At 38.3% G+C, this 60,948-nt stretch overlaps 9 protein-coding genes, 1 non-coding gene and 1 pseudogene across 10 annotated transcripts; 4 read left to right on the top strand and 7 right to left on the bottom strand.

Moving 5' to 3' along the window:
* Nucleotides 1–12,352: 12,352 nt before the first annotated feature.
* LOC139110860 (5.8S ribosomal RNA) lies at nt 12,353–12,507 on the bottom strand. Its single transcript, XR_011547098.1, has one exon. It is a non-coding gene; the product is annotated as a 5.8S ribosomal RNA (ribosomal RNA).
* A 1,823-nt stretch (nt 12,508–14,330) lies between these two features.
* On the bottom strand, nt 14,331–15,278 carry LOC139110561 (uncharacterized). Its single transcript, XM_070670394.1, has one exon. The coding sequence runs from the start codon at nt 15,276–15,278 to the stop codon at nt 14,331–14,333; it is 948 nt and encodes a 315-aa protein (XP_070526495.1).
* A 3,888-nt stretch (nt 15,279–19,166) lies between these two features.
* On the bottom strand, nt 19,167–20,372 carry LOC139110560 (uncharacterized). Its single transcript, XM_070670393.1, has one exon. It carries the CDS (start codon nt 20,370–20,372, stop codon nt 19,167–19,169), a length of 1,206 nt encoding a protein of 401 aa, XP_070526494.1.
* Nucleotides 20,373–24,385: 4,013 nt separating this feature from the next.
* Nucleotides 24,386–26,172, top strand: LOC139110611 (uncharacterized). The gene has a single exon (XM_070670466.1). It carries the CDS (start codon nt 24,562–24,564, stop codon nt 25,780–25,782), a length of 1,221 nt encoding a protein of 406 aa, XP_070526567.1. The 5' UTR covers nt 24,386–24,561; the 3' UTR covers nt 25,783–26,172.
* Nucleotides 26,173–27,167: 995 nt separating this feature from the next.
* LOC139110717 (uncharacterized) lies at nt 27,168–27,936 on the bottom strand. Its single transcript, XM_070670679.1, has one exon. The coding sequence runs from the start codon at nt 27,864–27,866 to the stop codon at nt 27,306–27,308; it is 561 nt and encodes a 186-aa protein (XP_070526780.1). The 5' UTR covers nt 27,867–27,936; the 3' UTR covers nt 27,168–27,305.
* Nucleotides 27,937–28,027: 91 nt separating this feature from the next.
* Nucleotides 28,028–29,735, bottom strand: LOC139110558 (uncharacterized). The gene is made up of 2 exons (XM_070670392.1): nt 28,250–29,735; nt 28,028–28,071 (listed from the first exon to the last, which is right to left on the bottom strand). The coding sequence occupies exons 1-2, from the start codon at nt 29,733–29,735 to the stop codon at nt 28,028–28,030; spliced, it is 1,530 nt and encodes a 509-aa protein (XP_070526493.1).
* On the bottom strand, nt 29,286–30,986 carry LOC139110604 (uncharacterized). Its single transcript, XM_070670463.1, has one exon. It carries the CDS (start codon nt 30,569–30,571, stop codon nt 29,879–29,881), a length of 693 nt encoding a protein of 230 aa, XP_070526564.1. The 5' UTR covers nt 30,572–30,986; the 3' UTR covers nt 29,286–29,878.
* Nucleotides 30,987–37,363: 6,377 nt separating this feature from the next.
* LOC139110557 (uncharacterized) lies at nt 37,364–38,900 on the bottom strand. The gene is made up of 2 exons (XM_070670391.1): nt 38,219–38,900; nt 37,364–38,139 (listed from the first exon to the last, which is right to left on the bottom strand). Exons 1-2 carry the CDS (start codon nt 38,898–38,900, stop codon nt 37,364–37,366), a joined length of 1,458 nt encoding a protein of 485 aa, XP_070526492.1.
* Nucleotides 38,901–49,944: 11,044 nt separating this feature from the next.
* Nucleotides 49,945–51,117, top strand: LOC139110556 (uncharacterized). Its single transcript, XM_070670390.1, has one exon. It carries the CDS (start codon nt 49,945–49,947, stop codon nt 51,115–51,117), a length of 1,173 nt encoding a protein of 390 aa, XP_070526491.1.
* A 1,834-nt stretch (nt 51,118–52,951) lies between these two features.
* LOC139110555 (uncharacterized) lies at nt 52,952–54,429 on the top strand. Its single transcript, XM_070670389.1, has 4 exons — nt 52,952–53,758; nt 53,902–53,968; nt 54,033–54,201; nt 54,291–54,429. The coding sequence occupies exons 1-4, from the start codon at nt 52,952–52,954 to the stop codon at nt 54,427–54,429; spliced, it is 1,182 nt and encodes a 393-aa protein (XP_070526490.1).
* A 5,082-nt stretch (nt 54,430–59,511) lies between these two features.
* LOC139110554 (ankyrin repeat and KH domain-containing protein mask-like) lies at nt 59,512–60,127 on the top strand (annotated as a pseudogene).
* Nucleotides 60,128–60,948: the final 821 nt, after the last annotated feature.

Here is a 60,948-nt window from a genome sequence, read left to right as displayed (position 1 = left end):
AAATAACATAAAAGAATATAGAACGGTATTTAAGGAGGTTTCAATATGTGACACGTCTGTACCCGACGACGACTCTATTTTAAGTGAAGTAGTCCCGATATTAGTTTTTATCTTCGGTCCAGAAAGGGGCTTCCCGGACCTTTGTCTTAAGAGGTTTATTCTCTTTCTTATCTAATTGACACAAAGTCACGTAGCGTATTTGGTCTACTAAGAATTATTTATTTGTAAATTGATTCGTTCTTATTTAAAGTTAAATTTATAATTATTGTTTAAAGCGCATATATTTTAACAATATATTATTATTTTTTGGTCTTGTCAGCGAAATAGCAGAAGGAAGTGGCCGCGTGCCCTACTGCCTTCTGCTGATAGCGCGCGATGTCGAAAGGCTGACAAGACGGATTCTTGAGCTCAACAGATTCCAACAGTTCGGCAATCTGCTGAGTTGTGTATAAAAATGTGTCGCGCGTGGTGGTCAATGACCAGCGTGCGCTGTCGGGTTACAACACGTCCTCCAAATAAGATACTTGATAATCTCTCGCGAGTCGGGTTTCCTGTTGACGCATCGGATTATTACTTCTCGTGCCACTTCCTTCCGTATTCTCGTTCTGCGCTCGCTCTATCCTGTCATAATACGCGGTGTTTACCGCGGAGGCCCTTTTTGGCGAAGAATTCGGCCGGGATTCGCGCCTTGTACTTTCGCGAGATCCCGTGTCACGTTTCAAGTGTCGGCATTTTTTACGCGTATGTCCCGGTATGTTGCAATACGAGCAGTGCTTCGTTGTAGTATGCACGCGGGAAGGATGATCGGCTCCCAGCAAATTGAAACGTTGCGCAAACCGGCTCGTGCGGTACACGAATCCAGCGTGCCCTTGCTTCCCGCACTTTTGACGCGTCGGAGGGGTACGTCGCGGCGGAGGATCGCGGTTCAGAAATGATCGCGCCGAAATGCCGCGTTGCCTCTCTTCGGTGGTAGCCCCTGCGATAGCCTGTTGTAACGTTGTGTAATTTCGTGACCTCACAATCGTTTGCGTGTACGGTAAAAGCCCGGCTTGGTAATTTTGTAGTACTTGCTCCTGTATAGAGTTTCAAATTCCGCGCTTCTCGTCGGCTGAATATTTCGGGTTTTCGCTTAACGCGTCATATAATTCAGTTGTAAGGGTATCGGCTCGGAATCCAAAAGTTTGCGCGCTTTCGCCAGGTCGTTGCCGTAGATTATTGAAATCGAACTGTAGGTGCGAGGTGCCCCGCCGTTGCACATATGCTTCTTCAATTTCCTTTAAAAATGGTGTAAATCCTACAACCTTTCTTATTTCGAAGCGGGACAGCGCGCGTCCCGTTAATTTCGTGTAGAGTATTGCGGCTAGTAGCTCGTTTTCGTCTGCTGGGTCTATTTTTCGCGCGGCGTATTTGCAGGCTTTAATAAATGTCTTTGTGTGCGCGTTGTTCCCATCGAAGGAGAGAATTAGTTCGAACGCATGTTTCATTAACAAGTATTGCCGCGGGTTGTCCAGCGAAAAACGTACGTCATCGCGATCGTGAATGAGAGGTTCCCGCAGTAATACCATCGGTTCAGATGTCCGCGTGGAATGGAAATGATCTCGCGACGTGTTTCGGTCGCCTTCGACCCGGTCTAGGCGCCTATTAATTTCTTGGATTGCGTCTAAAATAGTGCCTAGAGTATCGCCTCGGGGTGTTGGCAAACGCCTTCGCATAATCGGTGAGGGATGGTTAAGTCTAGGCCGCTCTATCACGGTGTCGGACGCTGTTATGGGGGTACCGTCGGCGGCTTCCCCCCGAGGATACGTCGTTTCGTGGTGGTCTTCGTTATCCGTGAGCATGAAAATTTTTTCGTCGGTGTTAGCATTAAAAAGATGATTTTCGTAAAGCCTTGAAGAGGCTCCCTGATTATCTCGAGTAGAGTTTCGGTTGCTTCGGCGCATATTTAGTTCGTCTAATATTTCCGCGGGATTGAATATACTGCTAGCGTATGAGGTAATAGAGAATTCTCCGCGTTGCGAGACGTCGCTTATATTGCTACCTATTTCCTCTAATAATCTCTTTCGTTCGCTTACTTGAGTTTCGTCGGTATTACGTTCTAAAATTAAATCGGTTTTGTCGCACGGTTCGGTTTTTTCGCGCGGATTGAAATCTGCTGAGCTGTCACTGTCGCTCTCTGTGCTTAATACGCGGTGTACGTTATCGCGGATTTCGCGTAATGCGGCGGCTGCAATACCCAGGGGTTTTGCAGGGGGTGGTCGTGATGCCCTTTTGCCCGATACGCTGTGTAGCCAAGAATCGTTAGCTACTTGAGATCGTAGATCAGTTTCCTCGTCTGACATCGACTAGTCGGGTCAAGGATTACAAAAATTTATTTCGGACTTACATTAACGCAATGTACTGCATATCGCTGACTCTGCTTCCGGGTTGCTGGCTGTGTCGTACCCTTTGGCTTTTGGCTCTCGTCCTCGGCTGCCTGTTGCGTTGAGCGTCTGCGGCCGGGCGGTTGTTGCCTTGGCTTGTTGTCCAGCTAAGCTGCTTCTCCGATGTCGAGTGCGTGCGGTGTCGGATGATTCGCTGCTTGCGTTGTCGTCGTCCTTCGTTGTGTATTAGTGATTTGACTGCTCACTTTTTTATTTTTTTTTTCTGTTTCAGAGACCTCGTACAGGGAACGCCGGGAGTGTCAATAATCGCCGGAGCGGGTGTCTCGCCGGGGAGCGGATCCCACCGTTGCCACCAAAATGTTGCACTTGTAACGGTGCAGGGGTCCATTTTTTCGGAACAACCAGAGGCTCCCGAAAGTAGTTGTACGAGATCGGAATAATAAATATATCTTGAGTTCTATTTTAACACTTTTTTTATTCTTTCTTATTTGTACAGGTTCGGGCAGCGTAACCGCGTTCATAGTTCGTTCACAATTAACCCTTGGATATTCGGCGGCCGCGGGTTTTATACGCGACTGTTGCTAAGACGGAAAAGCAACAGTCAGCGGGTTTTGGTCACGTAGGTAAATGACCGGTTTTGGTCATTGTCTACGTGAAAACTGCAAGACGTCAATCGATCAGCGGATTTCGACGATCGGAAGATCCAATCGAAGCTGGTTGTTAACCCGATCTGCGCCTTTGCGGGCGCGGCCCTCTCGTTGTCAGGGTTGGGTTACAACACTAGCATTGTGCGTTTTGTGGCAGTGTTGGAGGACGTAGTTCAATGTTTCCTGCGCTTGGCATCCACCTCGGCATTTTCCATCTTGATGTCTTCTTCTCGTTGTCCAAGATTTTGTAAGAGAGCTCCTATTTTTATTCGACCACATTGTATGTAGTCTTTTCCTGATAGAAGTCTCGTGCCGTTGGCTACCCATTGATGTTGGTGGGGCGTCTTTGTTGATTCTGTAGGCACTTCTGGCCTATTTCCCCTGACTCGCCGCCATGTTTAACCACCGAGTGGGGACAGTGTAACAAGTTTTCCTCGTGCGCCTGAGTTACTAGATGCGACTCTCAACCTCTTACTCTTTGTTCGATACTTGAAGAAGTCGGTCGTACGGCGAGACGGCTAAGTGATACTGTTGTATCTTTATATTAAATATATATTTCATTGTAATCACAGACAGTGTGACTTAATAATAATTCTGGTAAGGTAGAGTACCCATCTACCTACAATTCTTTTATGGCAGCGCCATCTATTGAGTTATATAAACACGTGGCCCATTTCGTCTTAAGCATTTCCGGAGTGTTGTATCCTACTTCGTGATTCTTAAGTCGCCTTTCGCATACTCTTAGTTCTTCTTCTATGTATTGTGTGAGCTCTTGATGATTGTTGTTTCGTAGCACTGCCAATAGTCGTCCTTGCCTTGAGAGTAGTGCTGTCCATCTTACCGTCGGGACACCCAATTCTTTTTCTTTCACACTTGTGTGAAAGTATGCTGTTGGCATATCGTGTGGTAGTACCAACCACCTGCGTATTGTCGCTCTCACTAACTTATCAATCTTGTTTAGTTCTCCAAGTTTAACTGTTCCCAGTGCTAGTTGGTAGTATAGCTTGGGAACCACTACAGTACGCAAAGCGTACATCCTATGCTGTGGTTTTAGAGGGGCTGTTGTGAGAGCATCCAGGTAGGGCATTATTAGTCGAGTTTGTCGACACTGTGATCTTTCTTCTGCGGAGAAAGTGATCCCTAAAATTTTCATTTGTCTGTTCTTGCTAATGCTTGTAGTTGTCTTTTATTGCATGTGAATGCAGTTGTTGTGTCGACAGCTGTTTTTTTCGTATGAGGTATTGCCTTAATTGCTATTGTCATACTTTTCAATATGTTCACTTTCATTCCGCATTTTTCTAGATACGTTGTTGTAGTATCTATCAGTTCTTGCAGGCCCGCTGGCGTGCTTGCAAACAGTAGCAGGTCATCTGCACAGGCGGCTGCATTGATCCTTGCATCGCCCAAGTTCGATCCTATCTCCTCTAGTTGTATTTGTAGCAGCTTATGTGTCACGGCGTTGAATATTATAGGGGACAATGGGTGTCCTTGCCGTAGTCCCCTTGTTGGGTATATCGGTTTTGATGTCCATTCTTTTCCTTCCAGCTGCGTCTTTGAGTCTGCATATGTTGTTGCCAGATAACGCAGCATTGAAGGTGGAATACTCATGTTTGCCAGTGTATTCTCAATCGCCAGGTGTGTGATTGAGTCAAATGCCTTGCTAACATCTATCGATGCCACATATATCGATTTGTATTCCTTGCGATGATATTGGAGAAATGTGTCCAGTAGGAATGTATTATCTGCACAGCCATCTGTGGGTCTGAACGCTCGTTGTCTAAGGTCCAATGTCCAATTCTTTTTCCATCCTCTTAGCTAGCACCTTGTGAAGTCCTTTGAGTATTATTGGCGGTATTGTTATGTGTCTGAAGTTCTCTGGTTCTCTTGCATCCTGTTTCTTTGGTAGAAATACAGTCCGCAAGAGCAGCATGTCCGCCGGTAGTGCTTCGCACCACATTATTAAGTTGTATAATCTCAGAACTACATCTGTTGTGTTGCACAGCAGCTGGTGCACGGGGTCCGTTCTTCGGGATCCGTGGGAAAGGATGATTAAATATTTTGTTTAAATATATAATAATTTAATTGTATTGGTTTTACACTTTTTTTTGGTTCTCCTTTCTTCCTTTTTGCTACCTTCGGTGCGCGTTCTGGCGTTATCACGTAACCTCGGCTCCGCAAGGTCTCTTGTTCACGTTTGCACGGTGAGGTTGTAAATAATAATTTCAGCAAATTATTAATAGTAGTGAACTGTATTTTTAATATGTGATGTACAGCCTGAATAAACCACGGCGAGCTTATTCTTTGCAAGCAACAGTTAAATCTCTGCGGAGAAAAACTGGTAAAACTAAATACGCGATGCTGCGATGCGTTTGCGATGAGTTCTAGCCGAAGACTAACTTTCCCGATCGCGCGATCGTTTTGTAACGAACGTACCTTTGTCATTAGACAAAGGAAAATCTCCGAGAAGTCGGTTCTTTCCGAAGGGATATTCCCGTTGCCAACCGCGATTGGGCACGTACGGGTTATCATATGTGTTACATATGCGCTGCAACAAACGCATGATGACAATAGATCCGTGCTGGTCAATGCTAAGGTTTTAGAAAATAAAGGCTTTTTACAAAGATCAAAAATACAGCTTCAATCTTAAACATCTCTCCTTTCACGGCACGTGACCAAACTCCAATTACGCGGTATCACTTTACTTCCGACACGGACTCTTCTTCATTTGGCTCAGACGTGACTGTCCGCCCGTGATGGTCCGCGGTTATTTAATAGTGACGCTGCGCCTTGGCGTCATCAGGTTGCAATGCCGAACTTCGATTGTTCGGCGAATGCAACCTTAGCAATTTCGGCAATAAGTTCTCGCAATTGTTTTTTTCTTTTATTTATTATTATTTAATTGCTCAAGGCGGCTTGCTAATACAGCATTCTCCGGTGTTATTTTATTACAAGATCTTATGCCGAAATGTTTTACGTCATCCTACGTGTTGTAATAGGGTTCGGGTTACAACAGTTGGCATGAATTTTTACTATCGTGCTGTTATTCCGTCTGGACCTGGAGCCGTTGTAAGTGAAATTGTTGCTATTCTCAGGTTCTTTCTTTCTATCGGCACCCATATGATGGTCCTCAGCGGCGCTTTTATCTTTCGTGGTGCTTTTCTTTCATCCGTGGTCATTATGTTTCTTCAGAATGGTTCCATCACTTTCCTGTCTGGCTGATTTGCTTTATAGGTTTATCTAGGATGTTTGTTATGCAGCGTTTTTTGTCTTTTCTCCACGTTGTCTGCGCCCACCCATACTCTCTTCGTCTAGCCATTCGCCGGGCTTTCACAGCTGGAGATTGCTGCTCGGTTTTTCTTGCTTTGCGTCGTGGTGGTGGCAGAAAGACTTTTCTAAAATAGAGTGTGACTTCGTGTTTTGTTGGCCTCTCTTCCATTAGCTCGGGCTTGCATTGAGATTCTGTGCAACCTTTTCCCCTGGAAGCAATTTGTTTTTGGCTCTCTCAGGGATTAAAAGTAACTCAGAAATTTCTGTCCGTCGTCTTCTTTTGTTTTTCCATCGTGTTCTTCTTCCTCATCTTCGGAGATTAATCTTTAGATTTTTAGTTGATAAATGAATTCTTGGACCATGTTTTTATATTCTTGTTGTCGCCTTTTGTCCTTGATTGCTTCCACTGATCTCTGTGGAAATCTCAGTTGTAATTCTTGGTTTAGGAATCTCGCCCGGTTTTCAATTGTAAGCTGGGCTTCTCTTCTTGTCATGATGGTCATTTCATCTCTTGACCACTTTGCTTTTTGTGCGGCTGGTAGTGCTTGTCGATCATACCAGTCTTTGTAGGTACGTTGCTCACGTACCCCTCTGGCTAATTGAAAGCGTCTTTTGCATCTTGGGAATTCGCATTTGTAGTCGGCGTCGGTCTCTTGGTCCTGAGTCGTTGGTGTTAAAAAGCCAGAGGGCCCCCCACTTTCATCCGAGGCTTGGTTTCTTGTGTGTACAAGGCCAACTAATATGAGCGGAGGGGCTGGCAACCTTTAGGCTCAGTAGCGCCGAGATCTCCCTCTTACCCGACTTTTTCTACCAAAGTGGGACAGCCAGGTGGTGAGCCCCTAATTTTCTCATTAGGGGGGAGTTCGACTTGATGGTCCCCTCCGAAAATTTTGAAGAAGAGCGCATCCTGCAGCCGTGACGTCCCTTCACCCGAATCCGCATCCAGATCCCCGACAAAAACGCCTCGGGTACACTGCTATCCTGGCGGGACTCGAACTCGGGTCTTTAGATTACAAATCCAGGGTCTAGTAACCACGACCACTGACTTTTTTTTTCTAATCATGAATATTTTAATAATATTGCATGACATTATGTTCTTTGAGAACAATTATACGTCACAGGACAACCCTGTCCATCCGTCCTTTGAGTTTACTTCGGCTTACGACATTTTCCTTGCTGTCGTTGTCATCATGTTAAACTGGTGGAATGCGGCTAGTCCTCCTATCGTTATTCTTGATGCTAGTACCTTCAGATGTTGTTTCTTCAAAACTTCCATTGTTACCAGATTTTCTGCCGATTCTTCTTGTTCCAAACTCCTCGTTAGTTGAGTGTCGCTGTTGTAAATTTGACGTCTTTTACATTCCATGTTTTTTTGATGTTTGTTATATTTTTATATAAGTCCGTTTTTTGTTTATGTGCGTTACTTAGATCAATTTGATAATTCACAATCTGTGCGTTCATTACGATAGCTGTTTGTCCCATTTTAGCAATAGAATCCGTCTTTCTCAACCCTGCGTTTGTTCGTATCTTTGGCTCGTTGGTCACTTCGTACTCTTGTTTAACTAAATTTCGTTCGATGAATGTTATTAATTCGTGAACCGTGAGTCTTATGACATTGTTGTAGCACATAAATAAGCGTTTCCGATCTGTTGCATTCTGCTTTACACAGCCGCTCTTTGGGTCTTTCTTTTGAAGTTCTGCTCTTAGTAGGAAGCGAGTTTATTCGTAGTTTACATGTTTGTAGATAATCCTTTTCAGTGAGAAATCGTGTTCCTTCACGGATCTATATATGCTGCTGTGGAACTTGAGATTGTTTTAAAGCTGGTAGTATTCTACCCTGGCACTAGAAAAGTATGTCTTTGTGTATTATTATTTTCTTTTTATGCGGGACGTTTCTTAATGCGATTGTGAAACATTTCGAGGCGTTTATTCAAAGTCCACAGCTTTACAGTATTTTCACCAACGTGTTAAAAAGTTTTTGTAAGTCCAATGGTGTTGTTGCGAACAGTAACATATCATCGGCGAATGCCGCAGCATTTACCGTTACTCCATCTATTCGCGCACCTACATCTTTTGGCAACTTGATCAAAAGGCGTTCAATGATCATATTGAAGATCACAGGAGATATTGGGTCTCCTTGTTTTACCCAACACATGGGTTTAATGCTCTCTGATGTCCATGAGTTGCATGCCAATTTAGTTGTACTTTTTGCATATACATCCGTAATGTAGGATACCATCGGTCCAGGCAGCCCCATTATTTTTAGCGTGTCTATAATGGCTCTATGCGTAATTGAGTCGAATGCCTTCGCAATATCAATTGACGCTATAAACAGAGGTTTATGACGTTTTGCGTGGTATCTTAGAAACAAATCTAACAGAAACGTTTTATCCGAACAGCCATCTGTGGGCCTAAATGCCCTTTGTCTTTAATCAAATTCTAGCAGCTTAAACATTCGTTTTGCCAGTAGGTCCGAGGGGAAGATCCGAACACCGCCGCAACTGCGGTGCTCTTCGCGTTCCAAACCCTATCTCCCTGCTAAAGGTTTCCAGGGAACTCGAACGCTTATACAGAAAAGAAAACTTTTCCCGGATCTCCTGACGGCGTCTCCAGGTCATTTTGGGTTACCCCGACGAACACTCTTACGAGGGCCCAAATTGTATGCGGCTCCGCTGCCGGGTTCCGGAATAGGAACCGGATTCCCTTTCGCCCGACGGGCGTGTGTCAAAAGTTCACTTACCGCGCGCGACGGCACACTCACGTACAAGTGCGTGTGCGCGCGCGCTTTTTTGTGCGCGAGACTTTTCTGCGACAACGAGAGTATCGTACGCCGTCATTGACATAGGATTTCTCCTAGGGCTTAGGATCGACTGACTCATGTGCAACGGCTGTTCACACGAAACCCTTCTCCACGTCAATCCTCCAGGGCCTCGCTGGAATATTTGCTACTACCACCAAGATCTGTACCGACGGCGGCTCCAAGCAGGCTCGCGCCCAGACCCTTCTGCGCACACCGTCGCGACCCTCCTACTCGTCAGGGCTTCGTGGCGGCATGTACGCTCCGGGCGAAGAATTACCCACGGCCGTCTCACTGCTGACGGCAGAGTATAAGCTCGACACTTCAGCGCCATCCATTTTCAGGGCTAGTTGCTTCGGCAAATGAGTTGTTACACATTTCTTAGCGGATTCCGACTTCCATGGCAACCGTCCTGCTGTCTTAAGCAACCAACGACTTTCATGGTGTCCCATGAGCGTCGAGTTGGGCACCTTAACTCTGCGTTTGGTTCATCCCACAGCGCCAGTTCTGCTTACCAAAAATGGCCCACTTGGCACTCTGATCCAAGATGCTCGTGGCTTCATAGTTCAAGAAAGCCAGAGATCTAACCCATTTAAAGTTTGAGAATAGGTTGACTTCGTTTCGGCCCCAAGGCCTCTAGTCATTTGCTTTACCAGATGAGACTCGCGCGTCTTCCGTGCGGAACGGCCGAGTGCCAGCTATCTTGAAAGAAACTTCGGAGGGAACCAGCTACTAGATAGTTCGATTAGTCTTTCGCTCCTATACCCAGTTACGACGATCGATTTGCACGTTAGAATCGCTAAGGACCTCCATAAAAGTTTCCCCTAACTTCGTCCTAACCAGACATAATTCACCATCTTTCGGGTTCCAAAGTGTACGCTCTGGGTGCGCCTCTTCTCGCAATGAGAACGAGACGCCCCGGGAGTGCAGAGCCGCATCGCGACGCGGCCCATCCTCCCTCGGTCGACAACCAGGGCCGACCTTCACTTTTATTACGTTTTTAAGTATCGCTGATCTCAATTACTCGCGTACATGTTAGACTCCTTGGTTCGTGTTTCAAGACGGGTCTTAAAAGTACCCAAAGCAGTAGCGTCGCTGACCGGTATCGGTCCCCCAAGTTGCCCCGGGGAACGTTTGCAGGCTTGTCGAAAGTTAACCGTATTAGGACCAATGACGGCGTTAGGTTTTTAGATTTTTTGTACAGTGGCGCGCGCTTGCAATGGCCGCGACGCACTCTTGCGTGGGTGAGAGCTGCGGCCTGATACCTTGCGTGTACCGCCGGACAGCCGGCCGGGCGACCGACGGTTTGACGTCGTGCCGTGTTACCGGCGACGCGTCAGACACCGCACCCGGGCAGTAGACCGATTCCCAGCGGGTCGCGATATTCTACTAGGGGAGAAGTGCACGACGACGAAAACGCCGGACATCGGCGCGCGGCAGCGTGCCCGCGCGCGAGACGTAAGGCCCTGCGAGGCATCGCTCACCAACGCGAAGTTAGCTTCGCTGACGATAAATTTCCCCGTTCGATCTTTTGTGTTTCTTACGTTTACTCCTGAACGGTTTAACGTACTCTTGAACTCTCTCTTCAAAGTTCTTTTCAACTTTCTTTCGCGGTACTTGTTCGCTATCGGTTTCGTGGTCGTATTTAACCCTAAATAGACCAACCACTTAGAGCTGCACTCTTAAGCAACTCAACTCTAAGGAGAGTTCTTCCGAGACGCGCACCGATCGCTGGGCCTGGCACCTTCTGCGAGTAAGTGGCTTTATCCAAGATGAATTTGGACGCGACGCGGCATCTCGGAATAAGCGGACCCTCCCAAACACCACATTTCCCTGCGGCGGAACCGCGGGATTCGGTGCTGGGCTCTTTCCTGTTCGCTCGCCGTTACTAAGGAAATCCCGGTTAGATTTTTTTCTTCCTTTTAATAATATGCTTAAATTCAGCGAGTGATTTCGCCTGCTCTGAGATCGTCAAAAGAAATTGTCGTGAGGCTGTACTACGTAGAAAGCGAGACGACGACGACTACGCGATACCGGGAGACAAAAAGAGACGCAACGCGGCAAAACGTTGCACGCGAGTGCTTGGTTAGACTACATTGCGTGCCCCAATCAAGAGCTGCTATTTTTTGTAACATAGCGATTTCGTAAACTTGCACGCGATTTCTTTCCTCGTCTCACATACACTTGGAGGGGGGGGTGATCGGTGTACGCAAAATATTAGAAAGAAGAAAAAAATTAAATGAGAAAACAATCGAGAGAAAAAAAACTACCGCACGTGTAGTGTTCTTCGATTTCGTCAACTGTGCCGCAATTTGTGCGCGCGCGCGCACGCCAACCAACCAACTACGACAAAAACAGGCAAGCATGATGCGAAGGTCATGGGCCGATTTGTGTTTCGTGGTGGCGTCGACAACTATTTTAAGCGGTGGGGTTTATTCATCTTTGTTTCATCGTTTATATCTCTATCCTCTCTAGTTTTCTTTGCGTGGGCAGTGGTAAAGCGTCAACTTGGACTCTGTACAGAACAAAAACAAAAAAACGCAATCGCGGGCGTCAGCCAGCAATCGGCCTTTATTTTTTTTTTCGATCATCATTGGAACATGGAAAGAAAAACTAAATTTGGTTTTCCGCTCTCCGTATAAAGTACTTCTCTGTATCAGCCTCAAATCCCGCGCACGCCGCAAGCGACCAATGACATATGCCACCTTCCGGAAGTTCAAGCGCGATCGCGTTATCGGCTTGTTTCACTCTGGGCGGCGGCGCGTGAGAGACAGAACTCTTATTTGTTCGGCGCGTATACGTATAACGTATAAACTCTTTGTACAAACTCGTCACATTTATCATCACCGCATGTTCTTCCTCCCGTGCGTGAGTGCGTGTCTTTCTGCAAATCTTGATCGCATTTTTCGGTCGGTCGTCATTCATTCGTTTGACCCTCAAACGTCGTTATTTTGGACGACGCCCAACGGGGGCACGAGAGTACACCGCCGTTTCGCGAGTATAGATACCACAGAGAGCGCAAGAGCCTTTGTGAAATTGTGGTATCTAGCAACTCGCCGCATGGATAACGTGCGTAGTATGCCTAAGACCGGGGAAGGCGTCATTGACGACTCACGGTCGAGTCTTCTTTTTACTTCTCTCTTCTCTCGCAGATGCGGGTATAACTCTCTCGCCGACTGCCGCGATCGAATGAACGTCGAACAAATCGCTTGTACGCGGCCGTCGAAACGGCGCGCGCAAGCAGTTTGTCTTCGATAAAACGACTCTCAGCTAGGCGTGGTCCGGAAATTGTATCCGTGAACCGCAATCTGCGTTTAAAATGTCGATGTTCATGTGTCCTGCAGTTTACAAGTTGACGCGCAATTAGCTGCGTTCTTCATCGACCCACGAGCCAAGTGATCCACCGTTTAGGGTGATCGTTCTTTTGCGCACAAAATACGCTCTATCAAGGAATAGACAACAATGTGCGTCTGTAACTTCGTTTTGGCCCTTTGATCAGCCTAGTCGCGCGTCCAAGCACGCGCGGACCGCTGCCCCTGTTACGGAGGCTACGGCACAATGGTGGAGAGAAAGGGAAACGTCGGTTGTTAGTGCGGTGCAAAAACCGGGAGGTTGCGTCTCTCGCGAAGCGAGAGCCAGAGCGGAACTCTTTAAAAAACCGTCGGGGTCAAAAGTAACAAGAATATTCGACGAATCCTTCAGGACGCGCAATTGCGCGCGCTCGCACGGGACCGGAGGAATAGCAGCAGCAAGACTCGCTGCACTTTCTACTCTTCGCCCGGTGCGCACGACAACGCGGCAGCACAGATTACCACCGGTAAATGACGCATACGCGCTCACTGCAACGCATTCGAATCGCGGGGATGGAGGCAGCGCGAGGGCGCACCTGCATTGAAAGGAAATGTTGGATAGGTCCATGTAGGACATGACTTAATCTATTGGAGCCATTGGATCTTAGACGGAAGACTCCTTCTCTGCTTAGCAACACCGCGCCCACCAACCGCGGCTCGCCGCCTCTCGATTTAAGCCGCCGAGGTCAGGAGGTTTACCCGAGAAGGTTACGAGTTTCTCCCGTTTATATCGACAGCTTCCGACAGACCGCCGGCTGGCGGCCCTCGAATCTGACTAATATGGAGTGTCCTATGCTTGAGAAGGGCAAATTACAAAAGGCAGGGACGCTGCCGGGCAGAATGTCGACTCAACCAACCTTTTTAGAGCACTGAGGCAGCACTTTTGCATTAGCCGCAGTATAATCATCATTGCTTCATATAAGGGCAATTGCTCACATAAGGCTTATCCACCAAGCGCACTTAGGCGTCGCACTGAGCAACATACCCCGAAAGACGCAGTGCCATGGCACTCAGAGCCGTAGGAGGGGAATCAGTTTCCTCGGCTCTAACTTTACGGCATAATCCTCGATGATTGCAACCACAAGGGTCGACAATTGCAATCATTACCGTTTCAGACAATTCTTCACCGGAGACTCGTGTACCCTCGGCCCAAATGGGCTCAGAGTACGGTACGCTTTTAGTCGGTCACACAGACCTAAGCCCCCTCACCACTACAAAGTAGCGTACCACAAGGGGAAGTAGATAGGGACAGTGGAAATCTTGTTAATCCATTTATGCTATTTTTTTTTTATCACGCAAACAATGTTTAACGCGACATTATGTTTTTCAACAGTAGACATTCGCGGGTCAGCCCTACTTATTCGCCTTTCCACAGCCGCTCCGTGTTTCCTACGTTGCTCGTCCTTGTACCTTGGTTGTCTTGTTGAACTGGTGAAATGATGCTAGGTCTCCGATTATCGGTTGACAGTTATCTGGTTGACATTATTTTTAGTGCTTTTTTTTTATTATTCCCATGCTTACTAGTTCATCCGCTGACTGTTTACTCCAAATTCCTCGCCAGGATCTAATTGCTGATGTATTTCGTACTTCTTTGACCTGCCATTTTTCTTTCACTAGATCTGCCAAGTCCGCATATACAGGGTGTCCGAAATATTATTAGCAATACTAAAACTGTGGGTAGGGATTCAGATTTGGAGACAAAAAGTCTTGTACGAATTTGTAAAATTCGTAACCATTATTAAAAAAAAAAATTAATTTGTATAGCGCATGAGCGATAAGGAAGATGCGAGTGAGTGAACGCGACAGGCGAATAGCTAAAAATGGCACCGTCTTACTTCCGCCCGCCTCGTCAATCATGCTTGACGATAATATTTACTTGTTTTTAACTTTATTCGCTAAGTAACGGAACTATCTTAACTACAGGACGATCAAACGTTGAGGTTGCGGTTTTTAATGTTACTACTCGTACTTGATTATTTTTACCAGGGTAGACTGCTATTATTCTAGCTAGAGGCCATTTCCCAGGGGAAGTGGTCTCCCCCTTTATTAAACAAAGCATTCCAATTTTTAAATTTTTACCTTTATTTGGCCATTTCTGACGAATATTTAAAGAGGGTAAGTATTCCTTTGACCATCTTTCCCAGAAATGGTCTTTAATTTTTTGAATTAATTGCCATCGAGACAAACGATTATCAGGTAACTTTGCTAAAGAGGTTTCAGGGATTGAATTCAATGCTTCGCCTATCAAAAAATGTCCAGGTGTTAAAGCTTCAAAGTCTTTGAAATCATCGGAGAGGGCTGTTAATGGTCTTGAATTTAGACAGGATTCAACCTGAGTTAAAAATGTGGTTAGTTCTTTAAAAGTTAGTGTAGCCTCGCCGATGACCCGATGTACATGGTACTTAGTAGCCTTAACGGCGGCCTTCCATATATCTCCAAAATGAGGCGCGGAGGGAGAATTAAAACGCCAACGTATTTCATGGTTTGAAATATATTTTTGAAATAGTTCATTCTGAATCGCATCATGATAGAATTTTCTTAATTCTGTATTGGCTCCAACGAAATTGATTCCACGATCGCTAGTTATTGTGGCGCATATTCCACGACGGGAGATAAAACGACGGAACGCTGCGATAAACGCTTCAATGGTGTAATCCAAAACCAATTCTAAGTGAATAGCACGAGTGGCTAAGCAAACAAAGATTGCAAGGAATGCTTTATGACTCTTTTGTCCACGGCCCTTACTGGCTCGAACTAGCACTGGGCCGGCATAGTCTATACCTGTATTTAAAAATGGTCTGCTTCTACATATTCTTAACTTAGGTAGATTTCCCATTTAAGGTTGTGGAGTAGCACCTCTCCATCTTATACATGGAACGCAATGTCGAATATAATTTTTTGTTGTTGCTCTTCCCCCTATTATCCAATATTGTTGTCTAATAGTTGTTAATGTAAGTTGTACTCCCCCATGCAATGTTTTCTTATGACAAGCATTAATAATAAGTTTTGAAAAATGTGAGTACTTAGGTAAAATAATGGGGTGCTTCTGATCTCCGTAAAGATTTGAATTTTGCAACCGTTCTCCGACTCTTATTTTTCCATTTTCATTAAGTATTGGAGTGAGTGATAACAATTGACTGTGTTTAGGGAGGGGTTGACTATTTTTTATTAGATTAATTTCTTCCAAAAACCAGCATTCTTGTGTAATACAAATCAATTTTAATTTTGCTTGTTTTATTTTATCTGAGGTTATTGAACCGTGATTATGAATTTTTAAAGTTGTTTGCCAGCGTAGGCACCAAATTGTAACTCTTAGCAAACGTTGTAATGATGAAAATTTTGTTTAAATTTTGTTTTCTTCTGGGAAAATGAAAGTAGTTAATGTTTGAGCTCGCTGTTTTTGCCTTACAAGATCCTGTTCTATTTGACCAGTATTATTTTCTTTATTGATAATCGGTGAGGGTCGTATGTTTGAATTAAGCCAAGAAGGACCGTGCCACCACAAGAAATGTCTCAAGATTTCTTTAGGATAAATGCCGCGAGACGCGCAATCCGCTGAGTTATCTGTTCCGCGTACATGATTCCAAACTGCCAACGGTAATGATTGTTGTATCTCTGAGACTCTATTAGCTACGAAAGTGGTCCACTTAGAAGGATGACCTTCTAACCAATCAAGAACGACGGTAAAATCTGTCCAAAGAAATATATCATAGGGCGCGATTTTCAATGTAGCTTGAATATGTAATATTAATTTTGCTAATAATGTTGCAGCACATAGTTCTAATCTAGGAAGAGAAATTGTTTTTAGAGGCGCTACTCTTGTTTTAGCCTGTAACAGAGATGTTACCGTTCGATCCCTTGTAATGGTTTTGAGATAAACGACGGCCGCGTATGCATGCTTAGAGGCGTCGGCAAATCCATGTAATTCGAGTTTTATATTGGATTCGATTGTATTTAATCAACGAGGAATTTTAATCTCTTTCAATTTCTTAAGTTGTGAGCGAAACTGTTCCTAACATAAGGCATCATTTTTTGAGAGGGGTTGATCCCACTCTATTCTTTTAAGCCACAAGTTTTGTATAAATATTTTAACCTTTATTATGACCGGAGCTAACCATCCTAAAGGGTCAAAAAGTTGTGAAAATTCAGATAAAACTTGTTTTTTTGTAAAGATAGTATTAGATAGTTTTGAAACATGAAAATAAAAAGAGTCATGAAGAGGGTCCCAACAAAGTCCCAGAATGGCATGCTCATTTTCGAGTTGCCATTCCACAGCATTCTGTGCTTGCTTAGCTATAGGTAAGGATAGCGCTAATTTTTTATTATTTACTGCCAGTAGGGAATAAACACAGGTTCTAATCCATGGGGCAATGAACGGGGCGCGGGGACGGGTGAAGAATCTATGACGAGAGGAGCGTAGGGAGGGGGAATTTCAATAGCGTAGAGACGAGGGATTGTGAATATGAGTAATTCACCCTTCTCCATTTTTTCTCTCGTATATCACCACGCCAATGAGTTCCCTCTCCATACAGTTCCCTCACCGTAGATCCTTCCCCCGTCTCCACACCTCACCCATTGCACCCATGGATTAGAATTCACATGTCAGCAAAATTTCTCATACCAACCATCTTTACGCATCGTATGCATCAACCATTTTTACGCATTATATACATATACCAGCTATTGCTCGCTGGTGTGCAAAATATAGTTTTTATTGATGGTATCGATACCATCGTCACTAATTTTATAATGCAAGGAGCGTGAGAAAGGGAATTTTTTTTCCAAGGTAATGATGGAAAGAAAAAATAAAAATTTTATTTAATAAAATTTTTAATATAGAAAAAATTATGCATACATAACTTAAAATAAAAAAGAACATACATTATTGAAAAATAAAAAAACATACATAATATAGTTTTATAGTATACACCGCATCATCCTCTTCATGTATATTAGCAATTTCAGCGGCTGCTGTGACAATTAAAGTATCTAAGTCACTTTCCGGTTGCTACACGTATGCAGTTTTTTGTCATGAGATACTTTATTATAAAATTAAAGATGCAAACTTGTAATATGGTCATCTCGTCATATGTTTTTTAAACATATATCATATAACCATATAAAATTTTAAAAAGATGCGAAATTTTTTTTGCAATATGATCACCAGTTACACGTTGTAATGTATACATATTACGAAAGTTGGAGATATTAATAACAAGATTATTGCATCATTTATAAAAGAACTCAAGTGTGTGGCTAACACGTGCCAAAAAACGCAAATTGTACAAAAATCACCAGCTATGAGTTTAAATGTATATATCACAAGGTTAGAGATATCATTAACAAGATTGTCTTATAAAAGAATACAAGTGTTTGGTTGACACATGTTAAAGAACGCAAATTATGCAAAAGATGTGAGTATAAAAGCAGCGAGGCTGTAAGGATACATAATATATAAAATTGTGGAACGTTCGTGCCAACATGTCAGAACAAAATTTATACGAGGATCGTGTTGAAAATTATATTAGCGTGACATACCCAGCTATTGGGGTAAGTGCAATTATAAAAAATATATTAAAGTAAACTAATTTTTTAATGGAAAATGTGGAAATTAAAAAATGTTTTTTACAGCGCATATTTGTTGATGGGGAGCCCACATATGAGGTGGAAATTAAAAACATGTTGAGGTTCCAGATACCTCACACACAGCCTGTAAGTTACTAATATAAAAATAATAATTTTTATTGAATAAAATAAAAATATAACACATTATTTTTTTCAGAGTTTGATAGACCCTGAAGAAATAAAAATCAAAGGGTTTATAAACATTGAAAAGCGACTGACAATACGGCGAGAGCGCCAAAAAGATCAGGCGTATAATAAATATATGTGGATGAGCCCACCCAACGATGGCAACGACTTCGGGCTGAGGGAACTATTTGGTCTGGAGTACGACGCAGCATTTGCGCCCGAAAGCTGGGATTGAATTATTAAGAAAAAATATATTTATACATTTTTTATATATAATTATATACATATATTTTTATAATTACATATATATATTTTTTATAATAAAACTTGTTTTAATAAAGATTTTTAGTTTTTTATTTAAAAAATCTTAATAATAATTTTTTTTTGATGCGACATCCACCAATTATATATTTTTAAAACATTTTGTAACGCGCAATGTTTATCATGATTGTCACATCGCATAGTGTTAATAGAATCTAAAACATTTAAAGACTGTACATTTTCATAATCGACGTCTAAGGTTTCAATGATGTGGTCTTCTCCAACATCATCGTTGAGCATATCAGCCAACCAAGCACGTTTTTCATATCCTTTGACATATATAAGACGTGACACTTCGTCACCGTTAGCACCTGCTACAGCCGTTGTAATTAAATGTTTTGCCATGTTGTATGGCACGGTTCCATCTTCCCAAGCCAGCGCATGGTGATATTTTATTAGTCAAGAAATGCATGATTTTTCAGATCGTGTTAAAAATTTTCATGGCATGGGACTCTTAAAAATGTAATGAGTCAGAACAACACCTTTTCTTAGCACAGCAACTTCTTTTACAACAAATCGTCGCCCAATATTAAAACCTTGAAGATCGACAAACGTTGGTGTAATCATGATGAACGTGTGTCCAAAACAATAATGATTCGTGTCAATAAAAATTGTTTCTCTATATATGATAAAAACTGTTGACACAACAATTTTATAAAACCTTGCGCACAACGTTGGATAATGGGCTGTATTCAACTACACGATCATGTAAAATGAGACAATATGCGGTTGTATTTGCGGGAACATTTTCTTTACAATCAAATTCTAATCGCACGTCCACAGTGGCGCTTTTGATTGATTCGTTCTGTCGAGAGCAATCGATAACAACAAATGGCCCATATGATAGAAATGCCGCTACATTACAAAAAGCTTCATAAGAATTGTTGCCATAATAAGCTTTACGAAAACGTATATACATATTATAAAGAATTGCATATTTGTTTTTATCGAAATCTAAGTTCAGATCATCATATGGATAATATTCAGAGTTGAGATAAAGTTTCACATTCATTAATTTACAATCATCAAAAACGTTTGATTTTTTAGACATAACGTTTTTGCGATTGGTTTGCAGAGCAAAGATAACATATCGAGGCTTTTCAAGCTGCGTTGCAGTTTTGACGGCCCAAGAATGTTTTGTCGTACTCTGCAAAAGAGGATATTCATTCAAATCCCATGAGCGAAAAGTCATGCTTAAATATCGCCCGCTATTCAAAGTTCGCAGCATGGTTAATTTATTAACCTCATTTAACATAACATGAGGCATTCGCCATTGTACTTTATACAATTCAATTTTAGGTTCTAATTCCGAATGTCCAATAATGGAATTATTATCATTGCGAGCGCGTATTAGAATTAATTCATGGCGAGCGTTGACAATCACACGTTTGTAATTTTCGCAGAAACCTAACAATATACTTAATGGTACGCAAAAATTAAAGAATCCTTTTGGCATAGTCGATGTTTCAGCCCATTCCGCATTTTGCAGCATCGCAGCATTATCAGACGTTAGTGATATATAATTTTTGAGAGTGGTAGTTATTCCAACGTTTCTGCTGCGATCAATTTCCACACCATTGAGTTCATAACGGATTTCATCGAACATAAACGCTATGCAATTAATTCCAAGCGCAGCTGCCAACTTATCATCAGGGTTGTTTTTTTTCGTCAGTTTTCTTTCAATATAGAGAAAGCTGTCACATAGCAATGTATACAAATCCTGTTGTTGTATTGGTATCCGTATTTCATCACTGTATCCAAATGTTGTGTTAGCATATGGGTTGTATTTATGAGTTTCAATTTTGACAATACTATTGTCAAAGATCGGTTTATCATCAATAATCAATATATCACACATTTTTAGATGTTACACATGTAGAATTAAAATTATAAAAGTCCGGTAAAATTTTTGTAAAAGACGCACCGCATTATGTATTAGCCGATAATAAAAACAACGCGAGAAAATAGGCACCGTCGAAACAAATATGACTCGGCTCCTACAGTAAATAAAGCGAAGGGTCATGGAACTCTAGAAAGCGCCGAATTATTCTAAAAACCGCGAAATGTATAAATAGACGGTGCGGACAAAAAAGAGTCAGTTATTCTCTTCGATACGAAATAAAGACAGTGTCGCCTGACACAATATATATATATATATATCGAACTTTGAATTTTAATTACTACTCACCTACCAAAAAATCACTACACACACAATGAAACCCAACGATTTTAAAAATTTCACGTTTGATGTGGACGTTGACGGTGTCCAGCCGGCGCTACAAGTCGCGCAGAATAAGGGGGGTCACAGTTTAAGACATAAAGACAGACACTTGACAAGTTTACAAAATAAAATCAGATATATTTAATAAACAAGTAAAGAAAATAACAAGCAATGACAAAAACGATAAAAAGTAAAGCGCAAATTATAAAGAGAAGCAGTCCTCTCATTGAGGAAACAAAAGCGGATCAGTATAGACCGCGTCTGACTTATCTGTATTCCGCAACGGCGGAAGAATGTTGTCGGCAGCAAGCGCAAGGAACTCGCAGTTCACAGCTTGCGGTTCGCAATTCGTGTTTCGCTGCTCGTAATTTGTGTACGCAATAGAGCCTGGCCAGGCTTGAGAACGCAGAGTGATTAGCACACATGCACTTGATGCACAAACTGGAGCGCGGTGATACGAATGAATTATACAATGTAAAGTGTCGTAGAAGACGACAACTGAGCGATGTGCTCGCTATGAGATTCGGAGGGACTCTGAGGGCTCGGCTGATGCAACGAGCCTTCAGAGCTATTGTGTCTGAAAAGTAAATCGGGATAGTCCCGGAAGTTCGTTGAGGAAAGTCCCGAGACAAAGTCCATTTCAAAGTCCGATCACGGAGTAAATAATTATTAAAAGAAGGGTCGCGGTATTAGAGTTTGCTTCCTCCTTCGCACAGTCGGTAACGTGTGAGGTGGCGTCATCCGACGTGTAGCGTCGGAGGGATCCGCCACATACTCACCTACCAAAAAATCACTACACACACAATGAAACCCAACGATTTTAAAAATTTCACGTTTGATGTAGTAAGTTTTTTCTTCAATAATTGAGCCCCTTTGGTGGAAACTGTGTATTTAGTTTGTCTCACGTTCGACGTTTTATTCAAAACGAGCATCTCACACTAAAGTCGTCTCCGCACATGCAGTCTCACGGTAATTTCTTCGCCGCGAAAATCAAGCAATCGTCCGTTCTGATCTACAATGCGAATCGTCAAATCAGTAACGCTTCGTACGACAACTGGGAGGTAAATGATCTGTGTTGGAGTTTCAGATATCTTATATCCAGGCGGAACCTTAGGTGAAAATTCATGTATTGTATGTACGCGTTTTCCATTACTGTATGCATCCCCCGTTACACTACATTCAATGCGAATAACATTTACATTGATAATTTGTATCGATGCATCCGATTCATGCCAACGTAATGGCTCGAGTATGCGATCTGGTGAAAATCCTAACAACGTTCCAATGTTGCATGGTTTGGTGAAATTTATTTGATAAATACACTTAATCTCGCTTTTCATCGTATTGTTATTAGCTCTAATCGTTAAAGGATAATCTTTTTCATCATCGCCATATGAAATCATGTTCTTTGTAACATTATTGACATGAAGCTCGTCGAGCGCACGTTTTAGATATTCGGCAATATCGCACAGTTCATACGAGCCGTCGGGAATGGTAATACTTTCTCCATCATCATTATCATCAGCATTATCGAAATAGAATGTATTATTTGATGAGTTTACATTAGGAATTGTAAAAAATGTTTCAAAATCAGCCAGCCCGAGTTCATATTCTCCATCGCTTAAATCTATAGCGGGGAAGTAGCTCACCGCGAGGATACTACTTTTACCCGATAACGTGAGCGTCAGCGACATGTTTGATACTGAGTTTACAACGCATTATGTTTGTTCTTAAATTGTGTATCGATTGTCTGCAGAAACTGTAGACACAATTGCCCACAGTTGTTTTGATTATATCGTTGATATGGTAAGCGATTATATTCAATTCGTGTTGCATCATTCCCTAGATATCGAGCAAGTTCTTGTGGTGCTCGAAGATTGCCGAAACTATTAAAATATATAGCGCAATTTCCTCTTTTCGCATATGCCACCCAGTGGGTACCTAATCCTTCAACTTTATCTAAATTCACAATACCGCTCTCGTTTTGATGTATTCCCCCAATCGGTAAAATATTACGCATAAAAACGCCTCTAAAATATGAGATGCGCATGTGTTTCGCTAATTGTCGCAATTGTATATCGGTAGTAGCACCTTTGGGAAGTTTTAACGTCTCATCGGCGTTTTTTTTTTTCCTTTCTTATTTCTATTATTTTTTTGAACTCCACCACCACGTTTGTATGGAGCGAGATAAACACCGCGACCTTCCATGGCGTAATTGTGACGTTTCATTTCTTCAAGTTGGCGTTGTGAGGCTTTTTTATTATTTACAGCTTTTGCGATTCCTGCGGCTCCACCAGCGAGCGAATCGATAACACCCAGTAAGGGTAGAAGCGGTATAACGCCACCACGTTTCGCTATCGGAAGTGTTCGTTTCTTCACCGTTTTCTTCTTCAGCGTATTCTTCCTCGCTGCACATAAGCCCATACCAAGTTTCGTTTTTGCTTTCATAGCTGCCCATACGTTTGTAGCTGCAGCTTTTTCACCAAAACTTGAATCTTCTGCGTTAATACGTTGCAGCGCTTTATTGGCGAGAATATTGTCAGCCACGTGGCGCTCTGCGAGATTGTTGCTACGTAAGTAGGCTATATCGTGATCGCGACAAGCCGCATCCAGCGGATTAATTCCACTATCTCCTCTGGCAAATCGTTCGTTTAATCGAGTTCCTGGGCCACAAAACTGGTACCCTGGTATGTGCAATTCAAACGGAAGTGCGTTAATCGCTCTGTTTAACAAGCCTCGCCCATTTTTCTCAGACATTCAATACAGTTTTTTATTAATGGCGCAGGACCGTCAACATGCGTTTCATAACTCAATAAATTATAATGTTTTAAACATCGACGGTATTGTTGAACATCTAAATCAGCCTTTAAGTGTTCAGGAAGCTTATTCCACAAATAGTCAATATGTTGCGAAAATCGTTGTAATAAGAATATTTTTGGAATATGTTGTAGTTGTTCAGCGGTTAAATCACAAATATTACAATCGTCCGACAGCAACAAAAACATAGTGAATACTGAGCGTTTAATTTTTATGCACACAACTATAAATATATCAGCATGGATGATATTGATCTCATTTAGAAGGTAGAATGCGGTTCATACAGCAAGCGCCACCAATCAAGGTGGTGAATTTCGATGACAAGTTATTATCCGAGTGTGTGTTACATAGACATGGAAACATGTTACCGAGTTCTATTCGCGCTATCATTTGTGGTCCATCAAACTGTGGCAAAACTAATGTATTAATAAGTCTATTGGAAAGCCCGCATGGTATACGATTTGAAAACGTTTATGTATACTCGAAATCGTTGCAACAACCAAAATATCAGTATTTGAAAAAGATATTGGCACCAATAGAAGAAATTAATTATTTTACATTTTCAAATAATATTGATGTTGTTCCACCGAGCGAAGCACTTCCAAATTCTATATTTATTTTTGATGATATAGCATGTGATAAGCAGGATGCGGTAAGAGAATACTTTGCAATGGGGCGACACGCGAAAGTTGACAGTTTTTATCTTTGTCAAACGTATGCGAAAATACCGAAGCATCTTATACGTGACAATACGAATTTTTTAATTCTATTTAAACAGGATGTTACAAATATGAAACATATATATAATGATCATGTTAACACTGATATGTCATTTGAAGATTTTGATAAATTGTGTCGAATATGTTGGCAACAAAAGTATGGATTTGTGGTGATTGATAAGGACAGTGCTATTTCAAACGGTCGCTATAGAAAGGGATTTAACGACTTTGTGGTATCATAATGTGATCAGTCGTTGTCGATACACCGATTGATAACTGTCAAGCTCAATATGAATAACAACAGTGAACTTAAAAATCGAGAGATAATTGCGAAGAAAATTGCTCAAACGAGCGATTCGATTCGCAAAAAGTATCATGTTATGAAGACGGGAAAAATGAAAGAAGATATCGCGTTGGAGCGACATTTTAAACCCATCGTTGAGCCTCTTAAACAGATTGTAGAAAACACCGTTGGAAACAACGAAGTTGAATCAGCCATATCAAAGAACGAATCGTATTTTCAAGAAAAAAAAGATGTGTTAACGCCGAAACAAAAACGATTAATTACAGCATCTCCAATATCATTACCTGAAGAAAAAGAAGAAAGTAGATCGACACCAAAACGGAATCGATTAATAAATACATCGCTGATATCTTTATTGGGAGAAAAAGATGAACGTAGATTGACACCAAAACGAAAACGATCAAATGCAACGTCACCGATAACAGCATCGACTCCAATTAAATCAGCGTTAAAACGATCACACACCATACCGTCCACATTAAACGAGACGCCTAAGTTCGCGCAACAACGAAATTTTTCATCAAGGGAACGTTCACACTCACATTCCATTGAAGACGTTTTCGATGCCGCAGACGAACCGTTGGTAACATCTATTCGACAAAAGTTGCAAACATCAGAAGGTTGGAAGACTCTTCAAACTCATTATGGACCGTTGGGGCAAAAGTATCTAGGCGCTGTTTTGAGTGGAAAAAAATCTATTAACATCGATAGCGTTTACGGAGTTTATTTCAACGACAATGGAACGATGATTGGCAACAAGCGTGTTGATTTAGATAAAAATGATAATATATTGATAGATGGTAAAAAGTATCCTGGAACAGTGGGACTTTACGAATTGATTTTTATGAGATTTCCCGATGAGAGCAGTTATACTGATACCGATAAAGAAAATTATAAAAGTATACTCATGGCAACGAATGCACATAAACGTGACTACAATTCTCAAAATCAAGTAAAGAGTAACAAGGGTCACAAATATAAGAATATAATCGCTCCTGTGCTGAGTAAAAAAATTGGACAAGGTATACCATACGCTGTAACATTAAACAATAATAAAATCGATTATGTTCATTGGGATGATCCAAACGAGCTCGTAGATCGTCTTCGATTGCTCGAAGCCTCACGCTATGCAGGTCATAACGCTCACGACAATGAGATTTTATCAATTATTGAGAAACTTCGCGAAGTGGGGCTTATTATAAATTGAAGTATGCATACACAATTTAATCATTTGATATCGAAATGCCGATTAACAAGTTTGGAACATTGCTTAAAGATGGTGGAGGAAGTAATACTAATCAACATTATCGATATAATGCGTTAGTTAGAAATTACGTGCGCGATAACGCTCTTTGTGTAACATCCACCGATTACGACGCGCGATCACACAAAATTAAGCATGTAGCTGAACCTTTGGACGATGATGATGCTGTCAACAAACAATATGTTCAACAAAATTTACAGATTTTAAAGAATGAAATTGTGGAACTTAATAATAATGTTCAACAGAATGTGCAGAATTTAAAAGATCAACTAAATGAACTGAATAAGAAAATAGAAATACTACAGAGTAGTCTACAGGTTGTGGTAAACACGCTTCGCAAGAAATTTATTCGCGGTGAACAGAATTAAACAGCTGCCGTTGCCGTTTGCTGTTCCCGTTGCCGTTGCCATTAAAAAAAATGTCAAAGAAAATAAGCTCAGAAAAATTACAATTGGTAAACGAATTGCATACACCGGCGAGAAGAAATTTTTCTCGAAGGCGTGTTATAGTGCGCGGGTATGATGACTTGTGGCAAGCTGATGTAGTCGAGATGCGCCCATACACACGTGTCAACCAAGGTTACCACTACATATTCACCGTTATCGATGTGCTGAGCAAGCATGCATGGGCTGTACCATTAAAGACGAAAAGCGGTATCGAAGTTGCAACAGCGATTGCAAAGATCTTTCGCGACGATAAAAGATGTCCGAATAATCTTCAAACTGATAAAGGAAAAGAATTTTATAACACAAATGTGCAAAAACTTTTGAAAAAACATAATATTAACCATTATTCCACATACTCCGTAATGAAAGCGTCAGTTGTCGAACGGTTCAACCGAACGCTTAAAAACGCTATGTGGAAAATGTTTACGCTCAATGGAAATTATAAATGGATTGATTTGTTACAGCAGCTTGTTTCGGATTATAACGCGCGAAAACATCGAACTATTGGCATGCGACCTATTGATGTTACCCGCGCAAACGCGAGTAAGCTCTTGGCTACGGTCTACAACCACATCAAGATCGCTGCTCCAGCACGATTTAAAGCTGGTAATTCAGTACGTGTGAGCAAGTTTAAAACATTATTTGAAAAAGGTTATACGCCAAATTGGACCACTGAAGTGTTTAAAATCGTCAAAGTGTTGAAAACTAGTCCCGTAACATACTTGCTTGAGGATTCATGTGGAAAACCCATCGCTGGGGGATTCTATGAACAGGAATTACTTCATGTAAATAATCCTGATGTATACCTCGTTGAAAAAGTGTTAAAAAAACATGGAAATAATGTTTTATAAAAAATTTTAATACATAAATAAACAAAACATTTTTTATATTATATTATATTACATAAATAAAAAAATTTTTATATTATAATACATATGAGTATGGAATAAAAACTTTTATTTATAGTGGTATTTTATAATGCCCCCATGGTAAAGTTACAGTAGAACCGGGTATAATGTATCACTTATCGTCATATGGACTCAGAGCAGTTTTCTCCTCATGTATAGTATACACCTTATGCAACTTGGATCTTATACATGTTTGCTGATGAGTCATTTCTATTTCCTCATTCAAGCATCGCGTGTAATCATCAAACGTTATCTTTTTAGCAACGACATTACTTTTAACACCTTTAATTTTTTTGGTATCTTTTTTACCCTCGACTCGCAAAGCATACATTTTTGCTCTAAGTCCAACGAATTCAGTCATAATTGCTCCATTGTTTTCATCCTTCATTAAACCCGGTACTTTTTTATTAACGCGTGGGAGACCATATGCATTATCAATCGCATAATCGCTCGTATCGAATTTGTTAATGTTATGTTTCATAATTTCGTAAACGTCATCACATTCAATATGATATATGAGACTATCCGTATCGGTATACATAATTTTACATTTATTATGATATAGAGGTTGCATATGCTCATGGTAAAATTCATACAAACATGTCTTAGATATGTCTAGAATACACATACCAACATAAATTGGTTTGTTAAATTTTACCGCAAGTTTATGCATTTCAATAGCCACAAGATTTTCGGCAAAGATACTACGACTATGAAAATTTGGTTTCGCAATCAACGCCTCAGCGCCAAATCTTCCTTTCCCATGTGTTACAAGTCTCATATCGACGTGATTACGCACATTCTCCATAGTTTTGCCAAATACAGCATTGTTCATCAATTTATATAAATTTTTTTCAAAATCATTTTTAACAAGCGTTCTAAATTTTGTATTAAGTTCTATATAAACGCGAAACCATGGAGATTGCTTGAATTGTAATACGCGATGTATTTTTGTTACGTGGAGACCATGACGAATACATTGTTGCAAATTGCGATAATGAATGATGTAGCGTTTCTTATCGCATAAAGTTACAAGCAGTTTGTCCTGCCGCTTACCTGGCGGTTTATCACGTGTAGGACAGAACGGCAGGTCAACATGCTCGTCATGTAATTTTTGCGGATACTCCAAATCAATCTCAAGAATGTAACCATCGGGTGAATCTAGTGGTACATTTATCACATCAAAATTAGAAGCATCGTCAACCCATTGAAAATCCGCGTATGGCAGCGGTTGACACATCGCCCATCCATATAAATTATTCACATCAAAATACATCAAATATGTTGATGGTTTCAATGAATCGTATGACTGCATGTACTTATTGTTGGCATGAGCATATCTACCAGAGCATTGGCTTAATCCCCCTCTTATTCCACGTTCAATAAACATAACCATGTCGATGTCGGTAAGAAGTTCAAATTTAATATTCGTATGTTTTAACATCGCGTCCCATGTAAAACCAGGTAAAGTGTAATAATACGCTGGATCAAGTTTGTAACTCGTTATACAGCTGTCTCTAAAATTTTCAAATATGTCAGCCAACAACAAGACATCGGTTTTTAAATATAAATTGCTGTACTCCCCAAGCGTTCGAATTGAAAATTGTTGCCAGATATCTACAGCGTGTGCATAATCACTCTCGGATACTATGTCATCTGTCAATGAACTGTAAAACGATTCGCGTGGTGGTAAACATGTATCTTCTAACTTTTCAATAGAATCGATATATTCATATGGAAAGACACCTTTACGCGTTAATAAATCAAAATTTTTATTACTTAAATTAGAAAATTCATATCGTAACACTCGCAGTTTATCCTTATTTAAAAAAAATGCTAATTTCTCAAGACTAGTATTTAAAAATTTAAATGACTCAATAAATCGTAATTTTATACAGTCATTTCTATCATCAGTAGTACTTTTCACATTTTTTGTAAACGATATATACTTTTCTTTTGTAATGGGAAGCAGCTCTACTGATCCATCATAGGCAGTAGATATTTCTTTGATGATAAAATGTGCATTATAACCAGATAAATTGTGAAAAACTATGGGAATACAATTTGAATCCATATAATTTATATTACAGTTTGAATGTGCGGGTCCTCTGTATCGTCCAGTTAAATGACAATGATCACGCATTCGCGTATCATCAGCTGCAAACGGTTTTTCGCACACATGACAATGCGTAGCTCTTTTGAATTCTTCCCAATCATTTTGCGTAAAATCTACCATGGGTACATTGCTAGATAAAATTGTCTTTACGCTGTGGGCTAAATTTTTAAGTTCTTCGATAAACCATGAAACACAATTATTATCGCGACGAAATCGATACATTGATAACGTGTCATCATATGAGCAACACACATAGTACCCTATGCTGAATACCCTGTGATGCTGCTGTGCAGATGTAGATGTTGCAAGATCAGCATTCACCTTTTCCAAAGTGCATTCGAGGTCAGCATATACAACAAATGGCATTCGTTCCTTCCTGTTATAATTATTAAAACTTAACCATTTGTCATCTTTACTCGGTAGCATAATTGCACATTTATTGATTTTTCCACAATCTACGCTGTGTGTTTTCAATCTTTCGTTGGAGCCAAAATAGTGTAGACATCTAAAAAAATATAATATTAATACATTATTTATAATGTATGTTATAACATAAAAAATTATGATATTTACCGATCGCAAAAGTATTTTCTGTTCTTCGTCTTGCTTAACTGTGAGCTCATGAGGCGTGATAAATTTTTTATTAGTGAAAAATGTCCAACATCTTCATCTTCTTGCGTGTACAGTAAATGTATATGTACGTCTCTTTTTTTTTCTGTGAGTTGTATTGGTAAAATTTGCTTTTCAACAGCATATACATTTATTGAAATATTGTTAAGATTTTCAAATTTTTTAATTTGTTTCAAGGTTACTGGAAATTCAATACCTTGAAGATTTAATACTGTTGTGTAATGTGGATATGATGTTAATCGCTCAGTATGCGTTTTAGTTGGATATAACGCTGCTACAACCGACCATGCGAAACATGCATTATCTGTAGATTGCACACTGATCACGGCTCTTTTCATTTTAATTTCACATGGCAATTTAATGTAACACCCTGCATGCAATGGATTGTATTTATTAACATTTACAGTTAGATTTTGTATGCGAGACAATGCCCAGCTGCTATCACGTTCTTGAAACTCATCTAAAGATGAGAGAATAGGCTCGATGACTTGCGACTCATACCATTCCAATAGATCACATGTGTGAAGGAGTTCACTATTTTTCGTACACACACTTTTATTCGCAGTTTTATCACCCGCCACAAATTCACCGTTAAACACAGTATTTATTTTTACATTATGATGTTCATGCATAACATTTCTAACACATTTAAGCACAATGTCTCGCGCATCTTCAAGAAATTGTCGAGGTTCAATATATTTTGAATTGATTATGGCACCGGTTAATATGCGATTTTTGAAAGATGTATCTATTTTCAACCATCAAAGTCCTGACTCGCATGTATTATATCCCGCACCAGCGTGAACGAAACGTTGTCGCGTTGAATCTCGTAAACTCTCGATACGTGCAATACTGACAACATATGATTGCTTTACACCAACGGATAATCTTGGATGTTTATTTCGACCATGTTCTTTAATAGATTCAATGTACTCATCACAATGTTGCTCCCATATATTCAATTCTTCACGTGAATTCAATCGAGCCGCTTGTGACACTAGTTCTTGCTCTCGCTGATCCATTACTGCTCTCGAGATTTCTACACGATTAATGATGTATATTATTCACGCTGAGCGGTTTTTATGCGCATTATTTTTATTGCGTCATATGTATCAAATATATTAAGGATGATTTTTTTCATGATATTAGTCATATGTTGTTGTAAGCATTTTTTAATTGTAAAATATTATCTCAACAATATGCGCAATCGGTATTTAAAAAAATACACGTGTCTTGATTATCTCAAATGCATTGGTCTTCACATTTCTCGACAAAAACTGCTGATGCCTCACTTTGACACGTGCCTATCGATCTTATAGTAGTGTCGAGAAGTTTTGCATCTTTTTAATATAATCTTCGCTAACTTATGATTTTTTCGTCATAACATTCGGTGACTTCGCCCGTCAAAGTGTAGTTTTTTTATGTGAACTGCTAAAGATGGCTAATTTGAATGATATAAATGGTGACAATGTACCGATGGATTTTGAGTTATCAGATGAAGACGATGAAGACGATGTCACATTGTCCAGTGATAGCGATTACAGGAGTGATCAGAGTGAAGACCTCGAAGATCGTGTGCGCATAACATTAGACTCATCGCAAATTCGTGCACTTAATGGGCATTGTATGATGTCTATATATTATTCCACGCTTAATGGTGATATTGCAATATGTGCATCATGCATGATTAATTTGAATGATACAGGTGTATCAATGCATCTCGTACGCAAACATGAAATCAATGTTCATGATGCGCTATGTGATAGATCTTGTACTAATTGTAGACTTTCACTATTTATGATAATTCCATGTCAGATATGTCCTATATGTGTCGCATAAAAAAATCGCTACAGTTTGCAATGAAGATTCAATTCAGCTGACTGGCACATTTTATTAATAATGGTGGTGGTAATAGCTATGGTGGGGTTTTGTGTATAAAAATATATAGAACAAATGTAATGTTACATCAGTTGCAAAACGTTCATCAAACGACGCGCTGTTACCGCTCTCGACAATTTCTTTAAAAACTTTATTACGTTGAAAGAAACTATCCAGATGGATTTCTACGTCCCAACTACTACTACTGCTAAAACATCAAATGTGAATAATGCGTAAGTATTGATTAAAAAAATTTTGTGGAAAAACTTTTTTAAAATAAAAAACTTCTTTTATATAGCATCTCAACCAAACATCGTGTCATACGCTTGCTGGGTAGACGGTATGCGCTTACAACTACGGGATACAAGTATTTGGAGATCGGTGTTAACGTTGGCCCACCGAGTTTTGTTGAGATCGCCATTGGTGATAACCGGGGGCATGAAATGCTGCTATCTCTCGAATCATGGAAATCACTTTGTGAATATCGAGAAAACATCCTGAGTCTTTTCCACAATAAATTTGGAAACCCTCAAGATTTTGTATACCTTGGTTTGGTGACAGCTCGAGTATACAACATGAATGGTTTAAATATCCTGTGTCTCGAATCGGGCAATATACAGATGATGATGACTGAGTCAACATATCTTAAGATGATTGATCTCGATGATTGTATCACCATATCATTTGATAGGATGACAGCTGTTCTCGGACAAATCGATATAAAGTATACACAATTCTCCAACATCGCATGTGCTGCAAAGAATCGTGTTGAGGCAACAAGTGCAATACGTATTAGCAGTTATTTTGATAAGAATCAATTCATCGATTGCGAACTGTTAGTTCTTATTTTCAATGTATAATATTATTCTTTTTATAATAAATTTCAAAAAATTTATAATTATTATCACAGTATAACTCTGAGTTGAAAGTTTATTATCCTACGTATCATATTTTTTCCTGTTCACACCGGTATATCATTTCACCGTGGTATATACATTACATCTTAATGTTAGCTCCAACTGATAATCAAATATAATTTTTAATAAAAAAATATTTTTTACTTTATGTTATAGCTTTTTATTTTATTACATTGTTTATATTTTTATCCTTAACTTGCAAACATTTTTTTCCAAAAATTAGTATTAATAATGTTGAAATGATGTTAACGTTAATAATGATTTATACAATATAAAAAAAATTTTTTTTATCTATCAAAAAAAATTCATGTTCTACATTATGTCTTTATAATGAGCTAAGAGATTTTTTTATCACGTATATTGTTTCACCATCACATGGGAGAATATATGCTACCTCGTCGCATAGGCATACGCTGCATTTTTTACACCGTTGGTCCAGCTGATAAAAAAAAAAGTTAGCTGTCACCAACGTTGTTAAATGCAGCTCAGCTCACTTTGCAACAGTGACTTGGAAGAGCATCATTCCAAAAGTGACATAAAGAACATTCTTCTAAAAAAATGGATACAGTGGTGGTGCATATTATTTATCCGATAAGAATCGTAAGTATTTATACCGTCACTTATACTATCATTTATTATTATTATTTTAATTATTTTTATTTTTTTCCAGCGTATTTTAACTAACCACGGCACATATGAGATGAATACATCTCATCAGGTGCGGGTTAGAATTCCACGGCATGGAATTAAAGTATGTATTTTTTTATTTTTAATATTTATATAAGAAAATTTTTTTTATAATAATAATACCATTTTTTTCTTTTTTTAGAGCGCGGTTGTATTTGTCATCCCACACGATGGTCGGGCCGCATATGTGCGGCAACCAGAAAGTAGTCTGGATACGCTGATTGCCGCAGCAGCCGCACATATTGCGGCTATACTTGAGGAGGACGATGGAAGTGTGTAATTTTAGTGGTGTGCACGCGTGTGTGTATGTGTGGCTAAAAATTTTTATATGTGTGTATGTATGTGTTACGTCTCCGACTCCGCGTCTCTTTTTTTCGACGTATATTAAAATTTTAATTAAGGGGAAGGTAGACCGTAGTCCATTGTAACATAAAAAAAAGAAACTTCAGAGCCTTTCAGAAGATAATTCAACAGACGTCAACATATTCCGGGACAATTTGTTGCGTGAAAGCATAAAAAACATGCAACAAATTGCAAACGGGCGCCAACGAAAGTCAGACAAAGAATTTGTCTAGACATAACACAAAAAAATCAAAAACTTAAGGGCTCATAAATATTTCAACTTTGATAACCTGTCTGTCACAGGAAAAGAAAAAATAACTTTTTTCTTAAAATTGTAATTGCGTACAGATCCTGAGCTTTAGAAAAACCAAGGGCGCGAGAGGCCCGAAATTACCGGAGTATGTGGCGCAGGCAAAGGCAATAAAGCCAGGTAACCATATGTCGTATGGAAAGTAAAAGTTACCCTACCATCTCTCGATGGAAATGATAGAAAAATTCTGGAAGGCTCGGAAGGGGTAACTCGTTGAAGCGAGGGTGCTTCGTAGGCATATTACTTCCTTAAAACCAATGGATTTCGGGAACAACTCACCAAAATTTAGAAACTAAGAGCGAAAACTTAGAAGCTTAAGAAATAGAGAAGGGATGAGGTGCGAATGCCCAATAATTCTGAGATAGGAAAAGTGGAGGATTAAGCTCTGCAAATGAGAGATTAGAATTTCAGAAAAATGAAAATTCGGGAAGAGTCCTCCCCTTTTCCGAGCTTATAAAATCTTGTGCTCAGGCTGAGCACACTCTCTTGCATCTCAGCTACAAACCAACTCAGTTTCCTTAAAATTAACGTGAGTGTTTTGAGTGTGCAAGTCGATCCACAAGCTATCGAAAAAGCCGTTTGAAGATCTCCTACAAAGTAAGTTCCAACGTTTCAACATGTATCCCTGCGAAAACACGATTCCACTAAATATATTTCTCAATTAATTGTTTCCAAAGTGTTATCTAAGAGAGAAAGAAATGTCCGAGTCGAGGTTCCGCGGTTTTGATTCTGTTCTGATTGTTCCCGTGATCCGTTAAATGTGCGAGAATACCTGCTTCCGAACACCGGTCGGGACATGCTGTCGAATAACTAGCGATTTTCTGTGGTTAACGCCGCGAAATATTGCTGGAACTTTGGCGACTGTCCACGGCTAAAGAATCGGCAAGCGATTCTCGCCAAAGATAGATTACGTGGAATCTCTCATGGGCGGGTCGAGGCCTTCGGAATTCGTCGGTGACGAATCTCCTTCACTCCATTGTTATTAAACTCTCCAAAATTTTGTTCAAATTAAATTAAAATCAATTAATAATTTTAATGGAATCTCTAAATAAGAAAACCCAGAAGAAAAGTCGGGCGCGACGGAACAAACAAATTAAAAACTTGAGGGAGCTGGTCCGCCGCTTCTTCATTCAATATCTGCTCGCGGCGGCACCAAGCGAAGAGGTTATCGTTTCTCCCGCGCGCCACGAAGAGAGACCTTGGTCTCCTCGTCCGGGCCCTCCGCCACCGTCACCTATCCACGGCGATCCGGAGCCGTTACACGGATATTTCCCGGAAGAAGAGGAGAGCCTGAACCATCCAACTGAAAATCCTACCATCGAGATCAATTTTTCGAGTCAGTCCACGGAGTCGGGATCGGAACAATTCCGCCCCACGACTCCTTCGTATACCCCGAATTCTTCCCTCATCTCCGAGCCACGGTTTCCCGGAGGTGAGCCAAGAGCCTGCTCCTCTCCTCTCTCACCACCTCCTTTTCCTTTCAAACTTGAGGAAGCCGACTCTCTGGGCGAAGATGAATCTATCTCTCTCCCAGGAGTAGACTTCCCCGATCAACCTCCATCTCCGGTCCCGAGTATAGAGATCCTCGAGGAGCGTCCAGAACCAAGAGAGGTTATAGATCCTTTCCTGGAGCTCCTCCGCAGGGCCTGTACTCCGTGGACAGATCCTGTCCCGGAAAGGGCCTTCTCCATCGGCCCTGACCACTTTGAACCAGAGGAGATCAGGAGTCAGGCAGCTCGGTCTGATCCTGATTCTCACTTCTTCATTTATTATCCTGGGGTGGAATTTCCTTTCCTGGCCTCAATCCGACTAATAGATCTGGTCTTCCCGAGATCCACAGCGAGGGTGGTGGAGATCGAGGAAGTCACATTAGATTAGTCATACACACATACACACACACTCATGTATATAATGTAAATACTCAACCTCCGTTATGTTTAATTTATATTTGTTTATTCGCCTTCAACCTTTTTCGTATTATTTAATTTTTTCCGTAAAAACTTTCATATTATTTTTATATCTTAAACAAACCGATTGAATTTTTCTAAATTGTTTTACTGTCATTGTATGGATCATTTTTATTTGTAATTAGAGTCATTTATTTAGAATTAAATTGTTAATTTTGCGTTATTCAAATCATGACTTAATTATTTTATTATCATCCTAAACTATCCTGTCTAAGCGAACAATTACGCCTGGTTCTATCCCAGAGAATAAGGATTCATTTCCTTTCTCTAAAAAGAACCACTTACGCGCTCAATTGAAATCCGAAAATAATCTGCGCGTAAAATTGTATAGATTCAAATTTCGAATCACACATAAATTCGGTGGTACGTCACTTTCCTACCCTACCGGCAAAGTCCATTCCAAGGAATTCCTTCCAACTAATTAATTAAACAAAATTAACCTTCCTGAGGTAACATATGTATGATTTTTATTTTAGATTAAAAACATGTTTTTTTTGTTTTTTAATTTTTGTGTTTTATAAAAACTATTTTTTTTATTTTATTTTAAAGTTTAGGTTTTTAGATTCAAAAATGTTTTATTTTAATTTTTATATATATATGTGTGTATGCATAACTTTTATATATATGTGTGTATGTATGCATAACTTTTATTTTAAGTTTTTAGATTAAAAAATGTTTTGTTTTTTAATTTTTATGTTTATAAAAAAAACTGTATTTTTTTAATTTTATTTTAAGTTTAAGTTTTTAGATTAAAAAAAATACTTTATCTTAATTTTTCAAAAAATTTTTATGTGTATGTATGTATGCATGACTTTTATTTTAAGTTTTATATCTTAAAACCTGTATCTTTTATTTTAAGTTTTTTTTTTAATGTTTTTTCAATATTATATGTGTAGTTTTTCCATATTAAAAAATTTTTATTAAATAATTTTTATTTTTTTCTATCTCTACCTCAGAAAAAAATTCCCTCTCTCACACTTCTCTCATTATAAGTTAGTAACGACGGTATATATGTATATATGCGTAAAATGGCTGATACATACGATGTGTAAAGATGGTAGGTATGAGAAATTTTGCTGACATGTGAATTCTAATCTATGGGTGCAATGGGTGAGGTGTGGAGACGGGGGAAGGATCTACGGTGAGGGAACTGTATGGAGAGGGAACTCATTGGCGTGGTGACATACGAGAGAAAAAATGGAGAAGGGTGAATTACTCATATTCACAATCCCTCGTCTCTACGCTATTGAAATTCCCCCTCCCTACGCTCCTCTCGTCATAGATTCTTCATCCGTCCCCGCGCCCCGCTCATTGCCCCATGGATTAGAACCCGTGTTTATTCCCTACTACTGCCCATTTAGCTAACATAAATCCGCCCGCCTTGGCGATATTAATTACTTGAGTAATCAATTCCCTTGCCTTTATTACTGTATCAGCCCCAGTTAGTATATCGTCCATATACATTTTTTGTCGAAGAACTGAGGCCCCTTTAGGATAATTTTCTTCTTCATCAAGCGCCAATTGCCGAAGAACGCGAATAGCAAAGAAAGGAGCTGAGGTTAATCCGTAGGTTACAGTATTTAAGGTGTAATCTAATATTTTGTCATTAGGATTTTCTCTCCAAAGTATACGCTGGTACTGTCTATTCTCGCTATGTATATTTATTTGCCTATACATTGTTTTAATATTAGCTGTCACCGCAATTCGATATTTTTGCCAATTTGAGATTATATCCGCTAATGACGGAAGCAAGTTAGGGCCTGATAATAGTGAGTCATTTAAAGATCCTGAATTTCCAAAACAAGCGGAACCGTTAAATACAACTAGCAGTTTTTGCGGTGTTGCATCATTTTTTGCCAATTTTACTACTGCATGATGAGGTAAATAGCAATGGTTATTATTTATTGGAGCAGTAGTTGCCGACATATGACCAAGATTCTGGTATTCTTGCATAAATGTAATATATGCAAGACGTATTTTTGGTTGGTGACTAAGTCGTTTTTCTAGATTTAAAAAGTTACTTAAAGCTATAGTTTGCGAGTTCGGAAATTCAGGTTTAGCTTTAATGAAAGGTAATCGCACCGAATAACGCCCTGAATCTAAACGTTGATATGTTTTCTTGAAATAATTCTCACACGTTTAATCGTCTTTCGTAAGGTTGTCAGTAACTTTAGGAACCTTCTCTTGTTTGTTGCCAGAATTTTACAACGGCGGCTTCAAGTTCATTATTAATTGTGCAATGACGTATATTGACGACAGCCAAAGGTATTCCTCCGCCCGCCGTTCCCGATAATATCCACCCAAGAGCAGTTCGGCATGCAACTTGCATATCACCGGTACCCTTACGAACGCCGCTTTGGATTATGATGGCATATACATCGGCTCCAAGTATCAATTCTATTGGATCATTGTCAGAGAATTTAGGGTCAGCTAACGAAATGCCCTGAAGATGAGTCCAAGCTTCATTTTTCTTTGGAGTTTTATTATTATTTATTGTAACTCGAGGTAAAATTAGAGCAGAGATTTTTAAATTGAACTCTTGGTTTATACGGGAAGTAATTTTTAGAGAAACTCGTCCTCGCGCGTAACCGGTTTTGCTTCCACCCACGCTGAATATCGTAGTAGAATCTGATTGCCGAGCAAGCTTTAATCTGTGGACCAATGATTCAGATGCAATTGATACTTTGGAACCTGAATCTATTAAAGCACGAACTATTTTCTGGTTTCTATACTTATCTTCTACGTTAATTCTAGCTGTGGCTAACATAACAGTAGCGCGTTCAGTTAAATGATGCTGCAAGTAGAGAGACATGACGCCGGTTGGCCATCTGGTTGTCGATTCCGTCGAGTGGGGTTCCATTTTCTTGTTGCTTGTTGATCAAGACCCCGCTTTGGTAGTTTCTGCTGTTGATTCTCCGATTAGTTTGGAATTATTTCCCGTAGTATTTCCCGATAAGGTGTCGTGGATGGTACTATGATGACGTTGGTTGCATACTGAACAGTTTTTCTTGGAGGAGCACAGGTTGATGTAGTGTTTGTCGAAGCAGTTAAAGCATAATCTTCGGAAGACTGCATACTCTTTTCTGGTTGTCGGATCCTTTCGCCGAAATTCACTGCAGCCCAGTATATAATGAGCTCCTTGACAAAACGAGCAACTTGGAGGCTTACCTCCTGTAGATGGATTGAATTTCCTGGTCAAATGTGATCGAGGTGATTTAGACTGGGTGTTGTATTTACTTGGTGTACCACCAGCTTCTGACGCGGTTGGGCGAAAAGCTTCTAGTGTTTGAATTTTCGTTTCTAAGAAGATTTTTATTTTTTCGTAAGTCGGTACCTCCGTTGTTCCTGAGATGTCATTTTCCCATTTACTTCTAGTTTTTGAATCCATCATTTCCGCAATCTGATAGATAAACAGGACGTTGTCTGTTAAAGGATAACCAATTGCTTCCATGGATCCAACTGTATTTATCATTCCATGGTATAATCGCTGTATTTCTTAAGCAGAATCAGATTTTGCCCTTGGAAGAAAAAAAAAGGAAAAAAGATACGATCTTACTAACAATTGTTTGTTAGAGTAGTGAGTATTCAATATGTTCCAAACTCTCTCATAATTTTCAAAGGTAATGGACAGGTTTTTAACCAATCTCTCGGCTTCTCCCTTTAGGCAGGTTCGAAGATAATGTAGCTTTTCTACATCTGCTAACTCAGGATCATGATCAATCATAGACTTAAACAAGTCATTAAAGGCTGGCCAATCCTCGAATTTTCCCGAAAAGGAAGGCAGATTAATTCGAGGCAATTGGCGATGGGAATTTCCGTCAAAGTCGCGCGCGGACCTTTCTAATTTCACATCTTCCTTTCGTTAAAGCTCCAAAAATTTCATCAAGGCTGCTTGTTGGGCAACATAAGTGTCCTCCACTCCGGAGTATACATCAGTAGTAATATACTCTTGATCCTTAATTTCATTCCAATGATCAGCCTTAAGCTGGTCATGACTGATCTCGAATTTATTCCAGTAGCTATATAACAGCTTAAGTCGGGTTTCAATAGAGCCAGCGTTGATCTTGGCTGCTCCTATTTTCTTTAAGTTCTCTACAGACCGAGAGATGCGACCATATAGTTCTTGCTGGTCGCGGATAACAGCTTCATAACCCTTACTCATGATTATCGTTTACAAGTGCACATACAATTATTCACTGTAACTTTGATGGTTCAAATCTCATCCGGCTCGAAGGACCAAAATGTTTGTGTTGTGGATGAGAATGATTGATGTCAGTTAAAATTAACACTTAATTTTATTTGAACGATTACTTAAGATTTTACAATCACTTAATAACACTTAGGATAGCAGTTAATCGTTATTGTAAAGCGCGAGAGAACTTTACTTTTATATGGATAGTCGCGGCACGCGACGCTGAGATGTTACTCTCGTGGAGGTAGAAATCTAACTAACGCTTGGACTTATTAGAGCGTATAGGCTCCTTAGTCCCTTTCTTTGATAAGAAAAACGGGGGATCTCAGCCGGAAGAAATTCTCAGAAATATTTGTTGCAGATTACTATGGGGACTACTCATCTCGACTTCAGATAAGTCACGTGCAGATCGAATTAATTGTCACAGTAGACATCCGGTTAATTTTATTTAATATTTATAACTAACGCTGGTTTTTTCTTATACATAATTCTTCATCAATTTGTTGAACTAATTGTTTTGCATTTTTAAATGCTTTTGCAACTCTTGTATTTTTTTGTGATATTGCAATGTTTCCGTAAGATGTAACTTTGCTTTTTTAAATGCTTCCGCCCAGGTATTACAACTATCTTTAAGATTGTCTAAATTTCGCCATGATTTAAACATTAGCAATGAAGAAAAAAAATCTTCAAGTTGTGTTTCAACATTATATTTATAGTGATTAATAAGACATGCGCATCGTCGCCGTTTAAAAAAATGACTGCTATCTGTTTTATAATATTCAATTATATTAGTTATAAATCGTAAACCATAATTCCATAGAACACTGGCTAATGATTTATTTTTATTATTTTTAAAATTCTCAAGATCGAAATTTGACAACTCACTTTTACCCGCTTTATTTACATATTTAGTAACATACCATGTAAGCAAGGTCGACTTTTCACCAATAAATTGTATATCCATATTTCCTTCCCATGCAGTAAGAAGCACGGAATTATAATTATTAATATCAACTTCATCGTCCGTTCGAGGAAGATCATAAAATCTACTTTTATGTTTTAAATGTTTTCTACCTGCTATTGCAGTTGTTACATCTCTCATATGCAACGTTTCAGTAACAGGACGTGGGAATCCAAAACGACACCTACGAACAACTTTTCGTCCTACTTTCTTTAATCGTAGACAATAATCATTATGTCTGTGTTGTTGATGCGTCTCAACATTTTTGTACATTAATGGCGAAATATTTTTGTCTGGCTTCTTACAGCTTATGTGTTGCGAAATAAATTTTAAAACTTCTTCTATCAAAGATTCACCAAAAATCGGTGCATTTTTAATTCAAATTAATAAGTGAAAATGTTGTATGCCTCTACTCTGATATTTTCGACACCAAAAATAGTGTGTTACTTCTCCGATCGGAAAATCTTTAGAACATATAAAATCTATCATCGCTCGAAATTTATTATCAAGTAATCTCGACGTTGATACTGGATCTTTAGCAACAAGTACACTAATGCTCAACGTAGAGTCTTGCCATTTATTAACTTCACGAATGTATTCTCCTAAATCTTCCTATAACTATTCGCTCGAACTTAACGTTAAAAACCATGTTGCAGGTCCGTAATGTCGTGTCATACAATTTAAATCGATTTTCGGTCGACGCTAATACTGCTTCGTATTTCGCAGTGCAGAGAATATAGTATTTAGGTTGAACTTCAACAAGTTTTTTTGACATCGCTTTTAAATACTCCGCAGCCGTATACCGGCTTCATGGATCAACTATATTCATTTTATGATAAATTCCACGACGTAATTGACGAATATTTGCTTCATTTAACAAATAAAATAAGTATTGTTGATTTAATCAAAACGTGGATGCTTAGACGTCAAACGATATTTAATAAATTCATGCTCTTGAAGTTTGATCGGTCTTTTTTCGTCATATTCTCCATTCGAACCAAACGGATATAAATCTGGAAAACACATCGGTCCACATTCTGAGCTCACTTTTAGAGGCACTTTTATAAAGGCGCTTCTAAATGTGTGATCAACTTTAAAGGCGCGCTGTTAAAGTCGCTCGTATTCTACGCACACATTTAGAGGCGCCTTTAAGATAGAGGTATATTTATGTGTACCAGTTAATTAATTTTTCTTTAACGCGATCAAAAAACGCACATATTCTTTAATTAACTAATATTTCTGTCAAACTTTTCGTTTATTACAAAGTGTGACGGCAAAAATTTTTGTTTTGTTTTATTTTTTAAATGATGGGTCCATATTAATCCCTATAAAAATGTGAAAAGTGATGAATTATGAGAAAATATCACTTTCACTTCTTTAAAACTTTGGAACCATGCATATGCTCGGCTTAAAATTTTACTGGGATTAATATCTCATTATAGGTTACAATTTATAGTTACTTCTTATTTCAAAATTATTTTAAACAATGTCTTAAAACGATGATACGATTCTGTAATTGGTTTAAAACCAAATAAAACTGTACTTAAAACAATCTTTAAAATAAGGGCGGACTATGAATACCGGCCATATAATATTATTCGCATGAAAAAAAGTTTTAAATGTTAAGTTTAAAAAAATAAGTCACGTTTGCCGTCACTCTTTCGAACGAGTTTATTTTATTTCGAAAATCTCGCGGATCACGATCACGAACTACATTTACTTCCCGAACTTTGATCGCATAATTAATTTCGTGAATAATATCCACGGTTAACATGTTTAAGGTAATTAAGAAATTTATTTTTAGTCGCTACACGCTGTAACTGGTGCAGTAAGTGAGAATAAAACAAATTATATTTGATTTACTCCAACTTATTGCACTAGTGTGCATCAGTTCAGCAGTGCAGCGACTGAGAACAAACTTAAGATAATTGAAATTAATCTTACGACACTTACGATAGGTTGAAGGCACCTTTTATATATACGCGCATTTTTAAAATTGAATTTTTTTTAAATCGTTCCAATACGATTAATTTTACTACATGGAGTTTCGTTTACGCCTAAAAACTTCGCGTATATATATAGTTTTTTCGTATATATAGTTTTTTTAAACAAATTTAATTAATTAACGTTGCCACTAACTAGTTAGGTCGCGATACGGGTCCATCTGTCAAATCGCACGGGTGCCGCCATATTGGATTTTTGCTAAATGTGTCGATAAATGTGCTACAGACCACATTTAGCGGCACATTTAGCGAAAGCCTATAAAAGTGCTATAAAAGTGGGTTCAGAATAGCTTTTTCGAGATAAAAGCGCACATTTAAACTAAAAGTGACTGTCACTTTTAAAGGTGCCTCTAAATGTGAGCTCAGAATATGATGTTGCACCGGGGCCGGTGCACGGGGTCCGTCCTTCGGGATCCGTAAGGGAGAGCGATAGATAAGATAGATTTCAATAAATACTTAGAACTTTATTTGATTGCGTTGTTACACTCCTTTCGATTCTCCTGCGTTTTCCTTTGGTCGGTTCGGCGCACGTCCCCGCGTTATCACGCGTCCTCGGCTCCGCGAGGTCTCCTCTTACACGGCACGCGACCGAACTTTAATTACCTCACGCTCTCGGTTTACAACACGGACTCTGATGCGACTCCTCGTCCGTGACGGTCCGCGGTTATTTAATAGTGACGCAGGGCCTTGGCGTCATCGGGATGCAATGCCGAACTTCGGTTGTTCGGCGAATGCAACCTTAGCGATTTCGGCAATAAGTTCTCGCACGTGTTTCTCTTTTTGTTTCTTATTATTTAATTTCTTAAGGAGGTTTGCTGATGTTGCATCCTCCGAGGTTATTTAATTACGAGATACTTATGCCGAAATGCCCTGCGTCATGTTTCGTGTTGTAACGGGGTTTGGGTTACAACATCCCTCTCCCCTAGGGGGAAGAAAAGGTTGAGTGTGTTTATACACCTCAATCTTTTCTTCCTTACAATATGTTTTCTTATTCTACTTACAATTGTATCACCGTCGGTCGTGGTGTTTTTACGCTCGGCATTTCTTTCTTTTTTCTTCTTTTTATTTTGCTGGGTAGGATTATTTGTTCGGTTACTTTATTCTTTTTCTTTTTGTACAGTTTTACTATTACTATTGCTAGTACTATAGTCGCTATTATTGCTATTATTGTGGCGCTTGTGCCCGTTGTATACATGATTATTTTATTTGTTAATATTACAATTCCGTCTAATTGTTTGTCCATTTTATTTAATTCTATCCCTAATTTATTTAATTCAATCGGGTTTTTTATTACCTTGTCGCGGCTTATTTCTTCTATTTTCTTTATTATTGGGTCGGTTTTTTCGTCCTGTTCTGTTTCTATGTTTGTTAGATTATATGCCGGTACGTGTCGTTCTATTTTGCTTTCTCCTATCGTGTTTCTTGTTTTTATTGTCATTTCTGTCGTTGTTAGTTTACAGGCTGTTCTTAATTTTACTATTCCTGTTCTATTTATTTCTAATTTTTTACTCGGTCTATGTTTACATTGAATTTCTATCGTTTGCTCTTTCGTTGTGGAGTATATCCACTCTTGTGGTTCGCTTACTGCTATCCAGAATGTTGCCCGTGATGCAACTTCTCGCGTTACGCACGTGTCCGGCTTTTTTGCTGGATCGGTAATCGCTCTTACCTCGCACGGCGCGCTCGCCCTGGTATGGTATACCGGGAAACTTTGTTCGCATATATATATAAACCCAAATAGCACAAAAATATACATTGCATGTACTATATATATATGTTCATGGATATTCGATGTCCATAGGATATCCACATGTACTTAAATTAACATTCATAGTACATCCATTGTAACAGCAAATGGATTCCATATAAGATCCATTGTTTATTCATAGAATATACACCTGCACGTTCCATGTATATCACATGTATATTTCGTTATATATTTGAATATGGCGAAAGAAATACTTATTAACTGTAAAGAAATATTTAGTTCTGGTGAATAAAATATAGTTATAGTTAAAAATACATATTAACCTAAACTAAATATTTCTTTACATTTAACAAATATTTTTTTGCCATATCCAAATATGCGTTTATTAACATAAACAATTTTCTTTTTCAGTCTATTATATATTATAATTACCTTCCATATTTATTTCGGTTGGGTATGTATTAATATCTGATTCAACGCTAATTGAAGTTATGTCGCTGCTACTGCTGCTACTTTTTGGTACACTCGCTTTCTTCAAAATCTTTTTTCGAGAACGATTTTTCTTTTTTTTAAAAGTTTCGTCATTGGAAGTTAATCGATCACTAATTTTGGTTTTTTCAATTTTACGTTGAGCACCTTCTAAATTATCTAAATTTGTAAATAAAACAATATAATAAATAAATGTACGATAATAGTTTATTCAATAACTACATATATTTAAGAAAAAAATATATACCAAAGGAACCTAATATCGTAGCGTCGTATGTTTTCCACGATTCGTCTGGTTCCTGTTAAACTTTTACATACTCGCTCGTTTTGTGGCTAATTTTTTTTGGAGGCCAGTAACATTTTTTTATATCATGGATGTACCATTTTGCAGGTACAACGTCCACCTTATTTTCTTTGTTAAATTTGACAATAAGCCACTTGGTTTCCTTATCCATTTCCTTATTTTAAATTAAAATACACTAAAATATGCAATATAATACAATAAAATACACCAAAAATTAATTATGTAGAAGTGGAAATGAAATATATTGATTTTCGAATGGTAGCACAACTAGTTTTGTGGCAATCATATTTATATTCCACATTTGTAATTCGTTATCTTGTTTAACTATTATATTTATATCAACACGAGTTGATAGACAAGTTTTTTATAAAATTCCCCTACTTTTTTAAATACGAAATCTAATATTACTGGTGCATTCTTGTAAAAAGATATATTTTTTACTTCTGTGATTGTACCGTCTTTTAATGCTACAAATCTATCTGCTTTTCTTGTTATATTAATACAGTAACTTGCGGTTTTTAATTTTTTATATTGGGATTTGCATCCATCAATTAACGAACCTTTATAATGTTTCATTAAGAACTCGAAAGAATCATTTTTAATTGTACAATTACTTGGATCAAATGTATTTTGTTCTTCGTAAATGCGACGAACCACCTGCTGTAAGGGTTGGTTGTGTTTGCGAATTAGACGTTTTAATATTTGAAGGAAATTTTCAAATTCGAATGCACTTGTGTTATCTAAGGGGCCGAACAATCTCACGCAATCACACAAATGCAAAAGACAATGGGTGCTGTGTGAAATAAAATCTGGCCCGTATAAATTAATCGAGTTTTTAATAAAACATTTTATAAGATCTTCAGCATAAGAAACATTCGTTTTAGATATAGCATACCGCGGACTAATAAGAATCGTACTTGCTACACTTAGTGTTAAGAAATTATTATACATTGCCTTTGGTAATACCTTCTTTAAGACTACTGGACCAGTGTAGAGCAAAAATAATCGAAATTCTGTTGCTTTGTATCTTTTACATTCCACAATAGAACGAGTTTTCCGAGAAAATTCACACGGAATATATTTCCGTAACTCCAATAATTGTTTCGATAAACTGTGAACATGTTGAGCACGTAATTTATACGGAGGTTTTCCAAAAATCCATCCATATCGTTTATGGCATAAGAATCTTTTACATGCACCTAGTAACAATGCATGCATGTAGTCAATGGGAACATTATTAATCATATCAAAATTCGGTATTTTTAATAAACTACTTGTACCAATATGGTGTTCAGGCTGTTCTTTATTTCTGAATGAAACGTCAGTCCTTTTAATAAATTCGGTTTCAACGAAACACAGAACATTTTTGTACAAATCTCCTGCTAATGTACACTTTGGACAAGAATAATATCCGGAATGCCCCTTAGTGGCTAAAACAAGCGATTTCGCAGGCGTATCGCAAATTAACATGGAAACTTTAAATTTACAATGTATAGAATTAATTATAATTCCATTGTTTGATAAATGTGTACATTCGTTCACGAAATCAGATAAAAATTCATCTGGATTTGGTTTATGGTCACCATGAAACAGTGCCACTAGAAAAACTTTTGCTTTTAGATCTGGCAAAAATTTTAATGAACATAAAATTGGCCAAAAAGTACTACTTGTACTTTTGGATATTGGAAGTCCATCGATATTTACACTTAAATACAAAGTTTGACCAGTTTGAATTTTTATTCCATGTTTCGCTACAAGGAGATTTAGTGAATTAGCAATTCCTAAATAATAGAACAAGCCTGAACTCATCGGTTGAACAGATAATAAACGAGGTGTTTTTAAAAAAGTTCTAGGATCCTTCGGCAAAAAGCCTTTTAATGCAGGATGTGTACGCAAAACGACTAATAATTTTCCCAAAGAAGATAATGCAATACGTTCACCGATTGCCCACTGAGTTAAGCGAGTTACAAAAGTATTTTCAACATTCATTTCTTGATCACTAAATAAAATATTAGATATGCCTTGATTATGTAAATAAATACTTGTATCTTTCGTAAGTATTGCAGGTAATGTTACTAGTTCACACTGTTAAAAAAATCATGAAATTTCATGAAAATTTAATATACAATGGTATATTAAAATTAAAACATGTGTAACTGAAATACCATTTAATGAACATATTAATGAAATAGAAGTTAAGTTACGTAAAATATATAATTATATTGACATTTAATATACTTTTAATACACGAACCATGAAAAAAGTTTCAATACAGTGTACATTAAAGATATTTTTATATACATGTTAATGAAATTTTAGTTCCTTCCGTTACGTATCGTGGCGCGAGTGGCGCGACTCGCACGACAAAACCATTAGTTGTTGCTAAGTGTTTGGACACGTCGCGTCAGCACGCCCGTCGTAATATGCGATACATGATACATCGCAGTTTCGCAGTTCAAAACAGTGATCACGGTAATAATCGATTAGTACTGATTTTTCTGCTCATAAATCTGTGAGTTCTGTGACATCAAAGACTGCAGGGACATGTGCGAGACGGCAGCATGCATTCGCTTCTTGGTTAGAGTACGCGTACACGTGCAGGCATTATTCTGTATGACCGTTCTGCGCATGCCGAACGGTCTACACGGATAAGGCGTACACATGTGTGCGTACTCGAACCAAGAAGCAAATGGCTGTTGACGACATGCTACGTGCAACGCGTATCTGTGCTCTCTATCAGTGAAGGAATATCATAGAAACGTTCTCCTCTTCATTCAGGTATTCAGGATCGACGAGACGAGCAGCGACGTGCGTGTGTAATTAGATGTTAAAAGTCAGTCTGGATAACCTGATATAGTAAAAGTGCGAAGTGATATACATATGTGATATACGTCTGATGTGAGTGACTGGCCGATCGTCCAAGGGGTAAGTTAATAATTAAAATCTTAATATTGTCGATTATTATTCGTCAGTGGCTATTTGATTCTTGGCGAGAGTACGCAAACACGTGCAGGCATTATTCTGTATGACCGTTCTGCGCATGCCGAACGGTCTACACGGATAAGGCGTACACATGTGTGCGTACTCGAATCAAGAAGCAAATGGCTGCTTACGACGTGCTTCGTGCAACGCGTATCTGTGCTCTCTATCAGTGTAGGAATATTATAGAAACGTTCTCTTCATTCAGGTATTCAGGATCGACGAAACAAGCCTGGACGCGCGTGTGTAATTAGATGTTAAAAATTAAAGTCTGGATAACCTGATATAGTAAAAGTGCGAAGTGATATACGTATATGATATTCGACTGATGTGAGTGACTGGCTGATCGTCTGAGGTGTAAGTTAATAATTAAATTCTTAATATTGTCGATCATTATTCGTCAGCGGCAATTTGATTCTTGGCGAGAGTACGCAAACACGTGCAGGCATTATTCTGTATGATCGTTCTGCGCATGCCGATCGGTCTACACGGATAAGGCGTACACATGTGTGCGTACTCGAATCAAGAAGCAAATGGCTGCTGACGACGTGCTACGTGCAACGCGTATCTGTGCTCTCTATTAGTGTAGGAATAATATAGGAACGTTCTCTTCATTCAGGTATTCAGGATCGACGAAACGAGCCTTGACGTACGTGTGTAATTATACGCAAAGAAAGTCAAAAGTCTAGAGAATCAGATAGTAAAAGTGCTAAGTGATATACGTCTGATTGACTGGCTGATTGTCCGAGGTGTAAGTTAAATGAATTCTGAATTTTGTCAATCATTAGTCGTCAGCGGCTATTTGCTTATTGTTACAATGTTTTATTGCCAATTTTGTACGTTTGAAACGGTATCATTGGCGTCTCATTTAAATCATCATCGATATCATACGAATATAACGCGTTATTATTATTGCGGATTCATGAAATGCAAAAGTATTTTCAAAAGGATTTTTGACGAAACATTTATTACGTTCGCACTGCTTTAAACAAAGTACAAATCAAAGAAGCATTGTCAAAGATGCAACTTGCATTCCTGACAATCGATGTAAATATATCTGTAGCGTTGCTATATGTAAAAAAGAATTTTACGTGTTTGCTAAACTTGTGAAGCATTTAAAGTTTCATATTATAAGAAGTGAAGAAATCGTCTGTCCGTATCCTCGCTGCACAAAAAGATACAAGGTAGTATCCTCTTTTACTGGTCATGTAACAAAAATACATAGAAGCTGCAATTATAATACAAATATTTTTCAAGAAAATCAAGACATGATTGATACTTCAACACCAGAAATTTTTGAGGCATTGAATGAAGCAGAGATATTACCAATGTCATCTAATAATGTGCATTTAGAAATCAACGATCACTTAAATGTTAATTCAACAGAATTAAAAAATATCGACAATGAGAAAACTCTCATGGAATCAAATTTACTTGCTGAAAGTGTTGCACAGTTTTTTTTGAAACTAGAATCGCAGTACTTAGTTCCAGCTACGACTATTCAATACATAATAACCGAAGTTAGCAGAATGCATGATGAAACGCAAGATATTTTGCGAAATAAACTTACAAAAAAGTTTGCAGTACAAGGCATATCAGAGCAACTAATACACAGTATTGTAAAAGAAACTTTTAACTCTGATCTAATAAAAAATACTAACATGAAATTGTCTACAAATTATAAAAGAAAGATGTTGTATAAAAATAAGTTCGATTACGTAACACCTGTTCAGATTGTAATTGATGAACAGAAAAAAACATCTTTTGCTTACGTATCTATAATAGAAACATTACGAAAATGTTTTAAGGATAATTCTCTTCACAACGAACTGAAACATCAAGAAGGATCTCGCAAAAAAGATTTGCTAGAAGATTTTACGGGTGGAAATGTTTTCCTGAATAATATATTTTTTCAACAAAATCCAGACGCTTTACGAATAATATTGTACCAGGACGCATTTGAAATTGTCAATCCTATAGGAGCCGCAAAAAAAAAACATAAATTACAGGGTATTTATATGAGCCTCGGAAATATTCCTCATTACCTACGATGTCATGTTAATTCCATAAAGCTTGTTGCTTTATGTAAAGAATCAGACTTCGAGCACGAAACAGTTTATGGTAAAATAGTCACAGATATAAAAAAATTGGAAAAGGAAGGAACAGAAATTGATGGAAAAAATATAAAAGGTTCTCTTGTCTGTATTATTGGTGACAATCTTGGAAGCCACGAACTAGGTGGATTTGTTCAAAATTTTAGTACCTCTCAATATTTCTGTAGATTTTGTTTGATAACACGGAACGATTTTAATGAAGAAGATGGTGCATACAAAACATATGCTGCCAGAACCATCGAGTCATACAATAATGGCATAAATTTATTAAAAGATAATAATATGTATCAGGGAATCAAATTTAATTCCGTGTTTAATGAATTGTAGTACTTTCATGTATGCGCTCCTGGATTGCCTCCTTGCATCGGACATGATTTATTCGAAGGAGTTGTAGCCTTTGATTTAAAATTGTTTATTGATTATTTTATAACAAAAAAGTGGTTTTCACTGATGGAACTAAATACTCTAATTGATAAGTTCTATTATTCGAAGGAAGATCGGAGAGATAAGCCTTGTGCAATATCAACTACAAGTAACCGAATTCTCGGAGGAGCTTGTCAAATATGGACATTTTTACGAATTTTTCCATTGATAATTTATCACAAAATTAAGAATATTTCAGACGAAGTGTGGCTTTGTTTTCTTTTACTAACAGAAATTGTCGAAATTGTGTGTTCACCAACAATTCACAAATCATACTTGTGTTATCTAGACAGAATCATTTTTGAATACCTTTCTATGAGACAAAGGTTATTTCCTGATGTTACTTTACGGCCAAAACACCATTATCTTTCTCATTACAGCAAATTGACGTTAGAATTTGGTCCTTTAATAAAAGTTTGGACTATGAGGTTTGAAAGTAAACATCAATTTTTTAAAAGAACTATTCGAAGTCTTCATAATTTCATTAACGTTGTGAAATGTCTAAGTGAAAAACACGAACTTTTACAAAGTCTGATACGACTGGGAACTGATAAAAGACTAGAAACACAAGTATACGAACTTACTCATTTTAACATTGATAAGTATCAGGAAGATATTAAAAAGGCTATAAGGAAAATACCCTCACTTGCAGACGACATTCAACAATGCACCAGAGTTGTTTTAAGAGGTACTGATTACATTAAAGGGCATGCTTTAGTAATACGGCAAGATAGTTATGAAGAGAATATTACTATAGGGAAGATTTGCTTGTTTCTTTGTTCAAATGATATTGATATTTATGCTGTATTCGAAGTAATGAATAGTTCTTTTATACCATCTATTCGAGCTTATGAACTCGGACGTATAATTGAGTACGACTGTCTTTCCTTATATGATTTGATAAATTTTAAACCAATGCATGTTTATAATTTGGGAAATATATTGTGTGTAAAACCACGTTATGGATTTGTATCTTATTGTAAAAAAAATATATAAACGTTCGAGTAATACAGTTCATCAGTGTATGCTCATTATTTTTAAAACCAGGTTAGCATTACGTATATTTTAATAATTTTACAATTCTTCATATCTGTCTTATGCTATATTTATATGTTGTTTATGTTTTTATTTGATTATAATTGTTACACAAATTTTATTTTAACAAAAACATTTGTTTTCCAGGTTTCACAATGCCATTATTTAAAATCGAATCACTTGATTATAAAAGAATATTAATAAGTGCCGAAAGTATTTTACAAATAATAGATATAGCAATAAAAAAATTTAATCTTCCTGCTGATGATGTATATACGGTATATAAATTTCTTATTTTTATTAAATAAATAAGGGCAAATAAATGTATTAATTTATTTATTTTCTTTATTACGTTTCTCTTACAGCTTGCGTTACAAGAAGATGGCACTCAAATTGATGACGACAACATATTAATTCAATTATCGCAATTAAGCCCTACTCCCATTGTTTTATCTATTATAAATGAAACTCAAAAATTGAAAATGCTCGCAGAGAAGGAAAACTTTTAAAATGCCTCAAATATTTCGATAAACGATTTTCTAGGTAATTAAAATTAAAAAAATTATATACAAAATGTTCCAAGATAAATTTACATTTTTTCTACTTTTTATTATATACTTTTGTTAATAAATTTCTTACAGCATCTCCAAGTACATCCACTTCGTCTACTAATTCCGTATATAAAAAAACATGTGTTTTAAACATGAAAGAAGGTGTATGGGATAAAGTTTCTGACACAATCCTTTCTATTTGCCAAAGAGAAGAGAAATTGCAGCCTGCGCAAAGGCAAGCAATAAATAGAATTGTCGCCGATTATATGTTTAATGTTCTGAAACAGACGTCAAGAGGAGTAGCTGAAAAAATAGCAATAAACATTTGTGAGACATACCCAGAAACTTTTAGAGATACAATTGATAATGAACAATGGGGTAGTGGTGTTGAATCCTTAAGAATGCAAATATACAACTGTGTGCAATATATAAAGCATACAAAGAATCGAAAAAGAGCATTTATTGGTTCTGATAGCGATGATGCTGATTTTGAAGAAAGAAAAAAAGAAACTGCGACATCACGACGTCAAGATGAATATGGCTGCGTTGAATATGCACCTAGATTACCGTCTACGGAAGATTCAAAGTCACAAGAAGAAAAACGTCTAAGATTACTGGAATTGTTCGCAAATGTAGAAAGAAATAACAAAGAGATCAGCAAATTGATGATAGAAACGTACCCTACTTTACGTGGTATTATTAACGAAAAATCAAGAAAGATTAAAGAATTTTTAGTTGAGTGGCCTTTTCTTAAAGAACCAGAGTTTTTTTTGGAACATAGTTCTATGTTATTGGGTAAAAATGTTCAGAAGATTTGGCTAGACTCGCTGAGCAAAAAAGTGAAGCCTATTCGACAACATATTAAATTTACTAGTAAAAAATCTGAAAAAGTGATTGGCATTATTAATCAATGCAAAGAAGCTGCAGAAGTAACACGAGACAACGTGCCAAAAATACTTGTAATATTTCCACTTTTGATAGAGTATTTCGGGGAAAAGATTAATTATTTAATTAAAGTATATAGTGTAAGCTAAATTTTTTTAAATTGTATTAAAACTGTAAAATAATTTAAAGATATAATTTATATGTAATATTACTACAGACAGACACAGCAGATGTCGATGTACTAACGGTTGCAGATTCCGATTATCCAGTTTTAATTATTCGAGGTTAGTACGTGTTTATATATTTAAATTAAAAATGTATACTAATACTTGGTTCTTTATTTTTTAGGAACTTCGCTTTATGACAGTGCTGCTACATGCACTGTTGTTATTGAAAGAAAAATTATGATTTTCTGCGACGACGTTTCCCAAGGAATTTTGATTTGTTTTCTGGCTTATTACGTTTTTGGCTTTTGTTATCCGAAAGAAGCGGAAAAAACTTTAGAATTTATTCAAAGGTAAAAAAAAAATTAAGTTTATTGTTATTATTTATTTAATAGTTTGTGCCGGTTTGCAAATTAATTTATTTTAACGTACTTTGTTTCAGAGTCTTTCTCAATATTAATCCGATATCTGGCGGAAAAAGAAATGGTAAAAGTAAGCGTAGGGGCAAAACATTCGACACGGAGGTTTTTAATTTAGCAAAAGCTGCACTCTCTGCATTTCCTGATGTTAATTATAATTAAATAAATTCTTTTCTTCAAGTATCTTTCAGGTATTTATAAGTCACATATACATTATAATATTAGAAAAAAATATACATATATATATATATATATATATATATATATATATATATACAGGGTGTCTCAGTTGATATAAAAAAGTTCTTAGCTGTAGGTTGGGCTTCGAAAAATAAGTAGAAAAGTCCTATACGGTTTTGTAAGTTAGGCGTAAATAACCGAGAAAATAACATGTAAAGATTTGACGCCCCCGTGCGAGTAAGAACGCGCCGCTGAAAGCTACCGAGACGCTGGAAGTACGGCCCATCCCACGCGACTTTACAAAAATCATAGATTGGGCGGTTCGGTTCTTAGGCGAGTCGGAGGACGGTGCGCGGGTAAGGGAAGCGACGACGCATGGTGAGGGAAGAGGTTTGGCCGTCCGAAATCACAGCTTACGCTATTATCGCGTTAATGTATATTATCTATTCAAGCATCGAGCAATGCGCGAAGGAAATTGTAGGATTTATTTTCTATTCGTGTTCGCGATTATTTACTTGATTTAAGGTCTTTATTATTATAACTTTAATAGATAAGCAACCTGATGAATAAAGTATTATTTTTTAATTGTTTCGACTATGGAAATTCTATTATTGCGGTATGAAAACGCTATCGTTTCCACACCACCTCGCGAGGTAGATAGCTTGGCGCGTTTTTTTTTTAGTGGTGTCCCCAATAGGCCTAATCCACTGTTAAAAATTAGTGCATTAGCTGCTCAAAATGGTTGCCCTGTTGTTGAATGCATAATCGTGCTCTTTGAATAATTTGACGAGTAGCGCGATGTGCTACGTTCGGCGTAATTGTATTGAAGGCCGCTATGATGTTTTCGCGTACCTCTTCTACATTACGATCGCGCACATTCTCCACTCGATTTTTTATGTATCCCCACACAAAATAATCGAGGACGTTAAGATCTGGAGATCTTGCTGGCCACGAAATTGGACCATTTCGGCCTATCCACCGATCCGGAAAGTGTCGATCCAAGACCATTCGCGCGCGACGTGAATAATGCGGTGGTGCTCCGTCGTGCTGGAAAATCATCGTTTGCCGCATTTGTAGAGGAAGCTCCTCTAACAAAATTGGAAGATGATTTTCCAAAAATTGCGCGTATCTTTCCCCATCGAGGCGCGGAGGCAAAAAGTACGGACCAATCTGCAAATTAATAATACAAATATTTAAAATTTGGTTTTTTATTATAATTTTTATGTAAGAAAAATACTTACTACTCTATTGCCAATTATTCCTGCCCAGACGTTTAACTTCCATCTAAATTGGAAGGCACACTGACGAACGGCGTGTGGATTTTGATGTTGCCACATAATGAAATTTTTAGAATTAAAAATTCCATTTGGAGTAAAAATTGCCTCGTCGCTCCATAAAATATTGTCAGGAAACGTCTCATCTTGACGACATTGAGCTAAAAAGACTGTCAACATACATTATTAATTATTATTAATTGAGAAATTAAATTAATTATAAGTATCAGTTATAACAAAGTATACATACATATGTACACGTTAGACAAATGTATGTATACGCGTTCTCAACGTATTTAGAGTCAAGCAGGTCGACTAAATGTTGTCGCGTCGATTGTGTACGTACATAACGTTTACATCGACCTGCTTGTCTAACAAGATTAAATGTTTTTTTCAAATTAAATGAAAACGATCAAATTGCTTGCAAGATTCACGATTCTGATAATAAAACAACGAATTGCTCGAATTAGATTTAACAAAAGAGTTTGCGCGTCGATCGTTTTATTCGCTTTTTCATGTATTTTGTCAAAACAATGAGTTTTAAGAAATGAAAAAATATAAATACCTTGACAAAAGATTGCGCGTTGCATCTGGTCCCGTGGGAGAAGATGTTGCACCCGTTGGTAGTGAAACGGATGCAATCCATCCTCTCGTATCACGCGGTGCACTAATTGTCTTGATACACCCACATTTTCAGCCACGCGCCGCACACTATTCGTCGGATCATTTTCGAACTCGTTTAGAATTGCTTCCTCACGATTAATGTTCCGACGAACACCGCGATCAAATTGCACTAACTGTTGTCTCTGCACACTGACAAAACCCGTATTTCGCGCACGCCGAACGCATCTTAAAATTGTCCCAACCGTTGGATGGGCTCGGTTGGGAAATCTTTCGCGATAAATACGGGTTGCTTCTAACGCGTTTTCGTGAGCCATCCCGTAACAGATTAACATATCTGTGTACTCACTAGCTGTATACCGCATTTTTCAATATAAAATTGAAAGCACTTAATGTCTCGCAACACGTTCGTACAAAGAAGCACTCGACTGTTAAAAGAAACAACAATTTAAAGTTATAAATATTGCTTGTGCTGCTTTTGTAACAAGGCGCCTAATATTATAACTAATAATTTTAATACCGGTTGGTAAATACATTCAACTTTTGCGAGTGGTCAATTTTATTCAAAAAAATAAAAAATTAAACAAAAATTATACAAAAAAACGAAATAAATTTTTGTTAATGAGAATTAACACGAATAAAATTGACCACTCGCAAAAGTTGAATGTATTTACCAACCGGTATTAAAATTATTAGTTATAATATTAGGCGCCTTGTTACAAAAGCAGCACAAGCAATATTTATAACTTTAAATTGTTGTTTCTTTTAACAGTCGAGTGCTTCTTTGTACGAACGTGTTGCGAGACATTAAGTGCTTTCAATTTTATATTGAAAAATGCGGTATACAGCTAGTGAGTACACAGATATGTTAATCTGTTACGGGATGGCTCACGAAAACGCGTTAGAAGCAACCCGTATTTATCGCGAAAGATTTCCCAACCGAGCCCATCCAACGGTTGGGACAATTTTAAGATGCGTTCGGCGTGCGCGAAATACGGGTTTTGTCAGTGTGCAGAGACAACAGTTAGTGCAATTTGATCGCGGTGTTCGTCGGAACATTAATCGTGAGGAAGCAATTCTAAACGAGTTCGAAAATGATCCGACGAATAGTGTGCGGCGCGTGGCTGAAAATGTGGGTGTATCAAGACAATTAGTGCACCGCGTGATACGAGAGGATGGATTGCATCCGTTTCACTACCAACGGGTGCAACATCTTCTCCCACGGGACCAGATGCAACGCGCAATCTTTTGTCAAGGTATTTATATTTTTTCATTTCTTAAAACTCATTGTTTTGACAAAATACATGAAAAAGCGAATAAAACGATCGACGCGCAAACTCTTTTGTTAAATCTAATTCGAGCAATTCGTTGTTTTATTATCAGAATCGTGAATCTTGCAAGCAATTTGATCGTTTTCATTTAATTTGAAAAAACATTTAATCTTGTTAGACAAGCAGGTCGATGTAAACGTTATGTACGTACACAATCGACGCGACAACATTTAGTCGACCTGCTTGACTCTAAATACGTTGAGAACGCGTATACATACATTTGTCTAACGTGTACATATGTATGTATACTTTGTTATAACTGATACTTATAATTAATTTAATTTCTCAATTAATAATAATTAATAATGTATGTTGACAGTCTTTTTAGCTCAATGTCGTCAAGATGAGACGTTTCCTGACAATATTTTATGGAGCGACGAGGCAATTTTTACTCCAAATGGAATTTTTAATTCTAAAAATTTCATTATGTGGCAACATCAAAATCCACACGCCGTTCGTCAGTGTGCCTTCCAATTTAGATGGAAGTTAAACGTCTGGGCAGGAATAATTGGCAATAGAGTAGTAAGTATTTTTCTTACATAAAAATTATAATAAAAAACCAAATTTTAAATATTTGTATTATTAATTTGCAGATTGGTCCGTACTTTTTGCCTCCGCGCCTCGATGGGGAAAGATACGCGCAATTTTTGGAAAATCATCTTCCAATTTTGTTAGAGGAGCTTCCTCTACAAATGCGGCAAACGATGATTTTCCAGCACGACGGAGCACCACCGCATTATTCACGTCGCGCGCGAATGGTCTTGGATCGACACTTTCCGGATCGGTGGATAGGCCGAAATGGTCCAATTTCGTGGCCAGCAAGATCTCCAGATCTTAACGTCCTCGATTATTTTGTGTGGGGATACATAAAAAATCGAGTGGAGAATGTGCGCGATCGTAATGTAGAAGAGGTACGCGAAAACATCATAGCGGCCTTCAATACAATTACGCCGAACGTAGCACATCGCGCTACTCGTCAAATTATTCAAAGAGCACGATTATGCATTCAACAACAGGGCAACCATTTTGAGCAGCTAATGCACTAATTTTTAACAGTGGATTAGGCCTATTGGGGACACCACTAAAAAAACGCGCCAAGCTATCTACCTCGCGAGGTGGTGTGGAAACGATAGCGTTTTCATACCGCAATAATAGAATTTCCATAGTCGAAACAATTAAAAAATAATACTTTATTCATCAGGTTGCTTATCTATTAAAGTTATAATAATAAAGACCTTAAATCAAGTAAATAATCGCGAACACGAATAGAAAATAAATCCTACAATTTCCTTCGCGCATTGCTCGATGCTTGAATAGATAATATACATTAACGCGATAATAGCGTAAGCTGTGATTTCGGACGGCCAAACCTCTTCCCTCACCATGCGTCGTCGCTTCCCTTACCCGCGCACCGTCCTCCGACTCGCCTAAGAACCGAACCGCCCAATCTATGATTTTTGTAAAGTCGCGTGGGATGGGCCGTACTTCCAGCGTCTCGGTAGCTTTCAGCGGCGCGTTCTTACTCGCACGGGGGGCGTCAAATCTTTACATGTTATTTTCTCGGTTATTTACGCCTAACTTACAAAACCGTATAGGACTTTTCTACTTATTTTTCGAAGCCCAACCTACAGCTAAGAACTTTTTTATATCAACTGAGACACCCTGTATATTATACCTAATATAATTTAAATGTTATTATTAATAATAACCTTATATTTCAGAGATAGCTCAAATTCTTAAAGAAGGTAAAAATCAATGGTTAAATAGCGAGGTAATTATCAATAAATATGTATGTTAATTATCAATAAATTTGTTTGTTTCTGAAACAAAATATATTTTATGATTTGGTTTCTTGTCTGATGGCTGCGTTTCGAAAAAGTCATATTAAGGTATTGAAATGGATGGTAAATCACGTAACGCAATTTCCAAGTGATCAAGAAATGACAAGATATATAGCGACAGTTAGCGACAAAAAGCTCTTAGAAAAATGTTAGGAGTGTGTGAAAGTAATAAGAGCTGCCAAAGAAACACAGGCTGCTAAACAAATAAAAATGCCACAATACTATTAGAAGAACTTGATATGGAAAAAACAAGAGAGGAATCGAAAAAGGCGGCTGCTGCGCGAAGACGAGAGAGAAAGAAAAAGAAAAAACTTGAGAAGAAGGAAGAAAAACGTAAACTTCATGAAGAGTACAAGAAAAATGAAACCACTTTTCAGGTAAGGAAGAAAATGGAAAAAAATCAGATGAGGAATGCGATCGAGCAGACGACAGCGAACATGAGGGCGGCGATGAAAGAATGGAAAGTGTACCATCTCCTGTGAACAGAAGCCCGGAGGATCCTGATAGAGAAGAGGGTGATAGTGGAATAGATGCAAACAGTCAGAGAAGTTGCAGTAGCAATGATGTAAAAGCAAGAAAAAAAAAGAAGGAAAAAAAGAAAAAAAAATAATAATAGTCCTAGTAACAACGATAAGGATACGTCCCCACAGCGTTCGTATGTATCAGATTCTCATCTTGAATATTTTTTTAAGTGTATAAATTGTATATCTGTGGACGTTGACGGTGTCCAGCCGACGCTACAAGTCGCGCAGAATAAGGGGTTCACAATTTAAGACAGAAAGGCAGACACTTGACAAATCACAAATAACAATCAAATATATTTAACAAATAAGTAACGGAAATAACAAGCAATAATGAACACAATAAAAAGTAACATACAAATAATAAAAAGAAGTAGTCCTCTCATTTGAGGAAATAAAAGCGGGTCGGTATAGACCGCGTTGAACTTATCTGTATTCCGCAGCGGCGGAAGAATGCTGTCGGCAGCAGACGCATGGAACTCGCAGTTCACAGCTTGCGGTTCGCAATTCGTGATTCGCAGTTCGTGATTCGTAAAAGGCCTGGCCAGGCTTGGGCACGCAGAGTAATTTGCACGTATGCACTCGATGCACAAACTGGAACGCGATCGAAAGAATAAAGTATAAAGTGTCGTGGAAGACGACAGCTCAACGATGTGCTCGCTCTGAAACTCGGAGGGACTCTGAGGGCTCGACTGACGCAACGAGCCTACAGAGTTATTGTTTAAAGAAAGTAAATCGGGAGAGTCCCGGGAGATTAACCGTAATCAACCAGGGAAGTCCCGAGACAAAAGCTGATGTCGGACTATGACCATGAAGTGACTAATATTAAAAGAAAGGCCGCGGGATTAAAATTTGTTTCCTCTTCCAGACGGCCGACAATGTATGAGGTGGCGTCATCCGGCGTGTGACGTCG

This window comes from Cardiocondyla obscurior, linkage group LG21 (assembly GCF_019399895.1).
Source record: "Cardiocondyla obscurior isolate alpha-2009 linkage group LG21, Cobs3.1, whole genome shotgun sequence".
Classification (NCBI taxonomy): Eukaryota; Metazoa; Arthropoda; class Insecta; order Hymenoptera; family Formicidae; genus Cardiocondyla; species Cardiocondyla obscurior.
This window is presented reverse-complemented; position numbering and strand designations above follow the sequence as displayed.

Excerpts from the sequence above, each read along its gene's own strand:
- LOC139110561 (XM_070670394.1), bottom strand. The coding sequence starts at position 15,278 with ATGGGAAATCTACCTAAGTTAAGAATATGTAGAAGCAGACCATTTTTA.
- LOC139110560 (XM_070670393.1), bottom strand. The coding sequence starts at position 20,372 with ATGTGTGATATATTGATTATTGATGATAAACCGATCTTTGACAATAGT.
- LOC139110611 (XM_070670466.1), top strand. The coding sequence starts at position 24,562 with ATGAATAACAACAGTGAACTTAAAAATCGAGAGATAATTGCGAAGAAA.
- LOC139110717 (XM_070670679.1), bottom strand. The coding sequence starts at position 27,866 with ATGCATAAACTTGCGGTAAAATTTAACAAACCAATTTATGTTGGTATG.
- LOC139110558 (XM_070670392.1), bottom strand. The coding sequence starts at position 29,735 with ATGCTACCGAGTAAAGATGACAAATGGTTAAGTTTTAATAATTATAAC. Across the intron at positions 28,072-28,249 it reads TACACGTGATAAACCGCCAG|AACGCTTGTTAAAAATGATT; the intron begins GTAAGCGGCAGG and ends TACAAAATTTAG.
- LOC139110604 (XM_070670463.1), bottom strand. The coding sequence starts at position 30,571 with ATGCATGAACATCATAATGTAAAAATAAATACTGTGTTTAACGGTGAA.
- LOC139110557 (XM_070670391.1), bottom strand. The coding sequence starts at position 38,900 with ATGGAACCCCACTCGACGGAATCGACAACCAGATGGCCAACCGGCGTC. Across the intron at positions 38,140-38,218 it reads CTGGCAACAAACAAGAGAAG|ATTCAGGGCGTTATTCGGTG; the intron begins GTTCCTAAAGTT and ends ATCAACGTTTAG.
- LOC139110556 (XM_070670390.1), top strand. The coding sequence starts at position 49,945 with ATGATTGATACTTCAACACCAGAAATTTTTGAGGCATTGAATGAAGCA.
- LOC139110555 (XM_070670389.1), top strand. The coding sequence starts at position 52,952 with ATGAAAGAAGGTGTATGGGATAAAGTTTCTGACACAATCCTTTCTATT. Across the intron at positions 53,759-53,901 it reads ACAACGTGCCAAAAATACTT|ACAGACACAGCAGATGTCGA; the intron begins GTAATATTTCCA and ends ATATTACTACAG. Across the intron at positions 54,202-54,290 it reads ACTTTAGAATTTATTCAAAG|AGTCTTTCTCAATATTAATC; the intron begins GTAAAAAAAAAA and ends ACTTTGTTTCAG.